Raw genomic sequence first — 72,089 nt, forward strand, 5'->3', positions numbered from 1 at the left:
TTAATTGTTGATTTGGGCTTAATTGCTTATTAATTGCACAGTTTTACTATTTAGGTTTCATTGGACCAGTAATTCAAATTTTAATTAATTCCAATTCACTTGGTCTAATTTTTGTCTATTAATTATTTTCAAGTTAATTGTGAAGCATTTTTGGGCTTGGATATTATTTTTGGACTTCAAGAGATAAAGTGCCATGTCAGTGCCATGTCAGCACCACATCACCACATTAGTGCCACATCAGCAACATATTTACATTTTTGTTAACCTCATTTTTGTAATTTCGAGCCAAACACATGGGAAAGGGGCCCATTTACTCTTCTAGGGTTTTAGGACCTAAGTTAGGGCTGACCATGTAGCCACCAACCTTTAGTGATGTGACCACGTTTTTCATTTTTCTGGTGCTTCTTCTTTGAGTTTTCTCTCATTTTTGCTTCTAGCTTCACATTTTCTGTTCTACTTCTTCTTCCTTTTCATGTTTTGCTTTTCTTCTTGTATTTGAGACTGCGTTTTACATTTGAATGAATATAGATGGTTAGTTTCTTCTTCTTCTTCTTCCTTGCTGACTATGTTCTACTGCATTTTCGTTTTGATAGAAGGCTAAAACCCTTGGGATTGGCTCCTTGAGCGGATTGTAATCTCTATTTGAGGTTTTATTCGTATATGCATCTCTGTTCCGCTTTCTTTTTCTTCATTGGATTTCTGTATTAATACGTTTTCAACATCTGTTCATGCTTAATGAATCCGGGTTGCTTGTGATTAATGCCACAATTTGCTTAATCCTGTGGAGAAGTTTAATGTTGTATACGTTTGCTTAAATTATGTAGGGAAATCTTGAGTTAATCTTCGCTTAGCTGGTTAACTCTGATGGAACAAGGATTGAGTTGACAGAGAAATGTCTTGTGAACCAGGGATAAGAGAGTTACAATCTTAACAAGGAGTTAATCCTACTTTGCATTTTATTGCGTTTTAAACTTTGATAAATTTGAACCAAACCCCCCATTACGTGTTTGAACCTTTGAAAGAAAAGATCAGTCCTTGGGAGATGACCTAGGACAACTTCCTAGTACTACATTTACTTGTTTTATTTGACTGGATACGACTTCGATCAGTTAGCTTAAGTATAAGATAGATGACCATGATTACACTTAACCAAGGTTAATCTAGCTTGCACCATAAGCCAACTTGATGGAATCATGCCAAGGATGTCAAGAGGTGACACATTGAAGGACCTAAGAGGAATGGGCTAGACATAAAGATTTGGGTTAGTTTAGAGCCCAGTGGGCCTAGTGGGCTTGGTGGGCCCAAATTGTTCCTCACATGGGCCACACCCTGAGATCTCCATTTTTCCTCTAATTGTATATATTATATTAGTATAAGTTTCATATATTTTATTCTTGCATTTTGAACCACATAGATTAGGATTTTTAGGCCATAGGCTTATCGAACCTATTTTCGAGCTTAAAGGGCCTTGGGTATTTTGGTACCCAATATTAGGCTTATTTTGCTTCTTTTATTATTTCTTAGTGTTTGGGATAATTTGGCCATTTTATTTAGGCCATTAGAGTAGGATTTGAGAGTAAAAGATTAATTAGGCAAAATTAGCAAATTTAAGTTACATTTAGGAGTAATTTGAGATGCATTTGGTGCACATGTGATAACCTAAGGTTGGTAGCATATGATCATCCCCAAATAAATCTAAATTAACCCTAAATGATACTTAAATGAAATGGTGCCGCACATGGGATGAAAATTGGCTGCCAAAGAATTTGAAATTCAAATTCTATTTGAATTTCAAATTCTTGGCGCCAATTTAAGGCTACATGGAAGGTGGCACCAATTTCACTCTAATCTTGCCTATAAATAGAACTCTCCTCATTCACTTGTATTCACTTTGGATGTTGATATTCAGAGCATTTGCTTCAACCAAATTCTCTCTGCTTAGAAGTCCGAAATAGGTTAGGAAATTCTAGAGTTCCTAGAATACTTCTAGGAATTAGCACCTTTGTGAGAAATCCTTTGCTCCCTTGGCTTAGGTGCTTCCAAACTCCAAAGTTTTCTGCATCTTCACCTTTGTTTCTACTCCATTTTCATGTTCAAATTCACTCAAGGAAGGTCCAAGGGACTTGGAGCAAGTTTTTGAACGAATCATCCATCATTTCTTCCAAGATTTGTAGTCAATACTAAACTCTATATATTGTAACTTTGACCCATTTTGTAATAGTTTTGAGCATTATACATGATTTAGACAAAATTATTCTCCAAATTATTTCTCAAAGCTTGTTTCTCTCTTTGAAAATTCTTCCTTTTCTCTTATCCTCCTTGAGTGTGGTGAGAGTTTGAAAAGATTTATCACTCTTTAAGAGTGTGGCGTCATCTAAGAGAGATCTTACCTTTCCTTATGTTTTATAAATGGCTTCTAACATCATTGGATGCCATTGAAAGAGCTTGAAGAAGTCCAAGAAGTTAAAGATCCATCCAAGAAGCTTTAAGGAGAAACTACATCAATCAAGTCTCTCCTAAGGTTTCCATCAATTTTAACTCTTGTAAATTTTTGTGGTGTGGTCATGGGTATCCTACGCATCCTCACAGGTGACCTTTGATTAAGTTTTCAATCTTGTCTCTTAAGGTTGTACACTCCTCTATTGAGTATCCTCAATTTTTATCATTGCAAAAAAAAGTTAATTTAGCGAATGATTTTTATTTAAAGACCGAGTTTGGTGGTCGTTAAATGCCATATTTCTTGTAGTGGATGGTATTGACACGACTTAGATGGATTTGTTGTGGCTGGGTTGTTAGATCGCTTTGGTATTGACAAGAACTTTAAGTGAAGTGCATGCTCAAGCACCATTACTCTTCTAGTGTTTAAGGGGGGTATAGTTGGAGTATTAGGGTCCTTGAGGTGGCTAATTCATGTTGGGTTTGATCTCTTTTCCCTTATTTAAGGGTTCAACTTCTCGTTTTGTTTATTAGAGGCCTTCAAGCCTTTATTGGCTACAAGATTCATTTCACTCCTCCATTTTCATGTATTTCTCAAACCTGTTCCTTAATTCTTTCATGTTCTGTGCTAGTTTCTTGTAGAGGTTTTCGATGAATGGTTCTTCCTTGAGAATCATTGTCAGCCTATCCATCTCTATATTAGGATTTAAGTTCATAATTTTCATGGAGGTCTTGTTAAAGTGATCCATAACATATTTGAAAGACTCATTTTTCCCTTGCTGGAGGTTGGTGATGGCTAGTGACATCATTTGGTATGGCTTACTTGTTATGAACTAAACTGTGAAAGTCGAGGCCAATTCTCCAAATGAACCTATCGATCTAGGGTAAACTTGGTAAACTAATTAAAGGAATTTTCTTTCAACGAGGTAGGAAAGATACAAGAAAACATTGTGTCTTCTTGAGTTGATAGCATAGCCTGAGTTAGGAATATGTCTAAGTGATCGTCAGGATAGGTGGAGCCATTGTACTTTTCCACTGGGAGGCTTTTCTAATTCTTGAGTAGGGGTGTTTCCATGATCTATCTAGTAAAGGGATGGCAAAAGGGACCAACTAGACCGTCGGTTCTGACGTTGCTTGGTTGCATTAAAGACGGCGCAATGGGTTGGTTAGGAATCAAGGGGTGGCTCGGAGGGGAAGGTCTTGCCTGGTTTGGAATGTGTTGGAGATTCCTCATACGTAGTTTGGCTTGAAGGTTCCCAACTCTTCGCTTGACTTCTCAAGTCAGCATTTTCACACTGAAAAGCTAATAACTCTTAGGTGTCTTGCTTTCTCATTCGACACATTGCCGCCATCTCATCCTTTTGTGAGCTATAGCCATCCAAAAGTGCTTTAATTTTAGCTTGTCAAATTTTGTTGGTTTTCTTTATGTATGTCACATTAATTCCGTAATTTGAGTTTAGCTTTTCTAACTTTAACTATACTCGTTTGTCTTATAAATATTTTCTAATCTTTTGGTGTGCTAACTTTTCACTTAAAGGATAAGAAAGGCCTTTGCCACAAGGTACTACTATCTTGAGTTGTTGATGGAACCCTTGGAGGGATTACTCCTTTGTAGGAAATTCGAGATTGGGATAATCAACACCAAAAGTGGTTAAACACTTGAGAGGACTACAAGAAGAATTTTTAATTTTCCTTGCTTTTAAACTTGTGTAATATATTCTCATTTACTAGTGGGAGTAGTCTTAAGAGATTCTAATGTCTACTTAAGACTCCCACCCTTTGTTTGTAACCATTCTTTAATTTCTTTCATTTAATAATATTATGCTACGTTAGGAGTGCTGGAAAGTTCCAAAGGATTTCTTAACACTATTAGTTGGTGCAACATTTTAGGTGGATTAATTTTTATCCAACTTTAAATTTTTCCATCCCGAGTCATCACATTTCTTCAAATAGTGGAACTGATTCAAGTTCACCAAAAAGCCTTTAAAAAATTCTACTTAAACTTAAATCACTTAAACTATGAGAAAAGAGGAAATGATAGCCAAAGAAAAAGAAATCATTGAAAATGAAGTTATCATAGCTCGAAGTCCCAGTCTCGCACACTGTGTGCATGGGATGTATCTTGCGCGGCTTAGCTATCCCGACGAGACCTTGGTAGTATATCCTTCTAGTGAGAGTACGCAGAGGGTGTGACCCGGCATGTACTCCTAGACTACTCTTCGTGTATTACTAGCGGCAATATGCCATGTGATATTTTACTGGCGCCACATGCATGATAATATGTAGTCCGTGTCTATACATGTGCATTTTTAATGTTATATGATAAATTGATATTTTTATGTCTCGGATGAGTGAGGTGTGATATTGTTGTTAATATATCTATGTTATACCTGTTTTGTTTGTGTTTGGCTATCCGGCATATATTTCTACACTGTGAGTCAGAGTGAGATGTTTCTCATTCCCTTTTCTTGTGTTGTTTTTCTTTGACTGTTATATAGGTAATCATCAGCGTGAGGCTGAGGATGATAGTGATGAAGCTTAGGCTTCTATATTGGGCTTAATTTGCTCTAATAGGACATGTGACATCGGGGTATAGATAAGATTAGTTTAAGATGTTCTTATTAAATTATTTTGGAAAACTCAATTTTATTTTTTTGTAGTTTTACCAGCATGTTATTTAGATTAAGTTTATGAATGTGAGCTTTTTACCCTTACGTGGTTGGAAATTTGGTTTTTAATGATGAAAAATTTTATTTTTTTATAATTACTGTATATGTATGTTGGGGTAGAGGGTGCACAATCTTAGTGTTTGTTGTGTTGTGTATTTGGGTTGATCTCCATTTGCAAACTTAGATGAGGTAGAAGAGGAGGAGTTTGTTGGAGACAAAACTTAATGCTTCATTGGTTAATTTGGAATCTTTCTTTGATAGTGTGACATTGGGCAAAAACATTTATATTTCCATTAGTTTCATTAGTTCATGGCTTTTTGTCTTGCTGGAATTTTATGTAACTGGATAGTTGTACCTTACATTGATTATTTTGAAAGTTTAATCATATTTTTAAGAGTTTTATTTTATGAAGGTGTTATGAACCCAGTTACTAAAACAACAAAGTTTAAATGATTTTTATTAAAATATTTTTATTATCAAAAATTTCTTATTATAATTTGGGGTAGAAGGTGTTACATCAGAAAAATAAAGTAAAATAAAATAAAAGTATAATTAAAATAGAGTTTAATAAAAGAATTAGTATTAAATTTTTAATCCATTTTTTTACAATATTTTTTCCAAATAAATTCAATTATATATTTTCTTTTTTTAGTATATATATTATATAGTTTAAATTTTTTAGTAGAATACAAGTACAGCTAAAAAATTAAATCAGAATTTGGTAACTTTATTTTAATAGATTTTGTCTTATGAAGTACTTTTCTACTTTTAGTATAATAATAATAATAATAATAATATATGTACTTTGATATATTTTTTTAATGAGAATCTTTTTACTTGATTCTCTTAGATTATTATCTTTGTTATTTTTCTACATCTAATAAAATTAATATCAAAATTTCCAAAATTTGCATTATTAAATTAATGCTTCATTATCTTGTCTTAATAGATTATGAGTTTAACAAGGGTCCAAATACAAAATTTCATTTAGTAATTTATACATTCCAAAAAGAGTTAGCCTCTAACTATCAATTGGAGAATCTCTTTGATACAATAAAGTAAAACATATATTATATATTTTTTTTTTTCTATAAATATAATTTATTTATTTTTTATTCTCTTAATTTACTTTGTTAAAACGTGCTTCTTTTTTTTTTTTTTTTTTGAATTGCAATACACATAATTAAATCGATGATATTCTTGTTTAATTAATCTTGATGATTTATTATTAATACAAATCAAATCCATTTTACTAGCACAAAACGATACTAACCTTATATGAAATATTGGTGAAAAATTAAAGTTATTTTCCATGCAACACTCTATGCCTATAAAATGACATTTTTCTTTTAATCAAAACATCACAACCAAAATATACATTGTAAAAACATAGAGAAGAGTAATGACAATGAATAACATTCGTATTATTGGAGTTATGATGATGATGATTATGTTAGTCTTTGTGCAAGCTGATGTCAATCCTCCATCTCCACAAGTCGAGCCAAACAATGTGTTTAGTAAGATCAAGTGTTTTGCCAAATGTGGCTTAGAATGCGCTCCACAATTAAGTCTTAGTTGTTTTAAAACATGTACTGCAAGTTGTCGTAAAACGTTCAACGATGTTCCATATGATTGTATTAATGCTTGTGGTTTGACCAACTCTGTTGACATCAACACTGGTATGCATGATTTTACTTTCCATGACCTTGTTTAGGGTTTTTCTTATTATTGATAATTGAGTTAACTATGCTCTTACACTTTTTGATAATTGTCTTTTTTTGTCAGATGTTGGTCTTCGAAACTCTTATGTAGTTGATTCTTGCTTGCAATCATGCAAGAACAAGTGATACTACATTACAAGACTGGAAAAGTAAAATATTCTTAGAAGAAATGTCATAAATAAAAAAATTGTAACAAAAGAATTTTAATAAATGAGTAATGCATTTTTTCTTTATTTTTGACTTATTATTTTTATTCTATTTTTTAATATTGCTTTCTTTTGATGTCGAAACGCTTGAATGCTTACGAAAAAAAACTAACGAATACACAGACTAGTTAAAAGAGTTGAACCAATATAACAATGCATAAAAATTTGACAAAGTTCAATATGAGATCAATAGGCACTACTACAAAATGCATATTTACATCGGTTTTCTAAAGGCATCTACATCAGTTCTAAAACCGATGTAGAATAGAACGACGTAAAAAATATATACATTTTTACATCAGTTCTGAAAAATCGATGTAAATTTAAGTGTAAATCTACATCGGTTCTCTAGACAACCGATGTAGATTTATTCTTAAATCTACATCAGTTGTCCAGAGAACTTATGTAGATTGCATTTTTTTTAAAAAAAAAAATATGCTTATTTTTGAACCAATAGAGCCACAATAGAGCTCCTTTATGAGTTTCTTTAGCCTCTCCTGCACTCTAATATAATCAGATTCAGATACACCGTCCCCTAAAGCTGCAAGTCCTTCATTCTGCAACAACTTTAGAAGCTTTTTATTGTACAAGTTCAACTCCTCCTAGCATCTAGAGGTGTTTTCCCTCTTCGAGGCACCCACCGCTTGCACTCCCCAGTTAGGCCACCCTCTGCAATATATCTGTTTCAATTAATAGCAACAACACATTAAAAAAACAAATCAAAATCAAACCCTCTGCAATATATATCTGTTTCAATTAATAGCAACAACACATTAAAAAAACAAATCAAAATCAAACACGCAATGACTTCTTGAATTTTGTACCGGTTGGCGTCACCATATTCAGAGAAAAAAGCAGGTGCAAAATATGCACTCATCTGGAAAAGCATTTGTTAAATAGTTATCATTCCCTAAAGGAACGTAATGCCAAAAAAACAATGTATGTAATTATGTATCCAAATATAGTTCATTATGCCTTAGCTCATCAATTGGCACGATTACCTAATCCATTACCTCCATTTGTTATTTCCCAGGCAACTATTTCTTTTTGTGAACTAAAGATCATATTCAACTACACAACCCAAAAATTATTGTCATTTATTCAATATAACCCACACAAGACAACAACAAAGTCACTAAGTCATTAAATTGGCCTTGTAAAATATTTAGAAATTTTATTTGATTCAAACTGGCATATAGGCTAATAAGTATATCAGGTATTCTGCATACAATTTGGGACATGAAAATTAATTAATTAATAAATTATAAGAATCAACCAAGAAAAGGAAAAATAATCTGTAGGATCCAACCAATTGACATCCTGACTTAAAGTGAACACCACAAATAATACAAGTAATGAATGAAGCACCAAGCAGACAAAATGATAACAATATCTTTAAGAGGAAAAGGCATACTTTAACGATACAAGCGCATGCAAAAAAATTGAATAATAGCTGGATAGGCTTGAATAATCATATCAAGAAATAAAAAATGACTTGTTGGAGTAAAAAATTAGCACCAGCAGAAAAGAAAATAATATATATTGCTAAAAGTATTAAGGAGAGAGAAAGTTAAAAAAAGAAAGATTTAACATTATAATATATATAGCACCAACAGAAAAGAAAATAATCATGGTTCCTAGTATAAGCCAGCAAACAGTGATGACACCACATCTTCAACTTCAGACATAATGAGAATTCAAACCTCCCTGGTTTTGATCAATATATCTTCTTTTCTCTTATAAATAAATACATTCAAAACCAGCACAAAGCACACAATACGCTTCTTTGAGCACTAGCATCTGCTGCCTATAATTCAATAATAAATCAAATTTTATATACCTAGGTGATATAAAGAAAAGGAAGGATAAGATATGAAATTCACAAAGAAAAGAGAAACATTCCTGCAGGTAGTGTTGACCCAACAAAAACTACCTATATCCCTTTTTGAAGTGTAAGATAAATATATTTGATTATATTCAGTTTTCTACTCATTTTATTGACTTGTAATTAAAAAGGTTTTATAGAGTAATACCTATAGAGTTGAGCAGGAATGGTCTCTAGAACGATATCATCCTCACTAATTATCTTCTTTCCAATGAGAGCAAAACCACCAAAGAGAACCCAAAATTCACCCGAGTTTGACTCATTAACAAGTTTGCCATCATCTGCAATGTGGGATACATTTTATAGTCACAAACAAATCATAATATACACTTGAAGAACACATATTCCAATCACATAACATGTGCCTTGTGCCCTTACCAACAATTGCAACTTCGCATTTGCCTTCATGATACTTTTCCTTCAACAACTGGATAACTTCAAGAGCCTTGGCTCTTTCCTGAATATTGGAGTTTGCACCATAGAATTGATAAATCTTATTCTAAGTGTCTAGGATGAACACATCTTCATGATTCAGCAAAGACCGTGCAAAAGGGAGCTGCATAAGGAAAACTTCGTATCACATTTTTAGTCAATGAATTTGCATTGAATTTATGAAGTACAAGAACAGAGAATCGAGTTCAACAGTTTTAATGGCTGCTGTTCCAGCCTCATCCTACAAGGAAAATCACACCATATGAATAGAGATTTTCCTTTTGTCATAATATGATGGTTCATGAATATCTAAACTGTTAACATCATATACGGTAAACTGGAAGAAACTCAAACACAAGGTCAAGTCCAAACATACCTGACTTGTATCCTTTCCAATCCAGAAGTGAATATCATACAAATAAGTGCCTCCTTTGTTTTGAGTTGTCTGCAAATAAACTTGAAATCAACACCCAATTTATTTTTACAAAAAGTAGAAATCTATCTTTCCACTCAAGAACATAGTTTTATTGAAGACTTTCATCTGTAAAATTAGTAGCATTTACCTCTTTTACTTTGGTTTCCTTTTTCCATGTATCAGCACCCTTGAAGAATGCCCTGATTGATGTCACTGTAAGGCAAAATATAACAAATCAATCATATTATTAAGTCTAATTTTAAGTTAAGTAAAAAGCTTGTATCATTACCTATACAGAGAATAATTAGAAGAATAATGACCATCCAATCAGAAAATATTACACTTAAAATAACTCCTATGCTGATTCCAAGCATTAGCATAGGTTGGATAAGTAGCATCAAATCATAATCAATAACAGGTTGATCAAGTGTTGGATGCTTTCGCTTCAAGCAGAATAATACAGTTGAGATAGCTGAACCTGTGACCATACCTGAAATAACCATAGAAAATGGCAAAACACTTGAAACCATTTTAGTAATATACTAGTTTATAAACAAGTAGTTTCTTCCCAAGAAATCCAATAATTGGCAACATCAGTATAAATTCTGAACAGATAAATGCTTACACTTTGAAATAACAATTGCTGATTTTGGATCAAACCCAATAATGAGGATTAGCATTGGCACAAAGATGCCACCACCACTGATACAACCCATGCAAAAAGGGATGTACCCACACGTGTACGAAGAGCACCCAGCTGGATAAAAGATTTTGTTACTTAATATTTATCAGATAAGACTGTTATCATTAATTTATCCTTTTATCAATTAAGTAGTTGCAGTAGATATGATTAGATTTTGTTATCATTAATTATTTCTTTTTGTTTATAAATAGGAATGTAATTCTTTGAATCAGGAATGAAAAGAGTTTATTTCCCAATTACTTGTTTGCAAGTCTGGAGTTTCTAAGCTTACACGAAAAGCTTAACACTGGTGCTTTCGTTGAGTTTCTGCATCTGCAATGGCTGATGGTACACGCTTGGCAAAGATTGAAAGCGAACTTGCTCGCATGGAGACAGAATTGCGCGAGGCCAAAGATCACCGACAAAATTTTCAGGAGAGCATCAACGTACAATTTGCTCAAATGCGTGAGTTGATTACTGCACAACACTCATCCGATGCCAAGCCCGCACCTCCACATTCTGTGCATCGCTCAAATCACATATCTTTCCGAGAGTTCAAACATGAGATACCCACATTTAATGGGGAAGACGTTGATGATTGGCTGTTTCGAATTGAAGAATATTTTGATGTTTCAGGAACACCCATGGATCAACGGATCAAGATAGCTTCCTTCTACATGGTAGGGCCAGCCTACTCTTGGTATAAGTGGTTAATCTGCAACCATTATACACAAGATTGGGGGGTATTTGTCCAAGCGGTGCATCGTCGTTTCGGCTCTAATCTTTACGACAATCCTCAAGAAGCATTGAAGGAACTTAAGCAAAAAGGCTCAGTGGCAGAATATCAAAGTCAATTTGAAAAGCTCTCTACCAAAGTTTCTGGTTTATCCGAGGCATGGCAGATTAGTTTTTTTGTGGCAGGATTAACTGACTATCTCAAATGTCAGTTACGTTTAGCAAGACCAGCGACATAACCAGACGCTGTGGCCTTAGCCCGCTTACACGAACAAAACCATTTGGCCCTCCAAAATTCCTTGAAACCCTCCCTGCCAATTATCTCGTCACCCTTCAACCGTCCACGATCAACCTTACCACCTTCTCCTACAATCGTACCCAAACCACCCTTGCCTGCACTAGAGAAATCAATAGCTTCTAGCATTCCATCTAACGTCACAATGCCAAAATCCACTCCACCAACTGGTTCCCTATCTCCAAATAAAAACCCATATAAAAAATTTACAGCTGCTGAGTTACGTGAACGACGTCGCCAAGGACTTTGCTACTACTGTAATGATAAATACAATCCTTCTCACAATTGTAGAGCCCAATGTTACGTCCTCTTAGCCCCAGAAGATGTCACTGAGATGTTTTCTGTTCTCGACATTGATAGTTAGGGATTAGATGAACAAACCGTAGAACCAGAGGTGAGCTTTAATGCCCTTTCAGGTGAATATCACCCCTCCACACTACGACTCAAAGGGTTCTATCAAGGCTAGTCTGTGAATGTGTTGGTTGATAGTGGTAGTACTTTTAATTTCATCAAGCCCTCAGTTGCACAACACTTGCGTTTACCATCTTCGATTATAACCCCTTTCAAAGTATTTGTGGGTAATGGTGATTTCATTTGGTGCAACACTAAGAGTTCTGCAATTTCACTAAGCGTACAAGGTGTTTCCTTTACTATTGATCTCTTTCATCTTAATATTGCTAGCGCAGATGTGGTGTTTGGTGTAGCATGGCTCAAAAGTTTACATCGTGTCCTCACTGACTACGATCTCAATACTATAGAGTTTATCTACTCGGGTCAACCAACAGTTCTATATGCCGAAACCTTGTTGCAGGTCAACCCCATCAATAGTACAGGTGTTAAAAGGTTGCTCCACAGCAATAACATTCTATCGGTGTGCCACATGCAGCTAAGACATGATCCCGTTGCTAACACTCCAAAGGATTTTTCAAAACAGATACAACAATTGTTAGACACGTTTGCATTGGTCTTTAGTGAGCCCCACTGCCTTCCTCCTCCACGTGAGATTAATCACCAAATTAATCTGGTTCCAGACTCTAAACCAGTACATGTTCGTCCATACAAATACCCTCACTTTCAGAAAGCAGAAATCGAACGTTTAGTTGCTGAAATGCTTAAATCTGGCATCATCCACGACAACCAAAGTTCTTTTTCTTCTCCAGTCCTTTTGATTAAAAAGAAGGATGGTTCTTGGAGGTTCTGTGTTGATTACCGAGCACTGAATGCAATCACTATTCGTGATTTGTTTCCTATCCCAACAATTGAAGAAATCCTGGATGAACTGCATGGTGCTGTTATTTTTTCAAAACTTGACCTACGATCAGGTTTTCATCAAATTCGTATGCGTGAGGAAGACATTGGTAAAACTGCCTTTCGCACACATCATGGCCATTATGAGTTTCTTCTCATGCTGTTTGGTCTCACTAATGCCCCATCCACTTTTCAATCAACCATGAATAAGGTCTTCCAGGCTTATATTCGTAATTTTGTGGCTGTTTTCTTTGATGATATTTTAATTTATAGTAAATCAATGGAGGACCATATTTCCCATCTTACTCTGGTATTGGAAACATTACGTACTCACAAGTTATTTGCAAACCTTTCAAAATGTGAGTTTTGTCAAGTGTCCATCAATTATCTTGGCCATGTGGTGTCTGCCCACGGTGTTCAGGTGGATACACAAAAGATTGATGCAGTGATCAATTGGCCACTCCCACAAAATATTACCCAGTTACGTGGTTTTCTGGGATTAACAAGATATTACAGGCGTTTTGTCAAAGGATATGCTAGCATTGCATGGCCTTTAACGGATATGCTTAAACATAATTCTTTTCACGGGACCCCGACATCTGAACAAGCCTTTCTTCACCTCAAAGAGGCATTAACTACAACACCAACTTTAGCCCTTCCTGATTTTTTCGTTATGTTTGTGATAGAAACAGACGCTAGAAACCATGGGATTGGCGCGGTGTTGACTCAAAAGGGACACCCCTTGGCATATTTTAGTAAAAAGCTTTCTCCCAAAATGGCCAAGGCTTCCACTTATGTTCGGGAACTATATGCTCTTACCCAAGCAGTAGCTCGTTGGCGGCATTATTTGTTGGGAAAACGGTTCCTCATTAGAACGGATCACCATAGTTTAAAGGACCTCATGCACCAAGTTATTCAAACTCCAGAGCAACAATATTTTCTCACTAAACTCCTTGGCTATGAGTTTGATATAGAATATCGAATGGGAAAAAGCAATGCAGCTGTAGATGCCTTGTCTCGATCACCGGCCACACTTTTACACACCTACACCACATTGGAAGGAGCCATCATAACAGATCTGCGTGTTGCCAATAATTATGAGCCTACACTTCTTGACCTTTATCGTCAACATCAGAATGGTACCTTACCGGTTGGATTTTCAGTGCAACATGGTCTAATTTTATACCATTCTAAATTGTTCCTCCCTGCCAATTCTCCTTTGATTTCTAAGGTATTGCATGAGTTTCATCCAACTCCCCAAGGCGGCCATGTTGGTGTGTTAAAGACCTATAAACGTGTGATCGAGCAATTTTATTGGAAAGGAGCCAAACAAGCCGTAGAGAAATTTGTTGCAGCATGCTTAATTTGTCAACAAACCAAATATCTTACTACCAAGACTCCTGGGCTTCTTCAACCATTGGCCATACCTACAGTACTATGGACTGAAATTTCTATGGATTTCATCATTGGCCGTCCTTCATCACAAGGCTACACGGCTATCTTCATAGTAGTCGATCGCCTCACCAAAGCTGCCCATTTTTCTGCTTTGAAGTCTGGCTTTACAGCTAAAATTGTAGCTCATGTTTTTCTGGATCTCGTAGTCAAACTTCATGGTTTCCCTACGGGAATTGTGTCAGATAGGGACCCTCTTTTCTTAAGTCATTTTTGGCGTCAATTAATGAGTTTTGGTGATACTAAATTGCACTTCTCTACTGCCTACCATCCACAGAGTGACGGCCAAACGGAAGTCGTAAATCGATGCTTAGAACAATATCTTCGTGCCTTTACCGCAGACCATCCACGTCAATGGCACTCTTATTTGCCTTGGGCTGAGTTATGTTACAACACCACTTTTCATAGTTCAATTGGCATGACACCTCACCAAGCCTTTTATGGGACTAACCCAAAACTACTCCCAACATACATTCCAGGCTCGGCCTCAGTTGAAGACGTTAACTTGGACCTTACCAACAGAACTCAGATTCAAGAACAATTGCAAGACCACATTGCCCACGCACAAGCTCGAATGCGCAAATATGCTGATACCAAACGGATGGCCAAGTCGTATGAGGTGGGACAGTGGGTTTGGGTGAAATTTCACTGCCAAAATTGGACCCGTTGCTTACCAGTTAGAGTTGCCATCAGACTGCAAGATACACTCTGTTTTTCATATCTCACTTCTAAAAACTTACAATGGTCCCATTCCACCAACCCATGTGGATACTGTAGAGTTCTCTGCACCTAATACTCCCCAACCAAAATTGATTGTAGCTGAATGAACCATCCATGATTCTACAGGTGCAAAATATCAAGTTTTGGTGGAATGGGAAGGTTAGACCCGCCATGATGCTACTTGGGAAGATTGGGATATTTTGGAAACTATTTATTCTACTCAGACCCTTGAGGACAAGGTCTTGTTCCATGGGAGGGGTAATGATACAACCCATGCAAAAAGGGATGTACCCACACGTGTACGAAGAGCACCCAGCTAGATAAAAGATTTTGTTACTTAATATTTATCGGATAAGACTGTTATCATTAACTTATCCTTTTATCAATTAAGTAGTTGCAGTAGATATGATTAGATTTTGTTATCATTAATTATTTCTTTTAGTTTATAAATAGGAATGTAATTCTTTGAATCAGGAATGAAAAGAGTTTATTTCCCAATTACTTGTTTGCAAGTCTGGAGTTTCTAAGCTTACTCGAAAAGCTTAACAACCACCAACTCCACCTACACTTCCAAATGTCGCTCCGAAGATTCCAATCAAGGTTCCAACAAAGGATTCTCCAGCCAAAATCCATTTCCTATTCATATAATTGAGTAATCAAAGCGTTTCTTTTACAATCCTTATCACAAAAAAAGGCTCTGAATTGGTACTCATCACCGGTCGAGCAACCGCGAAACGGCCACAGCCTACTACCTCGTCAGACCCATTAATCGTGTCAACGGTATCTGCTTCCGGATCATCCAAAGTTGGAGGCTTTTCGATGGCGGGAATCGAAGGCACGTAGCCAGCGAGGCTCTCTGGTAAGGATTGGGTGGTGGGTCCGTCGTAACCCTAAACCCTAACCACAATATATCACATACTATAGAAAGCTTTGATAAATTCCAAAATAGGTTTTAGGTAAACTTACGAATCTTTTGGTCTTCCCTTCGGCGACGAACACGCGAGCAGCACCACAATTCAAGAGAGCTCTTCCGGGAGCGTTTGTGGATTTGGAGCACCACATTGTTTTGAAAGAGCTCCTCCGGAGTTGTCGATGGTCAACAAGAGAAAAGCACCCACAAGAGTGTGGAGAGCACTTGCAAGAGTGTTGAGATATTGAGAGGGAGAGCTCCTCTAGGGTTGTTGAAGGTCAGCAAGAGGAGAGTGCCCCTGAGAGTGTTGAGAGCGTCTGCGAGAGTGTTGAGATGTTGAGAGGGTTTGCTCCCACGGAAATTTGGCCTTAGCTTCTACATCGGGAAAAGTTAAACCCGATGTAAAATAACTCTACGATTTCATTTTTACATCGGTCGATAAAATAACTGATGCAGAATTGTTCACATCTACATCGTTTCTTCACAAAATCGATGTAAATATGTTTATACCTTTTATTTATTTACTAAACTGCCACCGCATGTTTTATTTACATCGTTTCTTTTGAAACCGATGTAGATATGTAGATGTTAAATAATATTTTTCTAGTAGTGAGGCTATGCAAAACACATCTAAGTGACTTTTTAAATAACATGTATATAAATCCATAATATAATGTTCTTTTTGAAATATGATTTTTCATAAAATAAACCCAATAGCTAATATTTTAAAATTTTAAAATAATAATTGTTGTCACACCCTTATTTTCCAGTTTTTATTAAAATATTTTGGGTAAATTTTCATTAAATGTTTGTCTATTTTTCTGGTAATTATTTTTTAGCAACATAAAATCTTAAAAATACAAGAGACATGATTCAAGTTTAAATAATTAGTGTTGTATCACTATAACAAAATATATTTTTAGTAGCATTTAATATGGTTTTTAGTGGTAATAAAAATTGCCACAAAATAATAATAAAATAATATTATATACATTTATAGACACAGGATGATACACTTATTTTAAGAGTAAATCTATTAGACTTACTCTACCCAAATATTCTATATCAAATTTTAACGATTTAACTATTGAATTAAAAGTTCTTAATGCATAGATCAAATTTACAAATTTTTTAAAAATTAAAAATTATTTAATACTCCGTTTTATTATTTGTCACTTGGTTTCTTTACCATAACGACATATGCTAACTAGGTTGTATAATCCACCTCTTAGATGAAACAGACTAGCAATAATTTAGCTGCCTCAAACTTGGTTGCCCTGTGTCTCTCTATGCCCATCTTTCACTTTTTTTGAGGGGCTTGTGACCTCTCGACATAGCGAGTTTGTGGCAGTGAAAGTCTGGGTTGATTCTAGACATGTTTGTTGGAGACCATACAAATAGGTCAACATTATTCTATGTGACCTACTTTATCTTGACTTTTCTTGGTCTATTAATTGAGATCCAACATAAGTCACTTGGTTTGAGGCTTGGCCAAGTTGCATGGGGATGACATCTTCATTAGGTCGCATCCTTTCTTCTTCCAAATAGGGATCTAACTCGAGGTGTTTGACACTATGTTGCAAGTTGTGATAGAGTTGATCCTACTAGGTTCATCTTCTAATAGCGGGATTATTTTTAAAGTAACCATGTAGCACTCTCTTGCCCTTTTTTTATTGGCATGTATCATGATCACCCCCTTTTTTTGTTGAAAAAAACTTCATTGCCAAGTGGGGTGTTGACACAATTGCTCCAAATGTACTAAGAGACGGTCTCCCAAGAAGTATGTTGTATGACGTGATGGCGTGAACCACAATGTATCGGATCTTGATATTTTGATAGACTTCCTCTTCCAACCCAAATCTAGTATACAAGTCTATGCAACCCCTAGTTTTTACTCGTTCCCTGGAGAAGCCAACCAGGGTTCATCATAGGATATCAACTCTTCTTTTGGTATATCCAACTATTTAAGGGTCTTCTAGTATAGTATGTTGACCGAGCTCCCTTGATTGACCAACGTCTTACGCACTATGCAGTCAAAGATTTCCATGTTGATAAGCATAGGTCATCTTGAATCGGCTCCACCCCCTGGAAGTCTTTATTAGTGAATGTTATTGTCAACATCTAAGGGAGGTCTCAATTTTTGACTATGTAGAGTGTTCATACAACTTGAAGATATCATTTACGAGAGGAGGAAGTGGATCTAACACAAACGAATCCTCTGGCTATCGTGTTGATAAACCTCCTTGAAGATTGATACTTTGACTATCAGGCATCATCACTTCTTTCTCAGGAACAACCTCTATGCCTTCTTTTTCTCAACCTTTCCTTATTTCGCGAGGAAGGGTTAGAGGATTTTTGATGAAAAACTATTCTTGAAGGCCATATGATCTTTGACAAAAGGAATGTCAAGAAGAATGCAAGAGGAGTGAGCTTAAGGTGAAGGTAGAAGACCTAAGCTTCCATTGAGCTATAGGCTTATTTCATAGTTCATTTTTTTTTATATTTTCCTTGTAAATATTATGCTTTATTTTGACCTTGTATTTTGGGTCTAGTAGTGTAGGTAATTTTGTCTTTGTATTATTTTTACTTAAGGGTGTAATTAGTAGATTAGGAGAGGTGTAACTAGCTAAGTCTTGTTAGACTTATTTGGGCTTGGATGTGTCGCAACCCGAAAATTTCTGATCTTGCGACCTATGGTTTAGACATCCTGTTAAAAGTCTCATTAATTAAGGAATGCCCGGATGCTAGACTAATCCTTAATTAATGGTTTTGAAAATAGGTTCAGGGAGTCGTCACCAATATTTTACTCAAAACATTGGAAAAAGAAAAGGTTTTTAAAAAAGAATCCAATAATGGCCTTGATAACCCTAATTGGGTTCGGGGGTCGGTTACGTGTAGGGAAGGTATTAAGCACCCCTACAACGCCCTCAATCGGTACCCTATGATGAAGTTAACGTGATAAGATTTACTAAATTAAATATTAGATCCCCTTTATTAATAACTATTTACATGCTTGAAATTTAAATTATACAATTAACCCTAAAATGTCTATATGATTGTTTTTATTATAACAATAATTATTATAGATAAGAAATAAAAAAAAAGAGAAAGAAATTAACTAAAATACCTCTTGAATGAGCTCTATTGGATCTTCAAAATAGGGAGATTTTAGGTGCTTTGTGGCAACCTTTCACACTACAATTGCCTCACAATACTCAAGAAATACAATAGGAGAGAGAGAGAGAGAAATTTTGAGCTCTAAGGAGTCCTGGATGAAATTTTTGGGGCCCTGAGAACTGTGCCCAAACTGTCTATTTATAGGCAACAGAAGGGTTTCTAGAACGGCCCGTTCCAAAACTGGAATGGCCTGTTCTGGATCTGAACGTTGTGTGTAAATTTTGTAACTAGAACGACTCGTTTTGAAATTGGAACGGCCCGTTCCAGAAGTGAGATTAACACACAATTGCCTAAACTAGAACGACCGTTCCAAACAAGAGTTTTTAGGCCATTTTAATGACTTGGAACAGCCCGTTCTAGTTTAGGAACGGCCCGTTCCAGTTAAGGTTTTAGCCCTTTTTTGAGGAGTTAGGAACGACCCGTTCCAATTTAGGAACAACCCGTTCCAAACTAGGGTTTTAGGCCCTTTTAGGTGTAGACCCCTAAAATTGTCCGGGTCGGAAATAAAACTCGAAGACCCTCAAAGATCGAAGGAAAGTCAGCCAGAAGGACTCCTAGAAGACCATAGGATGGCTATCTGTAAGTTTAGAGGTCTTAGAGTAGTTTAAAATAAGGAAGTGGAGGGAATGAAGCCCAATACGGCCGTACTACACTTAATACGGCCGTATTGAAGCTTCAACACGGCCGCAGTGAACTCAATACGGCGTATTGAAGTTTCTGAAACTTCAATACGGCCGTACTGAAATCAATACGGCCGTATTGAAGCTTCAATACAGCCGCAGTGAACTCAATACGGGCGCATTGAAATTTCTGAATTTCAATACGGCCGTATTGAACTTCAATACGACCGTATTGAAGTTCAAAAATTTCAATACGGCCGTATTTCTTCTGTAGACCGTATTGCGCCTATTCCCTATAAATATGACGTCAATTGGACGTCATTCCACACTTTTGAACATAGTTTCAACCCTCTCCTTGAGTATTCTGGGGTTTTTGAGCAGTGTTCTGCCCTAGAAATCACTCGGAGAGTTGATCCGACGAAGTTCTTGAGCCCCGAGCCATTTTGCTTGAGGATCGAACCTAGTCGAAGGGAAATCCTCCGGATTTCCGTAGTCAAAATTTTATAGGAGGGAGCGAGCGGGCTTGTAGAGCGAGGGAACGCCAAAAAGCTTCCCAGTTTTACGAAATATATAAACGCACGCTTCAAAGGTTTCTTCTTCAAAATCCTTCCTTTTACTGCTTTCTGATTGTTGCATAGCATATCTAATTTATTCGCCATGTAGATATCTTGTTCATAATCGTTTAGAATAAATAGGGGTAATTTAGTAATTTTGTACTATTATTTTTAGAAATAATCTGTCATAGGGAACCCGAAAGGGGCGCTGTGGGGTGCTAACACCTTCCCCACGCGTAACCGACTCCCTTACCCAACTCTGGTTGTAATGGCCGAAGTTGATTTATAAAATCAATTGCCTTATCCCTTTTTCCAATGTTTTGAGTAAAACATTGGTGGCGACTCCACGAACCCTTTTACTACGAAAACCACTAATCCATGGAGGGTCCCGCTTGGGATTAACATGGATTGGTGAGACATTTTAATAAATAAATTGGATAAGATCGACAAGGTCTCAGTTTGAGAACAAGTCGTTCTAATAATCCAATACATTTTCAAAACTAAAAATAAAAGCGAGCTCGACCGTCTTCGCGACCGCCGAGGCCCGTTTGGGCCGGTGGCGACAGATGGCGACTCCACTGGGGAAGCTTCGAGAGTCAGTCCCATTTAGTGACAGATTGTTTTTAACAAATAATAGTTAAAATTACTTCGTTACCCCTCACTTGTATGATAACATGTTTATCTATTTGGCTTTAATAACTGTTGTATTTTTAAATTTACGCAATTGTTTGAAATAAAAACTGCACACAAACCTTTGCACACAACAGTTCCCTCTATACCCGGGGGCATGAGTGATTAACCATAGGGAGTGGATGTTAGTACGGCCGGTTGTCGAATGGGTCTATAGGTGCCCGTAGACCGTTGTCGGAAAACATCACTCAAGGTGATAACCATGAACTTGAGTCCGACGGTGCGTTGGAGCTTTCCATCGACCTACGATGAGAGGAATTGGGTCCCTATAATGGGGGCACCTTGGGGGCCTTGGACTGGTGAGAACAGTTAGAACCTACCTTGAATATGCACCTTTCTGCAGGATACCCCTACCTCGTGATTCGCTCGTGACTGTTCGTGGATGAGTGAATTGTTTGTGTAAATGCTTATGTGCAATTGTTTGTGCATTAATAATAAACCTCGTGATAAGGTCTAAAGAATAATCCCCATGCATGAAAAAACCATGACATGAGAGGAAAGACCATGTGTGAAAATATAATAAAAGTGAGGAGCATGTACATCATTACCAATAAGACATCATGCATCCTCATAGACCATGCATTTTAGGTTCACCAATACCCTCTCGATGTGAGTAAAAGGGACCCATGATTATCGAGATTCTCCGTTGAGGAGAGATCATAAGTCAAGGAGGGTGGTAACACTCTGTTTTAAAAAGGCAGCGCCTTAAAAATGGAGGGTTATCAAGCTCACATCAAGAGCATATTCATGAATAAACTAATTAGATTAAAAAATTCATTTTAGAAAGTGGCTGGTCATCTCTCTGTCCTCACACGCGCAAAGAAGATCAAGAAAATGGAAGCATTGGAGGAGCAAAACAAAAAGCTCACAACCGAGCTTTCACAACTTAAAGACCAAATGGCGCAAATGATGGAACTCATGCGTCATCACAACATCCATGGATCTCATCACAGTGATCATGGGTCCCATCATGAGGGAGAGGAGGAAGAGCATGAAAAAGATCCTCCACACGCTGTACCCCTTGGGGCTGGAATTATGATTAAAGAGCCCGAAGTATCAAAGGAACAATTCCACGCCCTCGAGGATCGGCTAAGGGCTATGGAGGGGCATGATTTTGACATCAAGGATGCCGCCGACATGTGTTTAGTGAGGGACATCCAATTCCCTCCTAAATTTAAAGTGCCGGATTTCCCAAAGTACGTGGGATCGACTTGCCCCAAAAGTCATCTCACCATGTACTGTCGCAAGATGGCCGCATATGCCACAAATGAAAAGCTCTTGATCCACTGCTTTCAAGAGAGCTTAGCTGAAACTGCACTCAACTGGTATATGCAGCTAGATGGAAATCTAGTACATACATGGAGGCAGTTGGCCGACGCCTTTCTCAAGCGCTATAAATACAACATCGACCTAACACCTGATAGGTCTGATCTTCAAGCCTTGAGTAAAAAGAACGATGAATCCTTCAAGGCGTACGCCCAACGTTGGAGGGAGTTGGCGGCACAGATAGAGCCCCCGCTGTCGGATAAGGAGACGGTGTCCTTATTCATCAACTCGTTGACTGGTCCCTATTACGATAAAATGATAGGGAACACAACGACACTCTTCTCGGACATCATCACCATTGGAGAAAGGGTGGAACAAGGACTTAAAAGTGGGAAGCTGGCTAAGCCTTCCCAACCATATGAAGCTAAGAAGGCCTTCGGGAAGAAGAAAGAAGGAGGAGTCAACGCTGTAACCATTTCTCCATCTTCTTCCGCTTCGAAGTCAGGCAAATCGCAAAACAACTCTGTGAAGAAGTTTGATAAACTTCCGACCACTTATAGCGATCTCCTGCCGAAGCTAGTGGAGGCGCGTCTTATAGCCTACATTCCACCAAAGAAAGTGAATCCACCTTACCCCGATTGGTACAATCCACAAGACAAATGTCTATACCATTCGGGGGCACCAGGGCATTCAACGGAGAACTGCAGAGCTCTCAAGTATAAGGTCCAAGACCTTATCGATGCTGGGTGGGTCACTTTCGATTCGACGGCGCCCGACGTGAGCAAGAATCCTCTACCGCAGCAGGAGTAGAGAGAAGGGCAAGCCATGATAGGGCCCCTCCACATTTTTTCTTTTAGGGACTCATGATCAGTACCCGAGATCATGAGGACCTTTTCATGTAAATAAAGGGTTTTGTACAGTTTTACATACATATATCAATAAAGAGGCATTTTTCACACATTATTCTCTCATTTTGTTCTATTCTCTCTCTCTCATTAATATTAATAAACTCTAAACCTAAACAGAACCAATAAATAATTATGTCTGTGATTGCTCGCTCTGACCGGGATCCGAAAGCCGAGGATGAATGGGTTGAGTTGGACAGTGATGAGGAGACCATCTCTCCGGATCTGCAAAGACTGCTAGATCAAGAAGCTCGTCTACTCCAACCGTATCAAGAAGAATTGGAGGCCGTGAATTTGGGGCAGGGTCAAGAATTGAAAGAGGTCAACATTGGGACCCATATCAGTGATGGAATAAAAACGCAATTGATTCAATTGTTGAAGGAATACAAGGACGTATTTGCATGGTCGTACCATGATATGCCCGGATTGGACTCCAACATCGTCGAACACAAGTTGCCATTAAAAGAGGGGTTTCGACCCATTAAGCAAAAGCTTCGACGAATCAAGCCCGAATGGTCCTTAAAGATTAAGGAGGAGGTAGAAAAACAATTGGACGCGGGATTCTTGGTTGTATCCCAGTATCCCGAATGGCTGGCTAACATTGTGCCAGTCATCAAAAAGAATGGGAAGGTTAGAGTGTGTGTTGATTATAGGGATTTGAATCGTGCCAGTCCAAAGGACGATTTTCCCTTGCCCCACATCGATACACTTGTGGATCACACCGCCACAAACACACTCTATTCCTTTATGGATGGATACTCGGGGTATAATCAAATCAAGATGAATATAGAAGACCGCGAGAAAACTTCTTTCATTACACCCTGGGGCACTTTCTGCTACAGGGTGATGCCTTTTGGACTTAAAAATGCGGGTGCCACCTACCAACGAGCGATGGTGACGCTATTCCACGATATGATCCACAAAGAAATTGAAGTATACGTGGATGACATGATCGCAAAGTCAAAAGACGAGATGGACCACATCCAATATTTGAGAAAATTATTCAATCGGCTTCGTAAGTATCAGCTTAAGCTAAACCCGGCTAAGTGTACTTTCGGAGTTCGGTCGGGTAAGCTTCTCGGGTTCATCGTCAGTGAAAAAGGCATAGAGATGGACCCCGATAAAGTAAAGGCAATAATGGAAATGCCTCCTCCTAAAACTGAGAAAGAAATTAGAGGATTCCTCGGCAGGGTGAACTACGTCGCAAGGTTCATCGCACAGTTAACTGACACGTGCAAACCAATATTCAAGCTGTTGCGCAAGAATCATTCCGAAGTTTGGGATGAGAATTGTCAACAAGCTTTCGATAAGATCAAACAGTGCTTGGCCAATCCACCAGTGTTGGTGCCACCTGTCGAGGGAAGACCATTAATCCTCTATCTAACGGTGCTTGATGAGTCCATGGGAGCTGTGCTAGGACAACAAGATGAAACAAAGAAGAAAGAACAAGCCATCTACTACCTGAGCAAAAAGTTCCTTGATTATGAAACCCGCTACACGCCACTAGAAAAGACGTGCTGTGCGTTAGCATGGGCAACACAACGGCTCAGGCAGTATATGATTAGGCATACTACTTGGTTGGTTTCCAAAATGGACCCAATTAAGTACGTGTTCGACAAACCGATAATCACTGGGAAGATTGCCCGATGGCAAGTACAATTATCAGAATTTGACATCATACATGTCACACAAAAGGCCATCAAGGGTAGTACCCTAGCTGATTACCTAGCACACGGGCCGACCAATGACTATCAATCCCTTCAGGATGATTTCCCCGATGAGGATATAATGCATTTACAACATGATGATCCTAAGGATGATACGTGGACCATGTATTTCGATGGAGCCTCCAACATGCTTGGACAGGGGATTGGAACAGTATTAATCTCCCCACAAGGAAAGCATATCCCCTTAACGGCAAGACTCAACTTCGACTGTACAAATAACATGGCCGAATACGAGGCCTGCGCGTTAGGAATCCAAGCAGCAATCAACAATGGTATCCTAAAGCTCAAAGTATTTGGAGATTCGGCTTTAGTCATCCACCAACTGCGAGGTGAATGGGAAGTCCGAAATCCTAAGCTGATACCATATGTTGAGCATATCAAAGACCTGATACAATTCTTTCAAAATGTCGTCTTTGAATATATCCCAAGGGAGGAAAATCAGTTCGCTGACGCCCTTGCCACACTATCATCAATGTTCGCCTTGGATAAGGAGCATGAAATGCCCATCATCAATATCCGGCGGCACGATAAGCAAGCGTTCTGCCTACTGATAGATGAAGCTGTTGACGATCATCCATGGTTCCATGACATCAAACAATATCTGTCAAAAGGGGAATATCCTGATATGGCTAGCGATAATGATAAAAAGCATATCCGAAGAAGGGCCATGGGATTTCTGTTGATTGGAGAAACCCTCTACAAAAAGAATTATGACTCGGTCTTGTTGAGGTGCATAGACCAAGTCGAAGCTCAAAATGTAATCGAAGAAATACATGAGGGGGTTTTCGGTACCCATATTCCCGGACCTGCAATGGCTAAGAAAATCCTCAGAGCAGGATATTATTGGTCGACCATTGAAAGGGATTGTTACCAATACGTCCGGAAATGCCACAAGTGTCAAGCATACGCCGACAACATTCATGTCCCACCAACGCCACTCAATGTGTTGGCTTCACCATGGCCATTCGCAATGTGGGGCATGGATGTTATTGGACCCATCGAGCCAAAGGCATCTAATGGACATAGGTTCATCCTCGTAGCCATTGACTATTTCACCAAATGGGTAGAAGCGGCATCGTATGCTCATGTGACCCGAAGGGTGGTAACATCCTTCATCAGAAAGAATATCATATGCAGATACGGTATTCCCGACAAAATCATCACTGATAATGGACCCAATTTGAACAATAAGATGGTGGAAGAACTGTGCAAAGAGTTCAAAATTCAGCACCACAACTCTTCCCCATATCGACCGAAGATGAATGGGGCAGTCGAGGCAGCCAATAAGAATATCAAGAAGATAGTACAAAAGATGGTTGTCTCATTCAAAGACTGGCATGAGATGCTACCCTTCGCTCTCCATGGTTATAGGACTTCAGTACGTACATCCACAGGAGCTACTCCATTCTCCCTTGTTTATGGAATGGAGGCAGTTCTGCCGGTTGAAGTCGAGATACCGTCTCTGAGAGTAATCATGGAAGCAAAACTTTCCGAGGCAGAATGGGTTCAAAGTCGATACGACCAATTGAACCTTATCGAAGAAAAACGACTGAACGCCATATGCCATGGTCAAGCCTACCAAAGGAAGATCAAAAAGGCTTTTGACAAGAAAGTCCATCCTCGAATCTACCATGAGGGAGAGCTGGTAATGAAGAAATTGCTACCAGCTCAAAAGGACAAAATCGGAAAGTGGGCCCCAAATTACGAAGGACCATACGTGGTGAAGCGAGCCTTCTCCGGAGGAGCATTGATTCTCACAGACATGGACGGAGAAGAACTTCGATACCCAGTCAACGCTGACGTGGTAAAGAAGTATTATGCTTGAAGACGTTGCTTGCATCAGCCCGCTAGGATGAAAACCCAAAAAGGGCATCCTAGGCAAAAGTTAGGGCAAAACGAAAAGCCCGCCAGTACAAGGGTACTAGGCAAAACAAAGGCAAAATTATCCCCGCTAGGACATGTCCTAGGCAAAAATTAGGGGCAAAAGAATAAGATGCAAAAAGTAAAGCAAGCAACGATCACTTGAATCGAAAACCGAAGGGCGGTTCAAGTGATAATCTTCTAGAAGCAAGCGTCTTGCAGCATCTACACTCCTGGCTCAGGCATCTCACCCGAAACAACTAGGGGAACGGGAAGAGCGACAATTACAGATATAATTGTTTAAGCCAAAAATGTATAGCCTACCTTGGCCAGCCATTCTTCAGAAATTTCCTTCTGTATATCTTTCTGTAAAAACACTTGTGAATATCAATAAAAATATCCATTTGTTTCTTTTCTTTCTTGACCATGTGATTATGCCTCTGAATTGGTTTTTCATAAAAATTGTACGAAATTCCATTAATAATCGGTCAATAAAAGAAAATTGGAGGGGTTCCTGTAAAATCCATAATCTCCTGCATAAAGGCTCACAAAAATACTCCCTCGCGTCAATGACAGAAAGTCCTCCAAGAAGAAGAGGATAGGGAGAGCCACTCACTTTTCTAAATAAATGAACAAAAATAAAAAAAAATTGTATTGCATTTGTGCATCACACACACATTAGTTGCACATTCAAAGACCTTATCATGAGGCAACCGCATAAAATAGAAAAATAGAAAATTGCTTGTGTATGACAGCAGCAAGCAAAATGCAAAGATTCAGAAAATCAACAGCATCATACAGAATAACCGAGCCTGGAGAGGCTTGCCGAAATAATACTCTCTCATAATAACTGAATTTAATTTCTTTAGCACTTTTAATTTCTGTACAGCAAAAGCCAAAAACATAAAAAAGGCAAAATACAGAAAAAGCCAAAAAATGACAAAAAAGGCAAACATACAGGAAAAGTCAAAAGTCGACAAAAAAGACAAAGATTTCACATCCCACAGAATAACTGAGCCTGGAGAGGCTTGCCGAAAAAAATACTCCCAGAATAACTGAGCCTGGAGAGGCTTGCCGAAAAAATACTCCCAGAATAACTGAGCCTGGAGAGGCTTGCCGAAAAAATACTCCCAGAATAACTGAGCCTGGAGAGGCTTGCCGAAATAATACTCTCACAGAATAATTGAGCCTGGAGAGGCTCGCCGAAATAATACTCTCAGAATAATTGAGCCTGGAGAGGCTTGCTGAAATAATACTCTTTCAGAATAACTAAAGCCTGGAGAGGCTTGCAGAAATAATACTCCCCCAACTGTACAGAGTAAATGAGCCTGGAGAGGCTCGCAGAAATAATACTCCCCAGAGGGAACCTCAACTCGTGCTCTTGGATTCAAAATCCCCAGCAAGAGCTATCAAGCAAGGTCGTCAAAATCCCCAATGGAAGTACGATCTCCCAAGCAGAATATCCAAGTCAAAGGACTTAAACTTCCTCAGTGAAGATAGCTCTCCAGCTCAAGTGTTGAGTGAGGCTAAGCCTGCAGAGGCTTCCTAAATAATACTCTGGGATACATAAGATCCCTCATTCCCCAATCGCCTACTCAAGAGGCACTCCTTCAAAAAGAGGAAAAATAAAAAAGATCAATAACCATTCCCCAAGCGGAATTTGGCACTCAGCCGAACACTGAACTTCAAATCCCCAGTCGCCTACTCAAGAGGCACCCCCCTGTAAAAGGAGAAAAAATCAAAAAGATCAATAACCATTCCCCAAGAGGAATTCGGCATTCAGCCAATCATCAAACATCAAGATAATTCGCCTATTCAGAGGCACTCTTACAAAAAATCAAAAAATCAAAAAGATCAATAATCATTCCCCAAGCGGAATCCGGCTCTCAGCCAATCATTGAACGTCAAAGCTGATACGCCTAACAGAAGAGGCCAGTCAAGAAATGAATGACAAAATCCCCAGTGGATAAACAGCCTACACAGAGGCTACAAAATCAAAAATTGAAAAGAGACACCCGAATAAAAGACAACCGGGATACTCCACCTACGTCAAAAGGACGTCAGCCAAACATAAGGCATTGCTCAACTCAGAGAGAGAGCATCTGTGTCTATACCCCAAGGAGTCAGAAATTCCCCAAGGGTACCAACAATGCAATGCAAGTTGGGGCACAGGAACCTGTGAATGACTGCACATCCCCTAGACGGATCCCTGCGTTATCCAGCCCTCAGTGGCACAAAAATCAAAAACAATCGTCGAAGCAGCATCGTGGACTGCGGAGACAAAATCAACATCCAGAATCCCCAGCGGATAACAGCCTACACAGAGGCAGCAAAAAATCAGAAAATCAAAAAGAGTCACCCGAATAAGGATAACCGGGATACTCCACCAACGTCGAAAGGACGTCAGCCAATCATAAGGCACTGCTCATCTCAGAAAGAGCATTTCTGTGTCTATACCCCAAGGAGTCAGAAATTCCCCATGGGTACCAACAATGCAATGCAAGTTGGGGCACAGGAATCTATGAATGAGACTGCACATCCCCTAGACGGATCCCTGCGTTATCCAGCCCACAGCGGCACAAAAATCAAAAAAAAAAAAACCGTCGAAGCAGCATCGTGGACTGTGGAGACAAAAATCATCACAAATTCCTGGAAAGGAGATATTCACGCTACCCCGTCGTCACAAACACGGAGGTATGCAGCTTCCGGCTCGAGCAATGAGTGAAGCTATCTCTGGAAAGGAGGTACTCACTGCTTACCGTTGTCACAAGGGTACTTAGCTTCCGGCTCGAACAAAGAGTGAAGCTAAGCCTGGAGAGGCGGTACTCACAGCTTCCAGCTTGGGCAGCAAGCAAAGCAAAGCCTGGAGAGGCGAAACTCACACTGCTCACCGTCGTCACAAAGGTGCTTAGTTTCCGGCTCGAACAAAGAGCGAGACTAAGCCTGGAGAGGCGAAACTCACACTGCTCACCGTCGTCACAAAGGTGCTTAGTTTCCGGCTCGAACAAAGAGCGAGACTAAGCCTGGAGAGGCGAAACTCACACTGCTACCGTTGTCACAAGGGTACTTAGCTTCCGGCTCGAACAAAGAGTGAAGCTAAGCCTGGAGAGGCGGTACTCACAGCTTCCAGCTTGGGCAGCAAGCAAAGCAAAACCTGGAGAGGCTACTCGACAATTTTCCACCGGAAGACGCTACAAGTCAGAAGGTCGGCGCATCACCCGGACAATTGGGTCAACTCCTTTACTTGTCAGCCGGTACACCAAAAGGCCGTCCGATTAAGTAAAGGGGGGGCAGCTGTAGACCCCTAAAATTGTCCGGGTCGGAAATAAAACTCGAAGACCCTCAAAGATCGAAGGAAAGTCAGCCAGAAGGACTCCTAGAAGACCATAGGATGGCTATCTGTAAGTTTAGAGGTCTTAGAGTAGTTTAAAATAAGGAAGTGGAGGGAATGAAGCCCAATACGGCCGTACTACACTTAATACGGCCGTATTGAAGCTTCAACACGGCCGCAGTGAACTCAATACGGCGTATTGAAGTTTCTGAAACTTCAATACGGCCGTACTGAAATCAATACGGCCGTATTGAAGCTTCAATACAGCTGCAGTGAACTCAATACGGGCGCATTGAAATTTCTGAATTTCAATACGGCCGTATTGAACTTCAATACGACCGTATTGAAGTTCAAAAATTTCAATACGGCCGTATTGCTTCTGTAGACCGTATTGCGCCTATTCCCTATAAATATGACGTCAATTGGACGTCATTCCACACTTTTGAACATAGTTTCAACCCTCTCCTTGAGTATTCTGGGGTTTTTGAGCAGTGTTCTGCCCTAGAAATCACTCGGAGAGTTGATCCGACGAAGTTCTTGAGCCCCGAGCCATTTTGCTTGAGGATCGAACCTAGTCGAAGGGAAATCCTCCGGATTTCCGTAGTCAAAATTTTATAGGAGGGAGCGAGCGGGCTTGTAGAGCGAGGGAACGCCAAAAAGCTTCCCAGTTTTACGAAATATATAAAAGCACGCTTCAAAGGTTTCTTCTTCAAAATCCTTCCTTTTACTGCTTTCTGATTGTTGCATAGCATATCTAATTTATTCGCCATGTAGATATCTTGTTCATAATCGTTTAGAATAAATAGGGGTAATTTAGTAATTTTGTACTATTATTTTTAGAAATAATCTGTCATAGGGAACCCGAAAGGGGCGCTGTGGGGTGCTAACACCTTCCCCACGCGTAACCGACTCCCTTACCCAACTCTGGTTGTAATGGCCGAAGTTGATTTATAAAATCAATTGCCTTATCCCTTTTTCCAATGTTTTGAGTAAAACATTGGTGGCGACTCCACGAACCCTTTTACTACGAAAACCACTAATCCATGGAGGGTCCCGCTTGGGATTAACATGGATTGGTGAGACATTTTAATAAATAAATTGGATAAGATCGTCAAGGTCTCAGTTTGAGAACAAGTCGTTCTAATAATCCAATACATTTTCAAAACTAAAAATAAAAGCGAGCTCGACCGTCTTCGCGACCGCCGAGGCCCGTTTGGGCCGGTGGCGACATTAGGAACTTGGAACGGCCCGTTCTGGTTTTGGAATAGCCCGTTCCAGGTTTCTAAAACCAGCTTGTTTGGGCCTTTGGGCCTTCTAATGTCCTGTCTTGTTGTTTGTACGCCCCCGGACGAAATTGGGTGTCTACAACTGCCCCTCTTTACTTGTCCTTTGGAATAGTAATGTGTTTCTTTTCCAAAGGCAAGTAAAGACGTAGACATTTCGTTCGGGTCTTTTCTTCGTCTCTTTGTGTGACGCTTCTACGTTGCTTCCCTTGGATAGGTGTATTTGCTCGTATCATTACCTTTTAGAGCAACTGAGTGTTGGGTTGCATGCTCTATGGGGTAACAAGGGTGACATACTATACACCTGATCTTCAGCCTTCGAGTAGAAGCTCCATTGTTTCTCTTGTGATAGTGAGGTGAAAATTTGGATCTTCACTCTTGTTTTGATAATAGATACCTTCATGTTGTTTTCTTCGGGTAGACGGTGTTTCCTATATCCTTGCCCCTTGGAGCAACTGAGTGTTGGGTTGTATGCTCTGTTGGGTGTCAAGGATGGTAAACCGAAACATCTAGGCTTCAAGATCCATGTGAATGCCCCATGTCGCTTTCTATGTCCGAATCTTCTCCTTTACTTCAATAGTGTAGATGCCCCCTACATCATTTCCTTCGGGTAGATGGTGCTTTCCTATATCCTTGCCTTTTGAAGCAACTGAGTGTTGGGTTCTATGCTCCGTTGGGTGTTCAAGGATGGTAAACCGAAACATCTAGGCTTCTGGTCTTGATGTAGATGCTTCCTACTGCTTTTGCTTGCTTCATGGTAGTGTGTTCTTTTATTTGTAACTTGTTGAAGAGGGAGTATATTCTGAGCTCAGCCTCCCTAGGCTGGACTGATATTTAGGGCTTCAGCCGGCCCACTACTAGTTTTCGGGTCTAGCAACCCTTACCGATCTTGTACTAGTTTTAGGGATTTAGCAACCCTTACCGATCTTGTACTAGTTTTGGGGATCTAGCAACCCTTACCGATCTTGTACTAGTTTTGGGGATCTAGCAACCCTTACTGATCTTGTACTAGTTTTGAGGATTTAGCAACCTTTTTCGATTTTGTACTAGTTTTGGGGATCTAGCAACCCTTACCGATCTTGTACTAGTTTTAGGGATCTAGCAACCCGTACCGATCTTGTAATAGTTTTGGGGATCTAGCAACCCTTATCGATCTTGTACTTGATGTCTTTTTGTTGGTGTTGTGGGATGAAAGACTGCCCCTAAGTGAATGGGCAGGAGATGTTTGATGTGCCCCTATATTGGTGGGCAGATAAGTGGATGGTTGGCAGGGATTCCAGTGTTGCCCCTACCACGTGAGTATTGTGATGCCTCTCCAAGCGCCTTCATTGTGGGATGGTTGGTAAGAGTTTGGGTGTTGTTCTTGTCAAGGTGAGTATTGTAATGCCTCTCCAGGCGTCTGCTTGTAAAAGGGTTTTTTCTAAATTTTGTTTTCTTAGCTTTGGCTTTTTCAACATATACGAAGCTTGCCTTTTTCTATTTTATTTTTCTAAATGCTTCGGCTTCTTCAACATGTACGAAGCTTGCCTTTTTTGATTTTATATTTTGTTGTCATCATTGGTGGAGGGATCACATCCCATGATGATGTTATTTGCGCAATCTTTATTAATGAGTATTATTTTGGAAGCCACTCCTGGCTTTGGTTAGGGAGCCATTTCTGGTCTTTGCATTCTCTTAGATCATCCTTCATTCAGTTGAGGAGTAGGGCGCGATGGCTTCTTCATGCTTATGGGCTTGATTATTCTTCCTTGCCCGGTTCTATCCCGTCTTGCTATTGATGTGTCTTTCTTTTCTTGGTGGCTATATGAAACCACTTGTATGAAATGCCCTTGTTGGGGCTAGGCTTCTTGTTATGATCTTGGCTCTTAAGGCACTGTTTAGCTGTTGATCTTTTTGTACGAGTGCTTCGGCTTCTTGATTCCTCCAACAAGTGATGGATAGACACACACAAAGAATGCAAGAATGCAAAAGAAAATGCAAAGCATAAATGGATTGGATTTTTTTAATTTTTTTTTTGTTTTTTTTGTGAACTACCTTTTGTTCACACTTGTGCCATATGCATGTTATGCAATGATGCTTCTATGCTAAAGCTTAAAATGCAAATTTATTTTTACTTTTAAGAAATTAATCTATGTGCATTGATTAATGACATGGATTGTTAGCCTTTAGCCATGTCAAATTTAGTGTTGCTTCTTGAACTTGAGGTTTGTGTAGTTCGGCTCTCTCACTTGTACCAAATATGATATGTTAGCCCTTAGATCAGGTGTACCTAGACTCTGTTCTAGGACACCTCCATCTTCTCCTTGTGAGTGTTCACTATGCATACTCCGTGTATCTCTCAAATTTATCTTAATGCCATATAGGTCAAGAGGAAAGAGAGGAAGATGATATATACATATATTTTTTTGCAGAAGTTTTGTTAGAAAGGATTTTTTCAAAAATGATTTTAGAAGAATGGCTGGTCGAGGTAGGCTAGTGGTTTAGGCCGATGAACAAGAACATTCAAAGTGAGGAAATCATTTTCCATGTTGGCTTATTATTTCCTTCAAAGCTAAATGATGACTTGGGATTGCATATTGATTAAATGATCTTCCCGAGCCGCCTTTCAATTTTCAGCTCGGGATGCTGCCTTGTCCTAACTTTTGCCTAGGCTACCCTTTTTGTTTGCGGGTCTCCTAGCGGACCTTTTATTTATTTATTTTTTTATCCTCATTTTTTCCTAGGCTACCTTTTTTGTTTGTTGGTCTCCTAGCAGATCTTGCCCTAATTTTTGCGCTGCCCTCTTAGTGGATTTCTTGCTGCGCTTTTGTCTTTGCAGCATTTGTGATCATCTTTCATTCCTTCATTAAAGGGGGATGTCCCTTCCAGTGATTTCATTTGGACTTTTATCCACAAATCATGCCAAATTTGATTGATCTCTATGTGTTTTTTTATTGCGTATTAAGCCATTGTTTCTAATGACGTCCTTATTTCAAATGTACTTGTTTATTTAAGGTTTGTTGAAGAGGCTTAGAGTAGATAAAAGGGGGAAGAGAAATGAAGTAGAAAAGTGTATGGCATTAAAATAGAATTTTCAATTTACACATGCCCATTTAATGTAACTCGAGGACCCGGGCATGCCCCAAGTTTGTGATTCGTACACAAAGAAAAAGAAGGAGGTTGCCCCTTAGAGAGGCCTAAGTAATCTAACCGTAGAGCTAGTCCTCAACTTGCATGGATGTGGCGCTTCAGAAGATCTCGTGTAGAGGGAGGGTGCTTCAGAAGATCTTGTGTAGAGGGAGTTCCTTTGGCTTCTTCTCTCATAAAGAGCCTTTCCTAAGAAGAGGAATGGGTAGAAGCGATGATACATCTTTCCATGGAGTCTTTCTTCTCAAGAGGAACATTCAAGCGGTCTCTCAATTTTCAGCTCGAACAAACATTGCTTTTCGATTTTTTTTTTGCCTAGAATGCCCTTTGCGAGTTTTCAGTCTAGCAGCTTCTTAACAAGCAATGCTTCTCTCTTGTAAAAATCATCTTTCAAGGAAGCTCTATTCATTTTGACTCAGTGTTTGAGGGATTCATCCTCCTCAAGTTCTATTCTGCTTGGATTTCACGGTTGTACGATGTAGACCCCTAAAATTGTCCGGGTCGGAAATAAGACTCGAAGACTCTTAAAGATCGAAGGAAAGTCAGCCAGAAGGACTCCTAGAAGACCATAGGATGGCTATCTGTAGGTTTAGAGGTCTTAGAGTAGCTTAAAATAAGGAAGTGGAGGGAATGAAGCCCAATACGGCCGTACTAAACTTAATACGGCCGTATTGAAGTTTCAACACGGCCGCAGTGAACTCAATACGGCGTATTAAAGTTTCTGAAACTTCAATACGGCCGTACTGAAATCAATACAGCCGTATTGAAGCTTCAATACAGCCGCAGTGAACTCAATACGGGCGCATTGAAATTTCTGAATTTCAATACGGCCGTATTGAACTCAATACGACCGTATTGAAGTTCAAAAATTTCAATACGGCCGTATTGATTCTGTAGCCCATATTGCGCCTATTCCCTATAAATATGACGTCAATTGGACGTCATTCCACACTTTTGAACAGAGTTTTAACCCTCTCCTTGAGTATTCTGGGGTTTTTGAGCAGTGTTCTGCCCTAGAAATCACTCGGAGAGTTGATCCGACAAAGTTCTTGAGCCCCGAGCCATTTTGCTTGAGGATCGAACCTAGTCGAAGGGAAATCCTCCGGATTTCCATAGTTAAAAGTTTTTAGGAAGGAGCGAGCGAGCTTGTAGAGCGAGCGAGCTTGTAGAGCGAGCGAGCTTGTAGAGTGAGGGAACGCCAAAAAGCTTCCCAGTTTTACGAAATATATAAAAGCACGCTTCAAAGGTTTCTTCTTAAAGTCCTTCCTTTTACTGCTTTCTGTGTGCATATTTAAACTGTCATCATGTAGATAGTTAATTTATAATTGCTTAGAATAAATAGGGGTAATTTAGTAATTTTACACTGTTATTTTAGAAATAATCTGTCATAGGGAACCCGAAAGGGGCGCTGTGGGGTGCTAACACCTTCCTCACGCGTAACCGACTCCCTTACCCAACTCTGGTTGTAATGGCCAAAGTTGATTTATAAAATCAATTGCCTTATCCCTTTTTCCAATGTTTTGAGTAAAACATTGGTGGCGACTCCACGAACCCTTCCTTTTTATGAAAACCACTAATCCATGGAGGGTCCCGCTTGGGATTAACATGGATTGGTGAGACATTTAATAAATAAATTGGATAAGATCGACAAGGTCTCAGTTTGAGAACAAGTCGTTCAAATAATCCAATACATTTTCAAAACTAAAATAAAAGCGAGCTCGACCGTCTTCGCGACCGCCGAGGCCCGTTTGGGCCGGTGGCGACAGATGGCGACTTCACTGGGGAAGCTTCGAGAGTCAATCCCATTTAGTGACAGATTGTTTTTAACAAATAATAGTTAAAAATTACTTCGTTACCCCTTGCTTGTATGATAACATGATTTATTATATGGCTTTAAATAACTGTTGTATGTTTAAATTCCGCAATTGTTTGAAATACAAACTGTACACAAACCTTTGCACACAACAGTTCCCTCTATACCCGGGGGCATGAGTGATTAACCATAGGGAGTGGATGTTAGTACGGCCGGTTGTCGAATGGGTCTATAGGTGCCCGTAGACCGTTGTCGGAAAACATCACTCAAGGTGATAACCATGAACTCGAGTCCGACAGTGCGTTGGAGCTTTCCATCGACTTACGACGAGAGGAATTGGGTCCCTATAATGGGGGCACCTTGGGGGCCTCAGACCGGTGAGAACAGTTAGAACCACCTTGAATATGCACTTTTCTGCAGGATACCCCTACCTCGTGATTCGCTCGTGACTGTTCGTGGATGAGTGAATTGTTTGTGCATTGATTATGTGACATTGTATGAGCATACATTGCATTATTTAAACATACAACATTCCCTTTTTTAAAATAAGAATAAATGGGAATAAGAATCTTCCATTACATGGTGTTAACATCTACCTTCATCACATTCATATAGGTAGTTTCCCTTTTCACCCAAAAAATAAATACAAAAAAGATACAAAATACCCAAAGAAAAAAAAGAAAAAAGGGTTTATTTATCCAAACCAAGCAATATCATGCATCATCTTAGGAACATCCTAAAAACATGATAATGCTTAGTTGAATAAACACTATGCATGCATATTCAACCTCATCATCTCATATCATGCATATAGATCATGGAGAGATCTAGGAGTCATTCATACATCTCTCCTAGTAATCCATTAATAAACATTAATAAAAAGAAAGAAATAATCGATGCGTATATTCAAAGAATGGATCACACGCCGTTCGCCAACAACCGCGCCAAGCGAGCACACGTCAACTCCGTTGTTGGTAATCAAGACAAACAAAGGGGAAGGTCCAACACCATTAAGGATCACAGTTCCAAGGCCTTTCCCTTACAAATCAAATAAGGCTGTGCCGTGGATATACGACATCCACTCTTCTGCCGACAGCGATATCTCCAACATCGCTGGACTTGGGGGCATGACTAGGAGTGGTAGGATCTACACTCCCGATGATCTTCATAACAAAGCCCCCAAGAATAAAGAAAAAGAAGAAAAGAAAACCGAGGAAAAAGAATCCGAGGAGGAGACAGACGAGCTGTTAAAATATATCTGACAGAGCGAGTACTCCATCGTGGATCAACTTCATAAGACGCCAGCAAAGATTACGCTGTTGTCTTTGATCCTAAGCTCCGAACCGCATCGACAAGCTCTGTTGAAAGTCTTGAACGAGGCATATGTGTCGTACACTATCTCCCAAGACGAGTTTGAGGGGATTGTTAGTCACATCAAGGCTAATGATCACCTCACCTTCATCGATGAAGAAATCCCCGCCGAGGGATCAAACCACAACAAGCCCTTGCACATCTCTATAAAGTGCAAGGAGTATCACATCGCTAAAGTCTTGGTAGATAATGGATCTTCCTTGAACGTAATGCCAAAAAGAACGCTCGAGCAAGTGGCAATCAAGGGAATCCAAATGCACCCGAGCAACATGATCGTCCGAGCTTTCGACGGTTCTAAAAGAGAAGTGGTGGGAGAAGTCAATCTCCCAATCCAAATTGGACCCACTATCTTCAACGTCGAATTTCAAGTGATGGACATCACTCCCGCATACAGCTGTCTCCTCGGCCGACCTTGGATTCATGATGCGAAAGCTGTACCCTCTACGCTCCACCAGAAAGTCAAGTTCATAGTGGGTGACAAACTGGTGACCGTGCAAGCTGAAGATGACATACTCATCAGTAAGCCATCCGCCATACCTTATGTGGATGCAGCAGAGGAAGCTTTAGAAACCGCCTTCCAAGCATTGGAGATTGCCAATGTTGAAACGTTTCCCCGAGAAATGAAGAAGGTAGCTCATATGCTCACAAAGAACGGATACTTGCCAGGACAAGGATTAGGCAAGGACTCCCAAGGAATCCCGGAGCTACCCATTATCAAGGACAATCCGGGGAAACAAGGGTTAGGATATGACCCTAATAAAGATCAAAGAACGAAGAGGAACAAAGATCCTTCTCGACGTTCTTTAAGCCAGATCTTTGGGAAGGCCGGTTCACAATCGTCAAGGCCGGTTGTCGTCATCAAGTGTCCTTTTCCTTCTAATAGGGATGTGTAAATTCAGTGACTATTAGAGATCACTCCTCGGGGACAGCCCGACCCCCGAGCCTCGATAGGGCACATGTTTCCACTATGATTATAATAAAATCATTCTTCATTATTTCTTATTGCTTCTTTTCTTGCTTGCAATAAAATTCTAGACCACATTATTTTAACCCTGTTTGAATAAGCATAAATGAGGTTAAAATCATCTTGATAACAATAAACCCGCATCATTTTTATGTGGAAATGTGCATGACAGCTTGGAGCACCTTTTCTTGGCATCAATAAGTGCCATCATGGATAAAAGAAATCCTAAAGATAATAAGCTCGGCAGGAAACCCAAAAAGGGGACTGCGCAAAAATAAGAGCAAAAGACCCGCTAGGAATCCCACAAAAGGGTGACCTAGGCAAAAGTTAGGGTTACAAAATGAAGACAAAAACCCGCTAGGAATCCCACGAAAAGGGTGACCTAGGCAAAAGTTAGGGTTACAAAATGAAGACAAAAACCCGCTAGGAATCCCACGAAAAGGGTGACCTAGGCAAAAGTTAGGGTTACAAAATGAATACAAAAGCCCGCTAAGACATCACAAAAGGGTGTTTTAGGCAAAAGTTAGGGCCGTCAAAAAAAGAAAAAAAAACAAAATAAATCCATGATGGTACCATCAATTGAATTCAACAAGGGGCTCAAGAAAAGCTATCCAAGTTGTCAAAGCACAATCATTAATAACAAAGATGTGCTTAACCTCATAAGTGTTTAATCGAACAAACCTAAACATTTAAGCCTACCATTGGCCAGCCATTCTTACAAAATCCATTTTTCAAAAATAAAATAATCCCCTCTAAAACACAAACTTTTGAAAATATATCCTTTCCTTCTTTTCTCTCTTGTCCCAACGATTTTTGAATAATCTAGTGGAAACATGGAGATATAGTGGTCAATAGGAGGGTTGACACATCTTCTAAAGGAAGGGAAGGATCATTTGGTTGATGACACCAAATCTCAATATAATACGCATCATTCCTCGGTTACAGAAGTCGGCAGCGCACAGCCCGTCTAAGAGGAATGGCAAAATCCAAAAACGCATCGGTTAATTCTTTTGAAAAAAAGAATCAAATAGAATTAGGTGCATCATACTGCATACATGCATACAGATGATAGGTGTACTGGAAGATCACTTATTCTCTATTTATTGAAAAAACAAAAACAAAAACAAAAAAAACAAAAAAACAAAAAATATATAAACTTCAGAAAAAAATACGCCCGTATCATGTTCAGTATGCCCGTACCAAAATTAGGGTTATGAACAAATTTTCAATTCAATACGGGCATACTAAAATGAATAACGGCCGTATTGGCAATAACAGAAATCCTCCCTCACGTCAATGACAAAATTCCTCCAAGAAGAAGAGGATAGGGGGAGCCATTCATTTTTTCCAAAAATAAAATAATTAAACTTGCATTTTGTGCATCACGCACATTAATTGCACATTCAAAGACCTCATCATAAGGCAATTGCATAAAATAGGAAAAATAGAAAAAATTGCTTGTGTATGACAGCAGCAAACAAAATGCAAAGATTCAGAAAATCAACAGCGTCATACAGAATAACTGAGCCTGGAGAGGCTTGCCGAAAGAATACTCTCAGAATAACTGAGCCTGGAGAGGCTTGCCGAAAGAATACTCTCAGAATAACTGAGCCTGGAGAGGCTTGCCGAAAGAATACTCTCAGAATAACTGAGCCTGGAGAGGCTTGCCGAAAGAATACTCTCAGAATAACTGAGCCTGGAGAGGCTTGCCGAAAGAATACTCTCAGAATAACTGAGCCTGGAGAGGCTTGCCGAAATAATACTCTCTCAAAATAATTGAGCCTGGAGAGGCTCGCCGAAATAATACTCTCTCATAATAACTGAGACATTTCTGTACAGAAAAAGCCGAAAAACAACAGAAAAGGCAAAAATACAGAAAAAGCCAAAAAATGACAAAAAAGGCAAAAATACAGAAAAAGCCAAAAAATGACAAAAAAGGCAAACATACAGAAAAAGTCAAAAGTCGACAAAAAAAGACAAAGATTTCACATCTTTCAGAATAACTGAGCCTGGAGAGGCTCGCCGAAATAATACTCTCAGAATAATTGAGCCTGGAGAGGCTTGCTGAAATAATACTCTTTCAGAATAATTGAGCCTGGAGAGGCTTGCAGAAATAATACTTCCTCAGAATAACTAAAGCCTGGAGAGGCTTGCAGAAATAATACTCCCCCAACTGTACAGAGTAAATGAGCCTGGAGAGGCTCGCAGAAATAATACTCCCCAGAGAAACCTCAACTCAAGCTCACGGAACAAATCCCCAGCGAGAGCTATCAAAGCAAGATCGACGACATTCCCAATGGAAGCACGATCACCCAAGCAGTATATCTAGTCAAAGGACTTAAAACTTCCTCAGTGGAAGATAGCTCTCTGACTCAAGCGCTGAGTGAGGCTAAGCCTGCAGAGGCTTCCTAAATAATACTCTGGGATACATAAGATCCCACATTCCCCAGTCGCCTACTCAGAGGCATCCCTGCAAAAGGAGAAAAATCAAAAAAACATCAATAACCATTCCCCAAGCGGAATTTGGCACTCAGCCGAACACTGAACTTCAAATCCCCAGTCGCCTACTCAAGAGGCACCCCTTCAAAAAGAGAAAAAATCAAAAAGATCAATAACCATTCCCCAAGAGGAATTCGGCATTCAGCCAATCATCAAACATCAAGATAATTCGCCTATTCAGAGGCACACTTTCAAAAAAGAGAAAAAATCGAAAAGATCAATAATCATTCCCCAAGCGGAATCCGACTCTCAGCCTATCATTGAACATCAAGATGATCTGCCTAACAGAAGAGGCCAATCACAAAAATTAAAAAGAGTTACCCGAATAAGGATAACCGGGATACTCCACCAGCGTCCAAAGGACGTCAGCCAATCATAAGGCACTGCTCATCTCAGAAAGAGCATCTTCGTGTCTACACCCCAAGGAAACAGAAATTCCTCAATGGGCGCCAACTACTCAATGGAAAGTTGGGACACAAGAACCTATGAGTAACTGCACATCCCCTAGACGGATCCCTGCGTTATCCAGCCCTCAGTGGCACAAAAATCAAAAACAATCGTCGAAGCAGCATCGTGGACTGTGGAGACAAAATCAACATCCAGAATCCCCAGCGGATAACAGCCTACACAGAGGCAGCAAAAAATCAGAAAATCAAAAAGAGATACCCGAATAAGGATAAACCGGGATACTCCACCAACGTCAAAGGACGTCAGCCAAACATAAGGCATCGCTCAACTCAGAGAGAAAGAGCATCTGTGTCTACACCCCAAGGAGTCAGAAATTCCCCATGGGTACCAACAATGCAATGCAAGTTGGGGCACAGGAACCTGTGAATGACTGCACATCCCCTAGACGGATCCCTGCGTTATCCAGCCCTCAGTGGCACAAAAATCAAAAAACAACCGTCGAAGCAGCATCGTGGACTGTGGAGACAAAATCATCACAAATCCCTGGAAAGGAGATATTCACGCTACCCCGTCGTCACAAACACGGAGGTATGCAGCTTCCGGCTCGAGCAATGAGCGAAGCTATCTCTGGAAAGGAGGTACTCACTGCTCACCGTCGTCACAAAGGTACTTAGCTTCCGGCTCGAGCAAAAAGCGAAGCTAAGCCTGGAGAGGCGGTACTCACAGCTTCCAGCTTGGGTAGCAAGCAAAGCAAAGCCTGGAGAGGCGAAACTCACACTGCTCACCGTCGTCACAAAGGTGCTTAGTTTCCGGCTCGAACAAAGAGCGAGACTAAGCCTGGAGAGGCGAAACTCACACTGCTCACCGTCGTCACAAAGGTGCTTAGTTTCCGGCTCGAACAAAGAGCGAGACTAAGCCTGGAGAGGCGAAACTCACACTGCTACCGTTGTCACAAGGGTACTTAGCTTCCGGCTCGAACAAAGAGTGAAGCTAAGCCTGGAGAGGCGGTACTCACAGCTTCCAGCTTGGGCAGCAAGCAAAGCAAAACCTGGAGAGGCTACTCGACAATTTTCCACCGAAAGACGCTATAAGTCAGAAGGTTGGCACATCACCCGGACAATTGGGTCAACTCCTTTACTTGTCAGCCGGTACACCAAAAGACCGTTTGACTAAGTAAAGGGGGGGCAGCTGTAGACCCCTAAAATTGTCCGGGTCGGAAATAAGACTCGAAGACTCTTAAAGATCGAAGGAAAGTCAGCCAGAAGGACTCCTAGAAGACCATAGGATGGCTATCTGTAGGTTTAGAGGTCTTAGAGTAGCTTAAAATAAGGAAGTGGAGGGAATGAAGCCCAATACGGCCGTACTAAACTTAATACGGCCGTATTGAAGCTTCAACACGGCCGCAGTGAACTCAATACGGCGTATTAAAGTTTCTGAAACTTCAATACGGCCGTACTGAAATCAATACGGCCGTATTGAAGCTTCAATACAGCTGCAGTGAACTCAATACGGGCGCATTGAAATTTTTGAATTTCAATACGGCCGTATTGAACTCAATACGACCGTATTGAAGTTCAAAAATTTCAATACGGCCGTATTGATTCTGTAGCCCGTATTGCGCCTATTCCCTATAAATATGACGTCAATTGGACGTCATTCCACACTTTTGAACAGAGTTTTAACCCTCTCCTTGAGTATTCTGGGGTTTTTGAGCAGTGTTCTGCCCTAGAAATCACTCGGAGAGTTGATCCGACAAAGTTCTTGAGCCCCGAGCCATTTTGCTTGAGGATCGAACCTAGTCGAAGGGAAATCCTCCGGATTTCCATAGTTAAAAGTTTTTAGGAAGGAGCGAGCGAGCTTGTAGAGCGAGGGAACGCCAAAAAGCTTCCCAGTTTTACGAAATATATAAAAGCACGCTTCAAAGGTTTCTTCTTAAAGTCCTTCCTTTTACTGCTTTCTGTGTGCATATTTAAACTGTCATCATGTAGATAGTTAATTTATAATTGCTTAGAATAAATAGGGGTAATTTAGTAATTTTACACTGTTATTTTAGAAATAATCTGTCATAGGGAACCCGAAAGGGGCGCTGTGGGGTGCTAACACCTTCCCCACGCGTAACCGACTCCCTTACCCAACTCTGGTTGTAATGGCCAAAGTTGATTTATAAAATCAATTGCCTTATCCCTTTTTCCAATGTTTTGAGTAAAACATTGGTGGCGACTCCACGAACCCTTCCTTTTTATGAAAACCACTAATCCATGGAGGGTCCCGCTTGGGATTAACATGGATTGGTGAGACATTTAATAAATAAATTGGATAAGATCGACAAGGTCTCAGTTTGAGAACAAGTCGTTCTAATAATCCAATACATTTTCAAAACTAAAATAAAAGCGAGCTCGACCGTCTTCGCGACCGCCGAGGCCCGTTTGGGCCGGTGGCGACATACGACACGGCTTTATCCTTTTAGGGCAAGAGTTAGCATCTTCATGATTGCGGATTTCTTTATCCTAAACTCTTTATACATGGATCACTTTCCATTACTTCCGATTAACGCACATAGGTTGATTTCTCTTTTTATTCTCATTTATTATTTTTTTTCAAGAAGGATATGTTCTAAATGAATGCAAAGCAGAATGAAGAGAAAGTTGAGAATAATAAATATCAGTCTCATTGTTTTGTTTATTTGTGAATGCTCAAATAGATTTTGACGGTATTAACAAATCAAAGCAAAGGCCCAACCATAGTATATTTTTTTTATAAAATTGATTTGGAGTTTGTCATATATTGGAGCATTCACTTTTCTTAACTTTCTCTATATGTTGCTAATACCTAATCTTAACCTAGAATGCATGCCATTTTTTGTTTTTGCCTAAACTTTATCATGTTTTGATTAACTATGAGATATGATGCATGATACGAATATACATATATTTTTTAAAGGTATTATACACAGATATTTTTTTTGGAAAGGAAATTACTTATATGATGCTATGATATGATGACCTAAGAATGTACAAAAGGGGTATAAATTTCTCTATTTTTTTATATTTTTATTATCAGTTTGCTTGTTTTAAAAAATTAATCCACTCTTATGAGAACAAATAATGCAAACAAATGCACATACACCCGCGAACAGTCACGTTTAAATCCTTGGTCTGTGGTCCCTACAAGTGCATTGTATAGGACAGTTCTAATCTCACTGGTCTAAAGGCCCCCAAGGTGCCCCCATTATAGGGACCCAGTATCTCTGTTGCCGTCACCTGGCAAACTCTAAGGTCTCTCACAGTATTTCAGGCTAGAATAACTGGTTATCACCTTGAGTGTGATTTCTGACAAGGCTCCCAGGCTCCAAGGCCAAACTTGGGTCGGTCGTACGTCAACCACTCCCTATGTTTAATAACCTCATACCCCCGGGTGTAGGGGGAACTGTTGTGTGCAAAGGTTTGTGTGCAATTTATTTCAAACATATGCAGAATTTAAACAGGCAAACAGATATTAAAGCCAAACAAATAAAATAAACAAAGTAAAGGGGAAAAATATTTAAATTAATATTTTTATTTCATTAACTACATCAATTAAATGGGCTTGACCCTCTTTAAACGTCCCCAGTGGAGTCGCCATCTGTCGCAACCTGAAAATTTATGATCTTGCGACCTATGGTTTAGACATCTTTTTAAAAGTCTCATTAATTAAGGAATGCCCAGATGCCAGACTAATCCTTAATTAATGGTTTTGAAAATAGGTTCATGGAGTCGCCACCAATTTTTTACTCAAAACATTGGAAAAAGAAAAGGTTTTTAAAAAAGCATCCAACAATGGCCTTGATAACCAGAATTGGGTTCGGGGGTCGGTTACGTGTAGGGAAGGTATTAAACACCCCTACAGTGCCCTCAATCGGTACCCTATGATGAAGTTAACTTGATAAGAATTAATAAATTAAATGTTAGATCCCCTTTATTAATAACTATTTACATGCTTGAAATTTAAATTATACAATTAATCCTAAAATGTCTACATGATTATTTTTATTATAACAATAATTATTATAGATAAGAAATAAAAAAAGAGAGAAAGAAATTAATTGAAATACCTCTTGAATGGGCTCTATTGGATCTTCAAAATAGGGAGATTTTATGTGCTTTGTGGCAACCTTTCACACTACAATTGCCTCATAATACTCAAGAAATACAATAGGAGAGAGAGAGAGAAATTTCGAGCTCTAAAGAGTCCTGGACGAAATTTTTGGGGCCTTGAGAACTGTGCCCAAGCTGTCTATTTATAGGAAATAGAAGGGTTTCCAGAATGGCCCGTTTCATTACTAGAACGGCCCGTTCTGGATTCGAACGTTGTGTGTAAATTTTGTAACTGGAATGCCCGTTCTAAAATTGGAACGGCCCGTTCCAGAAGTGAGATTAACACACAATTGCCTAAACTGGAACGGCCGTTCCAAACAAGAGTGTTTAGGCCATTTTAATGACTTGGAACAGCCCATTCCAGTTTAGGAACGGCCTGTTCCAGTTAAGGGTTTAGCCCTTTTTTGAGGAGTTCCGTTCCAATCTTGGAACGGCCCGTTCCAATTTAGGAACAGTCCGTTCCAAACTAGGGTTTTAGGCCCTTTTAGGAACTTGGAACGGCCCGTTCCAAATTTGGAACGACCCTTTCTGGTTTTGGAATAGCCCGTTCCAGGTTTTTAAAACCAGCTTGTTTGGGCCTTTGGGCCTTCTAATGTCATGTCGCCCCCGGACGAAATTGGGTGTCTACAGGATGGCCTAAACTCCTTTTTTCCCATTGGTATTGGATGTCTACTTACTTATGCAAGTGGTTTGGATGTCCAAACCAAGCCATGTTTGCCATCCAAGTTACAAACTAAGTCACATGACTTTGATAATGACATCTCAACAAACTTGTTAAATGTAATCATTACTTAGGTAGTTGGAGTTAACTTCAGCTAACGTAGTTTATTCTTAAACTAAGATTAGTTTAGCTTGCTCCATAAGCTTTTAGATAATTAACTAGACTTTTAGAAATTTAACTGGAGTTGGTTAGTGATGAGGCATTATTTTCCCTTATTTATTTATTTATCTTTTTGTATTTATTTTAATTGTTGATTTGGGCTTAATTGCTTATTAATTGCACAGTTTTATTATTTAGGTTACATTGGACCAGTAATTCAAATTTTAATTAATTCCAATTCACTTGGTCTAATTTTTGTCTATTAATTATTTTCAAGTTAATTGTGAAGCATTTTTGGGCTTGGATATTATTTTTGGACTTCAAGAGATAAAGTTCCATGTCAGCGCCATGTCAGCACCACATCACCACATTAGTGCCACATCAGCAACATATTTACATTTTTGTTAACCTCATTTTTGAAATTTCGGGCCAAACACATGGGAAAGGGGCCCATTTACTCTTCTAGGGTTTTAGGACCTAAGTTAGGGCTGACCATGTAGCCACCAGCCTTTAGTGATGTTACCACATTTTTCATTTTTCTGGTGCTTCTTCTTTGAGTTTTCTCTCATTTTTGCTTCTAGCTTCACATTTTCTGTTCTACTTCTTCTTCCTTTTCATGTTTTGCTTTTCTGCTTGTATTTGAGACTGCGTTTTACATTTGAATGAATATAGATGGTTAGTTTCTTCTTCTTCTTCCTAGCTGACTATGTTCTACTGCATTTTCATTTTGATAGAAGGCTAAAACCCTTGGGATTGGCTCCTTGAGCAGATTGTAATCTCTATTTGAGGTTTTATTCGTATATGCATCTCTGTTCCGCTTTCTTTTTCTTCATTGGATTTCTATATTAATACGTTTTCAACATCTGTTCATGCTTAATGAATCCGAGTTGCTTGCGATTAATGCCACAATTTGCTTAATCTTGTGGAGAAGTTTAATGTTGTATACGTTTGCTTAAATTATGTAGGGAAATCTTGAGTTAATCTTCGCTTAGCTGGTTAACTCAGATGGAACAAGGATTGAGTTGACAGAGAAATGTCTTGTGAACCAGGGATAAGAGAGTTACAATCTTAACAAGGAGTTAATCCTACTTTGCATTTTATTGCGTTTTAAACTTTGATAAATTTGAACCAAACCCCCCCATTACGTGTTTGAACCTTTGACAAAAAAGATATCAGTCCTTGGGAGATGACCTAGGACAACTTCCTAGTACTACATTTACTTGTTTTATTTGACCGGATACGACTTCGATCAGTTAGCTTAAGTATAAGATAGATGACCATGATTACACTTAACCAAGGTTAATCTAGCTTTCACCATAAGCCAACTTGATGGAATCATGCCAAAGAGGTCAAGAGGTGACACATTGAAGGACCTAAGAGGAATGGGCTAGACATGAAGATTTGGGTTAGTTTAGAGCCTAGTGGGCCTAGTGGCTTGGTGGGCCCAAATTGCTCCTCACATGGGCCACACCCTGAGATCTCCATTTTTCCTCTAATTGTATATATTATATTAGTATAAGTTTCATATATTTTATTCTTGCATTTTGAACCACATAGATTAGGATTTTTAGGCCATAGGCTTATCGGGCCTATTTTCGATTTGAGGTTTTATTCGTATATGCATCTCTATTCCGTTTTCTTTTTCTTCATTGGATTTCTGTATTAATACGTTTTCAACATTTGTTCATGCTTAATGAATCCGGGTTGCTTGCGATTAATGCCACAATTTTCTTAATCCTGTAGAGAAGTTTAATGTTGTATACGTTTGCTTAAATTATGTAGGGAAATCTTGAGTTAATCTTCGCTTAGCTGGTTAACTCAGATGGAACAAGGATTGAGTTGATAGAGAAATGTCTTGTGAACCAGGGATAAGAGAGTTACAATCTTAACAAGGAGTTAATCCTACTTTGCATTTTATTGCGTTTTAAACTTTGATAAATTTGAACCAAACCCCCCATTACGTGTTTGAACCTTTGACAGAAAAGATATCAGTCCTTGGGAGATGACCTAGGACAACTTCCTAGTACTACATTTACTTGTTTTATTTGACCAGATACGACTTCGATCAGTTAGCTTAAGTATAAGATAGATGACCATGATTACACTTAACCAAGGTTAATCTAGCTTGCACCATAAGCCAACTTGATGGAATCATGCCAAGGAGGTCAAGAGGTGACACATTGAAGGACCTAAGAGGAATGGGCTAGACATGAAGATTTGGGTTAGTTTAGAGCCTAGTGGGCCTAGTGGGCTTGGTGGGCCCAAATTGCTCCTCACATGGGCCACACCCTAAGATCTCCATTTTTCCTCTAATTGTATATATTATATTAGTATAAGTTTCATATATTTTATTCTTGCATTTTGAACCACATAGATTAGGATTTTTAGGCCATAGGCTTATTGGGCCTATTTTCGAGCTTAAAGGGCCTTGGGTATTTTGGTACCCAATATTGGGCTTATTTTATTTCTTTTATTATTTCTTAGTGTTTGGGATAATTTGGCCATTTTATTTAGGCCATTAGAGTAGGATTTGAGAGTAAAAGATTAATTAGGCAAAATTAGCAAATTTAAGTTACATTTAGGAGTAATTTGAGATGCATTTGGTGCACATGTGATAACCTAAGGTTGGTAGCATATGATCATCCCCAAATAAATCTAAATTAACCCTAAATGATACTTAAATGAAATGGTGCTGCACATGGGATGAAAATTGGCTGCCAAAGAATTTGAAATTCAAATTCTATTTGAATTTCAAATTCTTGGCGCCAATTTAAGGCTACATGGAAGGTGGCACCAATTTCACTCTAATCTTGCCTATAAATAGAACTCTCCTCATTCACTTGTATTCACTTTTGATGTTGATATTCAGAGCATTTGCTTCAACCAAATTCTCTCTTCTTAGAAGTCCGAAATAGGTTAGGAAATTCTAGAGTTCCTAGAATACTTCTAGGAATTAGCACCTTTGTGAGCAATCCTTTGCTCCCTTGGCTTAGGTGCTTCCAAACTCCAAAGTTTTCTGCATCTTCACCTTTGTTTCTACTCCATTTTCATGTTCAAATTCACTCAAGGAAGGTCCAAGGGACTTGGAGCAAGTTTTTGAACGAATCATCCATCATTTCTTCCAAGATTTGTAGTCAATACTAAACTCTATATATTGTAACTTGGACCCATTTTGTAATAGTTTTGAGTATTATACATGATTTAGACAAAATTATTCTCCAAATTCTTTCTCAAAGCTTGTTTCTCTCTTTGAAAATTCTTCCTTTTCTCTTATCCTCCTTGAGTGTGGTGAGACTTTGAAAAGATTTATCACTCTTTAAGAGTGTGGCGTCATCTAAGAGAGATCTTACCTTTCCTTGTGTTTTATAAATGGCTTCTAACATCATTGGATGCCATTGAAAGAGCTTGAAGAAGTCCAAGAAGTTAAAGATCCATCCAATAAGCTTTAAGGAGAAACTACATCAATCAAGTCTCTCCTAAGGTTTCCATCAATTTTAACTCTTGTAAATTTTTGTGGTGTGGTCATGGGTATCCTACGCATCCTCACAGGTGACCTTGTTTGATTAAGTTTTCAATCTTGTCTCTTAAGGTTGTACACTCCTCTATTGAGTATCCTCAATTTTTATAATTGCAAAAAAAAGTTAATTTAGCGACTAATTTTTATTTAAAGACCGATTTTGGTGGTCGTTAAATGCCATATTTCTTGTAGTGGATGGTATTGACACGACTTAGATGGATTTTTTGTGGGTGGGTTGTTAGATCGCTTTGGTATTGACAAGAACTTTAAGTGAAGTGCATGCTCAAGCACCATTACTCTTCTAGTGTTTAAGGGGGGTATAGTTGGAGTATTAGGGTCCTTGAGGTGGCTAATTCATGTTGGGTTTGATCTCTCTTCCCTTATTTAAGGGTTCAACTTCTCGTTTTGTTTATTAGAGGCCTTCAAGCCTTTATTGGCTACAAGATTCATTTCACTCCTCCATTTTCATGTATTTCTCAAACCTGTTCCTTAATTCTTTCATGTTCTGTGCTAGTTTCTTGTAGAGGTTTTCGATGAATAGTTCTTCCTAGAGAATCATTGTCAGCCTATCCATCTCTATATTAGGATTTAAGTTCATAATTTTCATGGAGGTCTTGTTAAAGTGATCCATAACATATTTGAAAGACTCATTTTTCCCTTGCTGGAGGTTGGTGATGGCTAGTGACATCATTTGGTATGGCTTACTTGTTATGAACTAAACTGTGAAAGTCGAGGCCAATTCTCCAAATGAACCTATCGATCTAGGGTAAACTTGGTAAACTAATTAAAGGAATTTTCTTTCAACGAGGTAGGAAAGATACAAGAAAACATTGTGTCTTCTTGAGTTGATAGCGTAGCCTGAGTTAGGAATATGTCTAAGTGATCGTCAGGATAGGTGGAGCCATTGTACTTTTCCACTAGGAGGCTTTTCCAATTCTTGAGTAGGGGTGTTTCCATGATCTATCGAGTAAAGGGATGGAAAAAGGGACCAACTAGACCATCGGTTCTGACGTCGCTTGGTTGCATTAAAGACGGCGCAATGGGTTGGTTAGGAATCAAGGGGTGGCTCGGAGGGGAAGGTCTTGCCTGGTTTGGAATGTGTTGGAGATTCCTCATACGTAGTTTGGCTTGAAGGTTCCCAACTCTTCGCTTGACTTCTCAAGTCAGCATTTTCACACTGAAAAGCTAATAACTCTTAGGTGTCTTGCTTTCTCATTCGACACATTGCCTCCATCTCATCCTTTTGTGAGCTATAGCCATCCAAAAGTGCTTTAATTTTAGCTTGTCAAATTTTGTTGGTTTTCTTTATGTATGTCACATTAATTCCGTAATTTGAGTTTAACTTTTCTAACTTTAAATATACTCATTTGTCTTCTAAATATTTTCTAATCTTTTGGTGTGCTAACTTTTCACTTAAAGGATAAGAAAGGCCTTTGCCACAAGGTACTACTATCTTGAGTTGTTGATGGAACCCTTAGAGGGATTACTCCTTTGTAGGAAATTCGAGATTGGGATAATCAACACCAAAAGTGGTTAAACACTTGAGAGGATTACAAGAAGAATTTTTAATTTTCCTTGCTTTTAAACTTGTGTAATATATTTTCATTTACTAGTAGGAGTAGTCTTAAGAGATTCTAATGTCTACTTAAGACTCCCACCCTTTGTTTGTAACCATTCTTTAATTTCTTTCATTTAATAATATTATGCTACGTTAGGAGTGCTGGAAAGTTCCAAAGGATTTCTTAACACTATTAGTTGGTGCAACATTTTAGGTGGATTAATTTTTATCCAACTTTAAATTTTTCCATCACGAGTCATCACATTTCTTCAAATAGTGGAACTGATTCAAGTTCACCAAAAAGCCTTTAAAAAATTCTACTTAAACTTAAATCACTTAAACTATGAGAAAAGAGGAAATGATAGCCAAAGAAAAAGAAATCATTGAAAATGAAGTTATCATAGCTCGAAGTCCCAGTCCCGCACACTGTGTGCATGGGATGTATCTTGCGCGGCTTAGCTATCCCGACGAGACCTTGGTAGTATATCCTTCTAGTGAGTGTGCGCAGAGGGTGTGACCCGACATGTAGTCCTAGACTACTCTTCGTGTATTACTAGCGGCAATATGCCATGTGATATTTTACTGGCGCCACATGCATGATAATATGTAGTCCGTGTCTATACATGTGCATTTTTAATGTTATATGATAAATTGATTTTTTATGTCTTGGATGAGTGAGATGTGATATTGTTGTTAATATATCTATGTTATACTTGTTTTGTTTGTGTTTGGCTATCCAGCGTATATTTCTACATTGTGAGTCAGAGTGAGATGTTTCTCATTCCCTTTTCTCGTGTTGTTTTTCTTTGACTATTATATAGGTAATCATCAGCGTGAGGCTGAGGATGATGGTGATGAAGCTTAGGCTTCTATATTGGGCTTAATTTGCTCTAATAGGACATGTGACATCGGTGTATAGATAAGATTAGTTTAAGATGTTCTTATTAAATTATTTTGGAAAACTCAATTTTATTTTTTTGTAATTTTACCAGCATGTTATTTAGATTAAGTTTATGAATGTGAGCTCTTTACCCTTACGTGGTTGGAAATTTGGTTTTTAATGATGAAAAATTTTATTTTTTTATAATTACTGTATATGTATGTTGGGGTAGAAGGTGCACAATCTTAGTGTTTGTTGTGTTGTGTATTTGGGTTGATCTCCATTTGCAAACTTAGATGAGGTAGAAGAGGAGGAGTTTGTTGGAGACAAAACTTAATGCTTCATTGGTTAATTTGGAATCTTGCTTTGATAGTGTGACATTGGGCAAAAACATTTATATTTCCATTAGTTTCATTAGTTCATGGCTTTTTGTCTTGCTGGAATTTTATGTAACTGGACAGTTGTACCTTACATTGATTATTTTGAAAGTTTAATCATATTTTTAAGAGTTTTATTTTATGAAGGTGTTATGAACCCAGTTACTAAAACAACAAAGTTTAAATTATTTTTATTAAAATATTTTTATTATCAAAAATTTCTTATTATAATTTGGGGTAGAAGGTGTTACATCAGAAAAATAAAGTAAAATAAAATAAAAGTATAATTAAAATAGAGTTTAATAAAAGAATTAGTATTAAATTTTTAATCCATTTTAGTAGAATACAAGTACAGCTAAAAAATTAAATCAGAATTTGGTAACTTTATTTTAATAGCACTACTACAAAAACATTATTTTACATCGCCAAATTTACATCGGTTCTAGTAGAACCGATGTAAATGATAAACGCGGTGGCAAATTTGTAAATAAATAAAAAATAAAAACATATTTACATCGGTTTTATTTATAACCGATGTAAAAATAAAATTCGGGAGTTGTTCTACATCAGTCTTGGGTCATGACCGATGTAGAAATGAGAACCTAATTTTCCCCTTTCCCTCATCACCAACGTAAACCCAGCTGCCTCCTCCCACTCCCCATCCCTCTCCCCCATCCACCAAACCCTAATATCTTCGTGCTCTCCTCCAGCCTCGCCCCCGACGCCGCCACCGCCGACATCGCCGTCCGCGCCCTCTGCTCCGCCTCCCGCCTCGACCACGCCGTCCAATTGCTCAAGGAATTCACCTCCAAGCACTGCCCCCCGGACACCTTCACCTTCAACCACCTCCTCAAGCACCTCTGCAAGTCCCGCCCCCTCTCCTCCATCTACGCCTTCATCGACGAGATGCACCGCGACTTCGCCCTCAAGCCCGACCTCGTCACCTACACCATCCTCATCTACAACGTTTGGAACTCCAAGAACCTCCGAGAGCCCACGCGCCTCGTCGTCGTCCTCCACCGCGAGGGCTTCAAGCCCGATTGCTTCCTCTACAACACCACATGAAAGGCTACTGCGCCCTCAGCAGGGGGAGCGAGGCCATCGAGGTTCTTAGTTAGTTACTTCTCATCTCATGTTGTATATAAGCTAAGTAGATGCCTAGTCCCTTATCTATGTCTTCTGAATCTGAAATTGAACTCTCTAGTTTCAGAACAGTCTCAAGAGTTACTGCAAGAGCCAAGAAAAGGAAGTTATCTTTTTTGAGTGGGCCTCCATACGTGGCACTCATGCCAATCTTCAGGTAGAAGTTTCTATTGATAATTGAAATTCTCAAAAGGGCACGATCTTTGCACTTTGCTCTTTGTTAATTGATGAGCTGGCTTCCCTTCCCCTCTTCCCATCTTTCTTGCCTGTCCACTTTCCCCTTTTATAATTTGCCTAATTCCACTTTGGATGTTCAATCTTTTCTCCATTTTGTTGGTTAGCTATTTTCAGCTCTATCAACAGTAGTTTGTTAATTAGTTTTTTTTTCTCTCGTGGAAGATTATATTAGTTCAATTTTTATTTGATTGACTGTTACTTTAGATTGTCTCTTATCGAGTCTCTACCCTTTGTGTAGGCCATTCCCATTCCATCTTCGAAAGTAGTTATGGTTGAAAAAGTTTTCAATTTAGCTGCACAGAAGTTGGGATTTAAATTTGTGGCCAAGAAATGTAAGTATTATTCTTCAGAGCATGTTTCATATTTCATTGCTTATGTGGTCTGCTTCAGACCTAGATATCCATTTAGTTCTTAACCCTTATTTCCCCTTAAATTTATTGTTTTTCATTGCCTCATTACCAATTCTCAATCATTGATTACCTGACTTGAAAAAAAAAAAACTTCAATTTATTTGTTTTGAAAATGCTCTACATTTTTTTTGAGGTTTTTTTATTTATATTCTGCTACATTCTTATGTTGGTCTTTAATGCAACCCAGTTGATAGCATTTCTGATGGAAGAGAGTTTTTAAAGACGCAAACTGATGGGGAATCAAGCTTGTTCTATGCTCAAATCCCAGGTGGCACAATTCTGCTGCATCATGTTGAAGAGAAAGAGAGATTTCCTGCCCAATTTGGTCGTGAGGTACCTGTCCAATAGGGATGCACTGAGCAAATATAGAATCGTATCAATATATTTCTTAACAATTTCCTTTTTAAGAAGAGGTCTTCAATGATTAGATGTTTTCGTTACAAGATTGCAACTCTTTCTATTTTTTTTGGAGAGAAAATCTTTGTATTTCTTAGTAAGAGTTTACACTTGTAAACATGAATCAGGTTTTGAAACAGGCAGGTTTTTCACCTACTTTTTATACGTAGTTGAGAAGCTATTCACATTTGTTTCGAGAGGCAGGCGGATTGAGGGTGAACAGGGGTTGAGGGTTGAGAAGCTATTCACATTTGAATCAAGCATTAGTTATAATTAAGGGCATGCCATTTATCAGTAAAACATCATATTTATGCTTGTGTTATATTATTATGAACAGGGGTATTATTTTCTGAGTCACTAAAATACCTTGATTTTCAATTTAGTACAATTACTTATCTTGTATGAGTAAGAACTATGAAGAGTACTCACTCCCACAAGGATAGCCAATAATAGCTAGTTATAATTTTGTTAATTCCATAACATTCTTCTTAGATTGTAAATTCTTTTGATGTGCTTTCGGATTTGTGTGAATATGAAAGTATAGTAACTCTCCTCTTTTCTGTTATTAAGTCTTGAATTTGTGTTTTGTGTTGCTTGACGTGGATACGATATAGATATATTTTATTAAAAAAATTTCTGGTACCTTTTTATGAATATAAAAATTTGGATTTTTTATCATTGATTTATTGAATTGGGTATTAGGTAAGGTCAGTAAGTTTTTTAGATAAGTTTAGCCTCCAAAAGTTTACTTCAACCTTGAGTTTGACAAACTTGATTACTTTTTTATTTAAATTTTCAATTTTTTGGTTGTCTATAAAAGCTGCACGAGATTCAGTAGGATCTTTAGTATTTTATTTATGTTTATAACCAATAAAAGAATATATATATATATATATATATATATATATTATTTAATTGTGTGTACTCAACTATTCTTTTCTTAAGCTATTTTTCACATACTTAGCAACTGCTTCATATGAAAGCTCCTCGTTCACTGTGTGGGATTATGCTCAAGGTACGTTGAAGATCTTTGCCTCCTTAAGTTGTTTTCACTTTACTTTGAAACATCCTTTCTGTTTGGTGATGTTATTATTTGCTGAATATGCTTAAAACTCATTCTGGAATTTTCTTTTTCTGCCTGAATTGTTCTCCAGCAATTTTGAGCCAATAGTATAGTGTGTTGCTTGTACTCGTCTTGTTAGCATCGATAGTTTAAAGCTTGTAGTGTGAGGACTGACTATATTTAGATTGTCATTGTATATGCTATACACTGGGATATTTCTCTACCACCCTGTCATACCAATTATATTTTCAAAACATTTACATTTCTTGTCTAATTTAGATTTATGCATATTTACATTCCAAATTCCAAGTATTTCATTTTAATCTGCATTCTTCTCTTTATTCTTCTTAAACTTTCTTTTAATTTGGATTGCTTTTAATTTCCTTACAAAAATTTACGGTTTTACCATTGTAATTGCCTGAAATTTGATTGCTTTTCTTTAGATTTTTACATTTACTTTTCAAAGTTCATTTACATTTACGAGTATATAATTTATTTTCATTTTATCATTTAATTTCAATTGCATTTTTAAGTTTCACTTTCGATTACAGCAAACAGTTTATCTTACCAATTTTTGTCAATTACTGTTGTCAATTAAAGATGGTTTGAGTATATCAGAAGCTCTAGATAATTATTAGTAACATAAGAATTGCTTATTTGTGGTGATTGTTCAAACTATGAACTTGACTGCTTTGGCATTTTAATCTTGATTCTATCTAAAAGGCCACAATAGGCTAAACACTATACAGCTAAACCGATTATAAGATGAAGCCCAGATAATACTTTAGTAGAGTTGTATATATATTGCAACAATAGAATTATATTATTTTCAATTTTTCCTGGATGCCTGATTTTTGAGTTAAAAAAATCCAGAATCATTAAGTTGGAAGGCAGGCTAAGGTTATTTTTACAATCTATACAACTTGCTGCTGACATGACCCAGAATATTGTTTGTATTTGGCTATTGTTACTATTTTTATGATTACATACTTCTTTCTTACTGTGTGGTTGTAATAATTTTCTATGCACTATCATTTTTCTGGTAATGTTCACAGGGATGGCTATGATGATTGCCATTAGGTTGTCATAAAAGACCTCCTCTGAATGTATGAATAGGGGGTAACCTATACATAGATTGGTTGACATATTTTACATCAGTTCTATCAATAACTGATGTAAAATATGTCATATTTTACATCGGTTCTGGGTGGAACCGATGTAAAATATATCATATATTTTACATCGGTTTTAGCCAGAACCGATGTAAAATATGGCATATTTTACATCGGTTTTCAGAACCGATGTAAAATGTCTTGCACTTTTTACATCGCTTTAATCTACATCGTTTTGAAAACCGATGTAAAATGGCTAAACAAACCGATGTAAAATGTGTCTTTTGTAGTAGTGTAGATTTTGTCTTATGAAGTACTTTTCTACTTTTAGTATAATAATAATAATAATAATAATAATAATATATGTACTTTGATATATTTTTTTAATGAGAATCTTTTTACTTGATTCTCTTGGATTATTATCTTTGTTATTTTTCTACATCTAATAAAATTAATATCAAAATTTCCAAAATTTGCATTATTAAATTAATGCTTCATAATCTTGTCTTAATAGATTATGAGTTTAACAAGGGTCCAAATACAAAATTTCATTTAGTAATTTATACATTCCAAAAAGAGTTAGCCTCTAACTATCAATTGGAGAATCTCTTTGATACAATAAAGTAAAACATAGATTATATATTTGTTTTTTTTTTCTATAAATATAATTTATTTATTTTTTATTCTCTTAATTTACTTTGTTAAAACGTGCTTCTTTTTTTTTTTTTTTTTTGAATTGCAATACACATAATTAAATCGATGATATTCTTGTTTAATTAATCTTGATGATTTATTATTAATACAAATCAAATCCATTTTACTAGCACAAAATGATACTAACCTTATATGAAATATTGGTGAAAAATTAAAGTTATTTTCCATGCAACACTCTGCCTATAAAATGACATTTTTCTTTTAATCAAAACATCACAACCAAAATATACATTGTAAAAACATAGAGAAGAGTAATGACAATGAATAACATTCGTATTATTGGAGTTATGATTTTGATGATGATTATGTTAGTCTTTGTGCAAGCTGATGTCAATCCTCCATCTCCACAAGTCGAGCCAAACAATGTGTTTAGTAAGATCAAGTGTTTTGCCAAATGTGGCTTAGAATGCGCTCCACAATTAAGTCTTAGTTGTTTTAAAACATGTACTGCAAGTTGTCGTAAAACGTTCAACGATGTTCCATATGATTGTATTAATGCTTGTGGTTTGACCAACTCTGTTGACATCAACACTGGTATGCATGATTTTACTTTCCATGACCTTGTTTACGGTTTTTCTTATTATTGATAATTGAGTTAACTATGCTCTTACACTTTTTGATAATTGTCTTTTTGTGTCAGATGTTGGTCTTCGAAACTCTTATGTAGTTGATTCTTGCTTGCAATCATGCAAGAACAAGTGATACTACATTACAAGACTGGAAAAGTAAAATATTCTTAGAAGAAATGTCATAAATAAAAAAATTGTAACAAAAGAATTTTAATAAATGAGTAATGCATTTTTTCTTTATTTTTGACTTATTATTTTTATTCTATTTTTTAATATTGCTTTCTTTTGATGTCGAAACGCTTGAATGCTTACGAAAAAAAACTAATGAATACACAGACTAGTTAAAAGAGTTGAACTAATATAACAATGCATAAAAATTTGACAAAGTTCAATATGAGATCAATAGGCTATGCAAAACACATCTAAGTGACTTTTTAAATAACATGTATATAAGTCCATAATATAAAATTCTTTTTGAAATATGATTTTTCATAAAATAAACCCAATAGCTAATATTTTAAAAATTTAAAATAATAATTTTTGTAACACCCTTATTTTTCACTTTTTATTAAAATATTTTGGGTAAATTTTCATTAAATGTTTGTCTATTTTTATGGTAATAAGTTTTTAGCAACATAAAATCTTAAAAATACAAGAGAAATGATTCAAGTTTAAATAATTAGTGTTGTATCACTTCAACAAAATAGATTTTTAGTGGCATTTAATATGATTTTTAGTGGTAATAAAAATTGCCACAAAATCTTTTAGTGGCATTTCCACAATAGTCATTGTATGTAGTGTCGCTAAAACATTCAACGACAATTATTCTGAATGCTGGTAAAAATCTTTATAATAGTCGGAAAAAATGTATAACTTTTTGTGACATTTTTTACTTTCTACTCGATGTGGGACTTGTAAGTTGAGAATTGTCTTTTACTTATATATTTTTTAATTGTCTTATCTACTAATTAATTATTTTATAAATAGTCAATATGAGATTTGGATTTTTCCCAATACACCCCTCATGTTTAGGGACTATTGAGAATTTCAAATAGTGGAACTGATTCAAGTTCACCAAAAAGCCTTTAAAAAATTCTACTTAAACTATGAGAAAAGAGGAAATGATAGCCAAAGAAAAAGAAATAATTGAAAATGAAGTTATCATAGCTCAACAATAAGAAGAAATGACACTTGTGGAAGAAAAATAAAGGTTGTTGAAAGAAAAACATAAAAAACAATGGTAGTTGTACTACAAGCAGCTCCACTAAGAGCCAAAGTTATCAAAGTGACAGCTTAAACATGAGTGAATACTACCAAACCTAACCAAGAAAGATTAAGTCTAGGAAAGAGCCGAAGGTGTGGGAATCTAGAGTAGATTTCCCTTTTTTTCCATGGAAAAAATGATGTGGAGACTTATCTTGATTGGATGATGAAGGTGGAACAATTCTTCAATTTCCACCACATAAGTGAAAAGAGAAAGGTTCCTTTGGCTACCCTAAGCTTTCAAGGGTATGCCATGTATTGGTGGACTTCTCTTGAAAGAGAAAGAAGGCTCCACAATGATCTTCCTATTCAATATTGGAATGAATTGAGGAGTGCATTAAGGAGAAAGCATATTCCTTCTTATTACATAAGGGAGCTTATGGTTACACTAAAGGCTCCAACAAAAAACATGAATTTAGAAGTGTATAGACAAAAAATGGAACTTTCCATGATGAGAGTTGGGATAAGAGAAAGGGATAGAACCACCATCTCTACGTTTTTGAGTGGTCTTAGTTTTGAAATAAGGGAGAAAGTAGAACTCCAACCTTATAGGGACTTAAATGACTTAGTCAAACTTTGTATTAAGGTAGAGCAACAACTTTTCAGAAAGACTTCTTTCAAAAAATAATCCACCAATTCTACACTTTATTTCAAGAAAGATCACAAGAAGGAGAGATATTCTTCCAAGAACTTTTCCAAGGTTGAATCCTCAAAAGAAAAAGAAAATATGCCTTATCAAAAAAAAAAAAAAAAGAAACCTCAAACACTAGTTCTAGGACTAATAATATTAAACGTTTTAAATGTATAAGGAGAGACCATGTTGCTTCTCAATGCCTTAACAAAAATACCATGATCTTAAAGGTTAAAGATATCTATAGTAGTTAAGAGTAGACTAAATCTTTGATGGAGGACCATCCTTGAGGATGCTTGTGGGCCCTATCACTAGGTCCATGGCTGGGAGAGTAGAGGAAGATGAAGGAGAGGCTAGCTTAACTAGAGCCATGCTAATGATGACCATTGATTTTTAGTAGATTAGGATTTATTACTTTATGTTATGTATTTATTTTAGCCTTTTTATTGTGGGGCACTTAGACTAGGATTTATTTTTAAGACTTAAACCTTAACTTGTGAGCTTAAAGTCCGCTTCTTTCCTTCTTTTTTTTTAGGTTAAAGGGTACTTTAGTCTTTTAGGGAGGAAGAAGCCACACTTTCATCTAGGGTTCATTTAGGATGCATTTGAGTGCATTTGGCTTGCATTACTCGGCCATGCACTCCTAATACAACCCTAGCTCCTTTCCTTCCCTCTATAAGTATCCTAGCCCTCCCACCTTATGATTACTTTTGGAAATATATGATATTGAGTGAACCTTTGTGCCTCAACATCCTTTACTTAGTCCCTAGGTCATTTTTAGCCTACTTTTCTCTTATCTTCTCTTTAAGTGGCCTTAATCTTTTAGGGAGGAAGAAGCCACACTTGCATCTAGGGTTCATTTAGGATGCATTTGAGTGCATTTGGCTTGCATTACTTGACTATGAACTCCTAATGCAACCCTAGCTCCTTTCCTTCCCTTTATAAGTATCCTAGCCCTCCCACCTTATGATTACTTTTGGAAATATATGATGTTGAGTGAACCTTTGTGCCTCAACATCCCTTACTTAGTCCCTAGGTCATTTTTAGCCTACCTTTCTCTTATCTCCTCCTTGAGTGAGTGAACCCTTGAGTGGCCTTCATCTATCCATGGAGTGAGCCAATCTTCAGAGCTTTCTTTTAAACACTCCTTTCCTTCATTTGGACATCCACGTCTTCTTAGAGGCTAGGAGTTCTTGATGAGACCATGTGTTAAATCAAAAATCATATTTTAAGATAATAGATGATCCTTTGACGATTCCTTTTTATCCATGCCATTTGTGATTATCGCGGGGATATGTTCTTTTGAACTCAAGGTTTCAGTGGCTTCTTCATTATCTATTCGATGTATAGTCAAGCGTCATCAAACTCCTTTCGGGGACGTCTCAGCCTTCCTTCTACGAGTATTTACTGTGCATTTTCCGTGTATCTTTTCGGTACCATTTTAATGCCATAAGGGTCAAGAGAAAAGAAGAAAGGGGATGTTTGTATTTTTTCAGAAGGGTTGTTAGAATAAATGTTTTTTCGAAAAGGGTTTTTTAAAAGAATGGCTGGCCAAGGTGGGCTTTGGTGTTTATGGCTATTAAACAAAGCATATCTACTACAAAGAAGCTATCATTGTGTTTTAGCCTTTTTGGAAACTGGAGTGATGACTTGGGGTTGTGCTTTGTTTAGATGATCCCCTTGAGCCACCTTTCAGTTTTCAACTTAGGTCGTTGCTTTGATGTCCTAAATTTTTCCTAGGTTACTTGAGATGTGTTCCCTAGCGGACATTTTCTTTTGATCCTTACTTTTGCCTAGGTTACCCTTTTTTGATTGTGGGCCCCATAGAGGATCTTGCCCTAATTTTGCATAGCCCCCTTAATGGGTTTCTTGCCGGGCCTTCATTTATGCAGCATTTGTGTGGGACTCCCTATTTTTATTGACCCCTAGTCATGTTTGGATTCTTTATTGTTCCTTTGTTATCCTTTCCATGCTATTATCGAGTAACATCTTTGTCACAAATACATTTTGTTTATTAAGGGTTGATGGATGAGGCCTAGAGTGAATATTTAAAGGGAGAAGAGAAATAAAAGAGTGTTATGGCATTTAAAACAGTACTTTCAATTTACACATGCCCCTTTAGCAAAGCCCGAAGGCCCGGGCATGCCCCAAGTTCGTGATTCGTACACGGAGAGATAGACGGAGGTTTCCCCCTAGAGAGTCATGGTTGATGATTGGTACTTTGGGAACACATTTCCACTTACTTGAACGTCGATGTTTTGAATTTGGAGTGAAACCTTTATAGATTCTTGCTTCTCAAAGGGAATACTCAAGTTGCCTTTCGGTTTTCAACTCGAGTAGGCGTTGCTTTTTTTTATTTTATTTTATTTTTTTTTTATGTATCGCTATCTCTTGCATAGGACATATCCTATCAGGATTCTGATTCTTTTTTCTTTGCCTTAATTTTTTTCTAGAACGCCCCATGTGGGTTTTCGTCCTAGCGGGTCCTCATCATGCAATGCCTTTATTCTTCAATTGGGTTGTCTTGTAATTCCCTACAAGCAAGGATTCGTCCATTCTTGATCATTCCTCCTATCCCGACAATTTTCATTTTCGCATGGAAAAGTCTCGGTGTTTAAATCGTCGATTTGGGCGTGTGATGCCCCCAGTTATTGATAAGTGTTCCCCGATTTGATATGTTGGGTTCGCATTTGATTACAGTAATTTCCATTATCCGGCTAACATGCACAGATTAGATTTCCCTTTTTATTCTTATTTATTATTTACAAGGAAGGCATGTTATCTATATGAAACGTAAAATAGGATGCAAAGACACTTGAGAATTTCAACGAATATCATTCTCATTGATTTTTGTTTAAAGAACATCTTTGCATACTATTATATGTGCCTTCCGTCTCTAATGGATGCATGTTAATGTACTATCCTAGGAGATGCATGATATATTTATTTTCAACCTAAATTTTATCATGTTTTTTTTTTTATTTTACTAAAGGTTATGATGCATGATTTTTGCTATATATTTTTTTGTTTTTTTTTTGAAACAAACTATCCTATATGATGCTTTAGAGTTAAGGTATACAAAAGAATGTTAGTTTTTTTTATTGATATCTGTTTATTTGTCTATAATTCCTCTCTATTTGAAATGAACAAAAAGAGAACACAACAAATGCAACACACATATGCTCAAACAAATGTACACCCGCGGATAGTCGCGTTCAAATCCTTGGTCTGTGGTCCCTACAAGAAAAATGCTTTGTATAGGACAGTTCTAATCTCACTAGTTTTAAGGCCCCCAAGGTGCCCCCATTACAGGGAACCAGTATCTCTGTCGCCGTCACCTGGCAAACTCTAAGGTCTATCGCAGTATTTCGAGCTAGTGTAACCGATTATCACCTTGGGTGTGATTTCCGACAAGCCTCGTAGGCTCCAAGGCCAAACTTGGGCCGGTCGTACGTCAACCACTCCCTATGTTTAATACCCTCATGCCCCCGGGTGTAGGGGGAACTGTTGTATGCAAAGGTTTGTGTACAATTTTTTTTATTCAAACAAATGCAGAATTTAAACAGGCAAACAGATATTAAAGCCAAACAAATAAAGCAAACAAAGTAAAGCGGAAAAATATTTAAATTATTATTTTTATTTTATTAACTTCATCAATTAAATGGGCCTGACCCTCTTTAAACGTCCCCAGTGGAGTCACCATCTGTCGTAACTCGAAAATTTTTTATCTTGCGACCTATGGTTTAAACATCCTTTTGAAAGTCTCATCAATTAAGGAATGCCCGTACACCAGACTAATCCTTAATCAATGGTTTTGAAAATAGGTTCTATGGAGTCGCCACCAATGTTTTACTCAAAACATTGGAAAAAGAAAAGGTTTTTTAAAGTCCAATAATGGCCTGGATAACCAAAATTGGGTTCGGGGGTCGGTTACGTGTAGGGAAGGTATTAAGCACCCCTACAACGCTCTTAATCGGTACCTTATGATGAAGTTAACATTATAAACAATAATAATATAAATATTAAATCCTTTTTATTGATGATTATTTACATGCTTGAAATTTAAATTAAACAATTGACTCTAAAATATCTACATGATTGTTTTTATTATAACAATACTTATAAAAAATAAGAAATAAAAGAGAGAGAAGAAGATTAATTGAAATACCTTGTAGCAAGCTTTGTTAAATCTTCTGATATGGAAATTCTAGGTGCTTTGTGGCAACCTTTCACACTATACAAATACCTCACAAATCTCAAGAAATACAAATTGGGAATGACCCATATCAGAAAGTGGCCAGAAAGGCCCGTTCTAGATCCGAACGTTGTGTGTTAATCACGACCTGGGAATGACCCATTCTGAGCTGAGAATGGCCCGTTCTAAATTGAGAACGGCCTATTGTGGAGTTGATATTAACACTATATCCCTTGCTTAGAACGACTCGTACCAAACTAGGTTTTTAGTCCTTTTTAACAGTTTGGAACGACCCGTTCTGGTTTAGGAACGGCCCGTTCCATACCAAGTTTTTTAGGCCTTTTGATTGGTTTGGAACGACCCGTTTTGGTCTAGAACGACGCATTCCAACCAAGAGTCTTTAAGCATTTTAGGTGGCTCGAAACAGCCCATTCCAATTTAGGAACGACCCGTTCCAGATTAGGGAACGACCCGTTCTAATTTTGGAATAGCCCGTTCCGGGCCACTAAAACTAGTTGTTTTGGGCTTTCGGCCCTCTGATGTCTTGTCTTGTTGTTTTCCTGCTTTGGGAGTTCCTTTCCTTGATAATAGACATCCATTTCTTTGTTTGTATGCCCCTCGGACGAAATTGGGTGTCTACAAGCTGTAACACTATAAAGAAGCTCTTCATTTTAAATCTTGTACATAGTTCTTAGTATTCTATTTGTGTTGTATTTTAATAGCAGCACATCTAGAAGAGACGAAGCTATCCTTGTAACTCTTGTCAAATTTTTTTGTAAGGGTAGAGCCTAGAGAGGCTTGTTCAAAAGAATACTTGGTGTTGAGCCTAAAGAGGCTTGTTCGAAAGAATACTTGGTGTTGAGCCTGGAGAGGCTTGTTAAAAAGAATACTTGGTGTGGAGCCTGGAAAGGCTTGTTGAAAGAATACTTGGTGTTTAGCTTGGAGAGGCTTGTAGAAAAAATACTTGGGACTAAGCCTGGAGAGGCTTGTTGAAAGAATACTTGGGTAGTTGCTTGGAGAGTGTAGACCCCTAAAATTGTCCGGGTCGGAAATAAAGCTTGAAGACTCTCGAAGACTGAAGGAAGATCAGCCAGAAGGACTCCTGGAAGGCCCTAGGAGGGTTCTCTGTAGGTCTAGAGGTCTTAGAATAGCTTAAAATAAGGAAGTGGAGGGAATGAAGCCCAATACGGCCGTACTAAACTTAATACGGCCGTATTGAAGCTTCAACACGGCCGCAGTGAACTCAATACGGCGTATTAAAGTTTCTGAAACTTCAATACGGCCGTACTGAAATCAATACGGCCGTATTGAAGCTTTAATACAGCCGCAGTGAACTCAATACGGCCGTATTGAAATTTCTGAGCTTCAATACGGCCGTATTGAACTCAATACGGCCGTATTGAAGTTCAAAAATTTCAATACGGCCGTATTGATTCTGTAGCCCGTATTGGGCCTGTTCCCTATAAATATGACGTCAATTGGACGTCATTCCACACTTTTGAACATAGTTTCAACCCTCTCCTTGAGTATTCTGGGGTTTTTGAGCAGTGTTCTGCCCTAGAAATCACTCGGAGAGTTGATCCGACGAAGTTCTTGAGCCTCGAGCCATTTTGCTTGAGGATCGAACCTAGTCGAAGGGAAATCCTCCGGATTTCCATAGTTAAAAGTTTTTAGGAAGGAGCGAGCGAGCTTGTAGAGCGAGGGAACGCCAAAAAGCTTCCCAGTTTTACGAAATATATAAAAGCACGCTTCAAAGGTTTCTTCTTAAAGTCTTTCCTTTTACTGCTTTCTGTGTGCATATTTAAACTGTCATCATGTAGATAGTTAATTTATAATTGCTTAGAATAAATAGGGGTAATTTAGTAATTTTACACTGTTATTTTAGAAATAATCTGTCATAGGGAACCCGAAAGGGGCGCTGTGGGGTGCTAACACCTTCCCCACGCGTAACTGACTCCCTTACCCAACTCTGGTTGTAATGGCCAAAGTTGATTTATAAAATCAATTGCCTTATCCCTTTTTCCAATGTTTTGAGTAAAACATTGGTGGCGACTCCACGAACCCTTCCTTTTTATGAAAACCACTAATCCATGGAGGGTCCCGCTTGGGATTAATATGGATTGGTGAGACATTTAATAAATAAATTGGATAAGATCGACAAGGTCTCAGTTTGAGAACAAGTCGTTCTAATAATCCAATACATTTTCAAAACTAAAATAAAAGCGAGCTCGACCGTCTTCGCGACCGCCGAGGCCCGTTTGGGCCGGTGGCGACAGATGGCGACTCCGCTGGGGAAGCCTCGAGAGTCAGTCCCATTTAGTGACAGATTATTTTTAACAAATAATAGTTAAAATTACTTCATTACCCCTTGCTTGTATGATAACATGTTTATCTATTTGGCTTTAATAACTGTTGTATTTTTAAACTTACGCAATTGTTTGAAATAAAAACTGCACACAAACCTTTGCACACAACAGTTCCCTCTATACCCGGGGGCATGAGTGATTAACCATAGGGAGTGGATGTTAGTACGGCCGGTTGTCGAATGGGTCTATAGGTGCCCGTAGACCGTTGTCGGAAAACATCACTCAAGGTGATAACCATGAACTTGAATCCGACGGTGCGTTGGAGCTTTCCATCGACCTACGACGAGAGGAATTGGGTCCCTATAATGGGGGCACCTTGGGGGCCTTTGACCAAGTGAGAACAGTTAGATCCTCCTTGAATATGCACTTTTCTGCAGGAGACCCCTACCTCGTGATTCGCTCGTGACTGTTCGTGGATGAGTGAATTGTTTGTGCATTGTTTATGTGAAATTGTTTGAGCATACATTGCATTTCTTTAAACATACAACATTCCTATTCTTTTAAAATAAAAATAAATAGGAATAAGAATCTTCCATTGCATGGTGTTAACATCTACCTTCATCACATTCATGTAGGTAGTTTCCCTTTTCACCCAAAAAAATACAAAAAACAAAATACCCAAAAAAAGGAAAAAAGGGTTATTTATCCAAACCAAGCAATATCATGCATCATCTTAGGAACATCCTAAAAACATGATAATGCTTAGTTGAATAAACACTATGCATGCATATTCAACCTCATCATCTCATATCATGCATATAGATCATGGAGAGATCTAGGAGTCATTCATACATCTCTCCTAGTAATTCATTAATAAACATTAATAAAAAGAAAGAAATAATCGATGCGTATGTTCAAGATGGATCACACGCCGTTCGTTATCAAGTGTAAGCCAACAACCGCGCCAAGCGAGCGCACATCAACTCCGTTGTTGGTAATCAAGACGAACAAAGGGGAAGGTCCAACGCCGTTAAAGATCATCGCTCCAAGGCCTTTTCCCTATGAATCAAATAAGGCTGTGCCATGGATATACGACATCCATTCTTCTGCCGACAGCGATATTTCCAACATCGCTGGACTTGGGGGCATGACTAGGAGTGGCAGGATCTACACTCCCGAAGATCTTCATGATAAAGCCCCCAAGAATAAAGAAAAAGAATAAAAGAAAACCGAGGAAAAAGAATCCGAGGAGGAGACAGACGAGCTGTTAAAATTTATCCGACAGAGCGAGTACTCCATCATGGATCAACTTTGTAAGACGCCAGCAAAGATTACTCTGTTGTCGTTGATCCTATGCTCCGAACCGCATCGGCAAGCTCTGTTGAAAGTCTTGAACGAGGCATATGTGTCGCACACTATCTCCCAAGACAAGTTTGAGGGGATTGTTAGTCACATCACGGCTAATGATCACCTCACCTTCACCGATGAAGAAATCCCCGCCGAGGGATCAAACCACAACAAGCCCTTGCACATCTCTGTAAAGTGCAAGGAGTATCACATCGCTAAAGTCTTGGTAGATAATGGATCTTCCTTGAACGTAATGCCAAAAAGAGCGCTCGAGCAAGTGGCAATCAAGGGAATCCAAATGCGCCCGAGCAACATGATCGTTCGAGCCTTCGATGGATCTAAAAGAGAAGTGGTGGGAGAGATCAATCTTCCAATCCAAATTGGACCCACTATCTTCAACGTCGAATTTCAAGTGATGGACATCACTCCCGCATACAGCTGTCTCCTCGGCCGACCTTGGATTCATGATGCGAAAGCTGTTCCTTCTACGCTCCACCAGAAAGTCAAGTTCATAATGGGTGACAAGCTGGTGACCGTGCAAGCTGAAGATGACATACTCATCAGCAAACCATCCACCATACCTTATGTGGATGCAGCAGAGGAAGCTTTGGAAACCGCCTTCCAAGCATTGGAAATTGCCAATGTCGAAACGTTTCCCCGAGAAATGAAGAAGGTAGCCTCCATGCTCACCAAGAACGGATACTTGCCAGGACAAGGATTAGGCAAGGACTCCCAAGGAATCCCGGAGCTACCCATTATCAAGGATAATCCGGGGAAATAAGGGTTAGGATACAACCCTTATAAAGATCAAAGGACGAAGAGAAACCAAGATCCTTCTCGACGTTCTTTAAGCCAGATCTTTAGGAAGGCTGGTTCACAATCGTTAAGGCCGGTCGTCGTCGTCAAAATGTTTTTCTCTTTCCGATAGGGATGTATAGACTCAGTGACTATTAGAGATCACTCCTCGGGGACAGCCCGACCCCCGAGCCTCGATAGGGCACATGTTTCCGCTGCGATTATAATAAAATCATTCTTCATTAATTCTTTATTGCTTCTTTTCTTGCTTGCAATAAAATTCTAGACCACATTATTTTAACCCTGTTTGAATAAGCATAAATGAGGTTAAAATCATCTTGATAACAATAAACCCGCATCATTTTTATGTGGAAATGTGCATGACAGCTTGGAGCACCTTTTCTTGGCATCAATAAGTGCCATCATGGATAAAAGAAATCCTAAAGATAATAAGCTCGGCAGGAAACCCAAAAAGGGGACTGCGCAAAAATAAGAGCAAAAGACCCGCTAGGAATCCCACAAAAGGGTGACCTAGGCAAAAGTTAGGGTTGCAAAATAAGAGCAAAAGACCCGCTAGGAATCCCACAAAAGGGTGACCTAGGCAAAAATTAGGGTTGAAAAAATGAACAAAGACAAAAGCTCGCTGAGACATCACAAATGGGTGTTTTAGGCAAAAGTTAGGGCCGTCAAAAAAGAAAAACAAAATAAATCCATGATGGTACCATCAATTGAATTCAACAAGGAGCTCAAGAAAAGCTATCCAAGTTGTCAAAGCACAATCATTAATAACAAAGATGTGCTTAACCTCATAAGTGTTTAATCGAACAAACCTAAACATTTAAGCCTACCATTGGCCAGCCATTCTTACAAAATCCATTTTTCAAAAAAATAAAATAATCCCCTCTAAAACACAAACTTTTGAAAAATATACCCTTTCCTTCTTTTCTCTCTTGTCCCAACGATTTTTGAATAATCTAGTGGAAACATGGAGATATAGTGGTCAATAGGAGGGTTGACACATCTTCTAAAGAAAGGGAAGAATCATTTGGTTGATGACACCAAAATCAAATATGCATCATTCCTCGGTAACAGAAATCGGCAGAGCACAGTCCGTCTGGAGGAATGGCAAAATCCAAACACAAAAACGCATCGGTTAATTCTTTTGAAAAAAGAATCAAATAGAATTAGGTGCATCATACTGCATACATGCATACAGATGATAGGTGTACTGGAAGATCACTTATTCTCTGTTTATTGAAAAAACAAAAAAAACAAAAAATATATAAACTTCAGAAAAAACAATGCGCCCGTACCATGTTCAGTACACCCGTACTAAAATTGGGGTTATGAACAAATTTTTAACTCAAACATGGGCGTACTGAAATGGATGCGGCCGTATTGGCCATAAAGAAATTTTCAAAGACCTCGTCATGAGGCAATTGCATAAAATAGAAAAATAGAAAAATTGCTTGTGTATGACAGCAGCAAACAAAATGCAAAGATTCAGAAAATCAACAGCGTCATACAGAATAACTGAGCCTGGAGAGGCTTGCCGAAAGAATACTCTCAGAATAACTGAGCCTGGAGAGGCTTGCCGAAAGAATACTCTCAGAATAATTGAGCCTGGAGAGGCTTGCCGAAATAATACTCGTACAGAATAATTGAGCCTGGAGAGGCTTGCCGAAACAATACTCCCACAGAATAATTGAGCCTGGAGAGGCTTGTCGAAATAATACTCCTTCAGAATAATTGAGCCTGGAGAGGCTTGCCGAAATAATACTCATACAAAATAACTGAGCCTGGAGAGGCTTGCCGAAATAATACTCTCTCATAATAACTGAATTTAATTTCTTTAGCACTTTTAATTTCTGTACAGCAAAAGCCAAAAACATAAAAAAGGCAAAATACAGAAAAAGCCAAATCAGAAGAAAAGGGAAAATACAGAAAAAGCCGAAAATGAAAAAAGGCAAGGATATAGAAAATCCAACAAACAGTTTGTACCGAATAACTAAGCCTGGAGAGGCTTACCAAAATAATACTCCACATCCTCCACAGTATGCAGAATAACTGAGCCTGGAGAGGCTCGCAGAAATAATACTCCCCAGAGGGAACCTCAGCTCAAGCTCACGGAAAAATCCCCAGCGAGAGCTATCAAAGCAAAATCGACGCAATCCCCAATGGAAGTGCGATCATCCAAACAGCATATACAAGTCAAAGGACTTAACACTTCCTCAGTGGAAGATAGCTCTCCGACTCAAAGCGCTGAGCGAGGCTAAGCCTGTAGAGGCTTCCTAAATAATACTCTGGGATACAATAAGATCCCCAAATCCCCAATCGCCTACTCAAGAGGCATCCCTGCAAAAAGGAGAAGAAAATCAAAAAATATCAATAAATATTCCCCAAGCGAAATCCGGCACTCAGCCGAACACTGAACATCAAGATAATTCGCCTACTCAGAGGCAACAAAATCAAAAAAATCAAAAAGAGTCACCCGAATAAGGATAACCGGGATACTCCACCTACGTCAAAAGGACGTCAGCCAATCATAAGGCACCGCTCATCTCAGAAAGAGCATCTTCGTGTCTACACCCCAAGGAAACATAAATTCCTCAATGGGCACCAACTACTCAGTGGAAAGTTGGGACACAAGAACCTATGAGTAACTGCACATCCCCTAGACGGATCCCTGCGTTATCCAGCCCTCAGTGGCACAAAAATCAAAAACAATCGTCGAAACAGCATCGTGGACTGTGGAGACAAAATCAAATCCCCAGCAGATAACAGCCTACACAGAGGCAATAAAAATCCAAAAAATCAAAAAGAGTTACCCGAATAAAGGATAAACCGGGATACTCCACCAACGTCAAAGGACGTCAGCCAAACATAAGGCATTGCTCAATTCAAGAAGAGCATCTGTGTCTACACCCCAAGGAAACAGAAATTCCCCATGGGTACCAACTAAGCAATGCAAGTTGGGGCACAAAAACCTATGAATGACTGCACATCCCCTAGACGGATCCCTGCGTTATCCAGCCCTCAGTGGCACCAAAATCAAAATCAAACCGTCGAAGCAGCATTGTGGACTGTGGAGACAAAACTATCACTAATCCCTGAAGAGGGTAAACACGTATTGCCGAAGTGATCAGAAGACACGGACGCAGACCCTGGAGAGGGCAAAACTCAGTTGCCTAGGTCGTCAAAGACAACCGAAGCAGAGTCTGGA

The 72,089-nt window shown here is 38.5% G+C and overlaps 2 long non-coding RNA genes and 1 pseudogene across 3 annotated transcripts; 2 read left to right on the forward strand and 1 right to left on the reverse strand.

The window, feature by feature from the left end:
- Nucleotides 1-6,692: 6,692 nt before the first annotated feature.
- Nucleotides 6,693-7,059, forward strand: LOC145950364 (uncharacterized). Its single transcript, XR_014428362.1, has 2 exons — nucleotides 6,693-6,784; nucleotides 6,891-7,059. It is a non-coding gene; the product is annotated as an uncharacterized LOC145950364 (long non-coding RNA).
- Nucleotides 7,060-7,141: 82 nt separating this feature from the next.
- LOC109793974 (villin-1-like) lies at nucleotides 7,142-16,213 on the reverse strand (annotated as a pseudogene). The gene is made up of 9 exons (XR_014428361.1): nucleotides 15,863-16,213; nucleotides 15,430-15,786; nucleotides 10,390-10,521; nucleotides 10,054-10,254; nucleotides 9,913-9,977; nucleotides 9,726-9,794; nucleotides 9,296-9,590; nucleotides 9,066-9,198; nucleotides 7,142-7,712 (listed from the first exon to the last, which is right to left on the reverse strand). The product of XR_014428361.1 is annotated as a villin-1-like (transcript).
- A 41,989-nt stretch (nucleotides 16,214-58,202) lies between these two features.
- On the forward strand, nucleotides 58,203-58,569 carry LOC109794914 (uncharacterized). Its single transcript, XR_002239496.2, has 2 exons — nucleotides 58,203-58,294; nucleotides 58,401-58,569. It is a non-coding gene; the product is annotated as an uncharacterized LOC109794914 (long non-coding RNA).
- Nucleotides 58,570-72,089: the final 13,520 nt, after the last annotated feature.

The sequence above is a fragment of the Cajanus cajan genome, chromosome 1 (genome assembly GCF_000230855.2).
Source record: "Cajanus cajan strain Asha chromosome 1, NIPB_CcT2T_4, whole genome shotgun sequence".
NCBI lineage: Eukaryota > Viridiplantae > Streptophyta > Magnoliopsida > Fabales > Fabaceae > Cajanus > Cajanus cajan.